We start from the raw sequence: 72,089 nt of genomic DNA, 5'->3' as shown, positions 1-72,089 counted from the left end.
CAACAGTTGTCCCATTTTATTCAACGGGGCTTATTCCTGGGAAAGCATTCATAGGATTTAAGCCCTATTTACTGTCTTTCTTCCCCCTTTCCCCCCCAACCAGTCTCAAAATCAGATATTCTGTGAGTTCAAACCTCAACATCTCCTGTAGTGGTCCAGTTATTTTGCTTTTGCACTTGTAATAGGCCTGACAACTTGTGAACAATGGGCCCCTAGCAGACTAAGTACTAAAACGTTTGCTGAAACACCTGCCTGCATGGATAAATGTGTTTCAGAAGGATAATGCAGACACCTGTGGCTCAGCTACATTTAAAACTAATTTAACTCTTAATCAGTTTAACTGACCTAGCTTTCTTCAAGTAACCCTGGAAACTGTAAGTTTGTGAGGTGCTGCATGTTGGTTTTAGGTTAGACCCTCCCACTAAAGTAGGTTTACTTAGACAGATAGAAGCCATTACAAACTCTGCACAGATAGAAGCCATGACAAACTAGTGATGCAACCATAGGGTATTTGCTTTGCAGACTAAAATTGGTTAATAGTAATTTTCAATCCCAAGGAAATCTTGGGAAGTGACAAACTAGGAGCTGGTAGATCAAGTCTGAATCTAGGCTGCCATGCAAAGTTGCTGGGTGACCTTGGACCAGTCATACACTCACAGCCTAACCTACTTAACAGGGTTGATATGAGGGTAAAATGGAGGTGAAGAGAAAAATGTACCGGTAAGTTGATTAGGGTCTCCATTGAGGAAAAGGCAGGGTATAAATGAAACAAATACATAAATAAATTCTAGTGTTACCAGCTACAAGATGGGGGGTGAAGTAGGGTTGCCAGGTCCCTCTTTGCTACAGGTGGGAGGTTTTGGGGCAGAGCCTAAGGAGGGCAGCGTTTGGGGAGGGGAGGGACTTCAATGCCATAGAGTCCAATTGCCAAAGCGGCCATTTTCTCCAGGTCAACTGATCTCTATTGATTGAAGATCAGTTGTAATAGCAGGAGATCTCCGGCTAGTACCTGGAGGTTGGCAACTCTAGGCTGACGTTCTCCTGGAATTACAACTGATCTGTAGACGACAGGCATCAGTTCCCCTGGAGGAAACTGAAGCTTTGGGGGGTGGACTGCCTGCCCCCCCAAACTCTGCTCTTCCCAGGTTCCATCCCCAAATCTCCAGGAATTCCTCAGCCTGGAGTTGGCAACCCTATATCTAACAGAATTCTCAGCACTGTTGCCAGACTACAATTCCCAAGATTCTTTGGGAGAAGCACTCCCAGTAAAACTGGTATAGAACCAACACAAATTTATAGTGTAAATAGGCCTGCCGAGCATTCTCACACATGAGGTTTAAAACTGCCTTTGGGCCTTGCTTATACTGTTTGCGAGAACAGCGTGATCCTTCTGTAAGAGAAAGCATATATAATGAGTATGAGAATTATGAGAAACATATGGTTTACATTTACATTCACATTATAAGCTGCCTGGATCACGAATCGCTGTTAAGGGCTCGTATGCAAAAATACCATTAGGACATTTTCACACATTCCTTGAAAAATCACTTTAGTTATCAAATGCAGTTTTCACATTTCTTTAGTTCACAAGGCAAGATTTGCTCCATCTACTGTTAAAGAGAATGCTTCTTCACTTGTTAGTCCCGAAACTATACAGCAATGTACCAACAGTGTTGGATGAAAGACCAATAGTGTCTTTGATAGCTGTCCATAGGTGACAGCTAGGGTTGCCAGGTCCCTCTTCACCACCTGCGGGAGATTTTGGGGGCGGAGCCTGAGGAGTGTGGGGTATGGGGAGGGGAGGGACTTTAATGCCATAGAGTTCAATTGCCATTTTTCTCCAGGTGATCTGATCTCTATCGGCTGGAGATCAGTTGACGTAGCAGGCGATTTCCTGCTACTACCTGGTAGCTGGCAAACCTAGTGACGGCAGAAGTGTGAAGATCGAAATGCAGTTATAAATCTCCTTCCCTGTACACCACCCCCCATCAAAATAAGAAACGGATTCCTCTATATTCAAAATTAACCCTGAGAGGCTCAAAAGGACATTCAACAGAACATGCGGAAAATGTATTTTTAAGGGATTTTCACGTGTAAAAAAAGCGGAGGGTGTTTTCACATGCGAGGTTTGAATGGGTTAGTGCTTGAGCCCATCCGAAACGTGAACATAAAACCTACATTAGCTGCAATATGCATTCATTTTCTCTTGTACATTGCATCAGATATTAGCGACGTTCATACAGGGTACAAAGTGCAGGAAGGAGGGTGCTTTTAGTATACTGTGTAAAAACTCCCTAAAAGTTTCAGCAACGCTGAGCAGTACATCCTTAATCTGCAAAATGTAAAAACCAACACCTGCTTTAATGTGGTGGGGTTTTTTTTGGGGGGGGGGGTTGGTAGCACAAGGAGCTACCAATAGAGTTTTAGTCTTTGGAGGTCACCTGGGAATTCTACTCCCAGACCTAGAACTGATGTCACCGTTCCACCCTGATGCTATGCCCGTCAACTGGTGACTCACTGCTGGTTTCACACACTCCAGTCTCCTGGCCTCCTCAGCCCTCTTGAAGCTGTGACGGTAGTGGCTGTGGGGAAGTCAGCTGCCACTGACCAGTTCTAGTGTGCTTATTTATTTAACTTGCACGGTGCTCTCATATTTTATTAGAGGCCACAGTGATGTCCACTATTTAGTAATTAGGGTTGCCAGCTCCGGGTTGGGAAATACCTGGAGATTTGGGAGGTCGAGTCGAGTCGGGCAGGGTTTGGAGAAGGGAGGGACCTCAGTGTATGGTTGCCAACCTCCAGGTACTTGAATAAATATACAGTTGGCCTGCTATATAGTTAGTTAATTGAATTATTATCTTAGTGAATGTTTTCTGCTATTTTGGGTTTTGTTAACCTCCAGGTACTAGCTGGAGATCTCCTGCTATTACAACTGATCTCCAGCCGATAGAGATCAGTTCACCTGGAGAAAATGGCTGCTTTGGCAATTGGACTCTATGGCATTGAAGTCCCTCCTCTCCCCAAACCCCACCCTCCTCAGGTTCCGCCCCAAAACATCCCACTGGTTGCGAAGAGAGACCTGGCAACCCTACTTCAATGTCATAGAGTCCAATTGTCAAAGCGACCATCTACTCCAGGGGAACTGATCTCTGTTGCCTGGAGATAAGTTGTAATAGCAGGAGACCTCCAGCTACCACCTGGAGGCTGGCAACACTATTAGTAATGCTAGTTTTGACCCGTTTTTGATCTATTAGGCTTCTTGTGCAAGCACTCAGCATCTAGTTTAGGCCTTCTATTTACCTGCTTAGGACAGGGATTTACCCACCCCCAGCCCCTATTTCCCATCCCTGAGAAAGTGAAGAACAGGGGAAAAAATGTCATCCACATAGTGACACTCTAGGAATTTATGGTCCTGTGGTAAGGACCATAGAAATTAGGAGAAGCAGCCTAGACCATCACCTGGAAATGACATCACATCCTCCCCAAACTCATCCCTCCCCAGGTACTACCTCCCAAAACTTCCAGTGTTTGCTCTGTTAGTGCTGAGGACCCTAATTTGGTTAGTAGGAATCAGTCTGAGAGTCAACCACTGTGTATACTGTATCATTTGTCCCCTATTCCATCAGTACAAATTGCCTCTCACTCATACCCCCAGCACCATGTTGTAGCTAATTTGTGTTCCAGGTTTCCCCCTCAAAACACATGATCACAATTCTTAGGGATGTAAAAAAAAAAAGGGATGTCACTGGACACAATGACCAGTAAAATGTCATGACTGGTTAGACAAAAGGAATACTTTAATGACTTGCATTTATTGCTAGAATTAAACAGCTTGGGGGGGATGGACAGTGCGCGCGCACACACACACACACACACACAGTGGTTAACTCAACATCTAATTATAGTTCACAGTTTAAAATAAAGATTTCTGAAAGTCTTTGAGCATAAAATCAAATGTTGTCGGTGATATTAATGAATTCATTCAGGCCAGCTTCAAATAATTAAAATATGCTGGATGCATTTTGATGGAAGGAGTAACTAATAAGTCGTTCCGTGTACCCTCAGTTCAAAGCAGAGTATCATTTCTCTGGCCTCATTACGCAACTCTCCCCAGACAACCAATTTGCATGTCCCATTTGCTCATCTGAATAAGATATGAAACATCCCTGCATTTGGGATAAATACTTGCACAATCAAAATTCTCTCCAAATGCTCCCAAAAAAAAGTCGTTCTAACGACTGTTTGCATTGTACCCTTAGGTTTAGGTTAGACAACTAGTTGGCGTTTTGGTATGGGGCTACAACCAGAATCTATATTGCTTGAACCAGGAAGAGAAGTGTAGGAGTCGCTCCTGGTACTCTGCCCCAAGTCAAGGTGTTGAGTTAGGATAAATGAAAAACTCCCAGCTAAGCCTAGAGGAGTGAGTTTTGATGGTGCTTTTCATATTTGCCTTCTAACCATAACAGTCAGCCAGGAGAACTGCACATCTCAATGTGAAATAACTGGTTACAGACGAACAATTAGCCACCAGGTCTGATTCCCCCCCACCCCTTGAAATGCTGCTTCTGGAGGGGGCAGGCATAGCTTGGCCTATTCATTGACCAAGGCATTTCCTAATGGGAGAGTATCCAGGAGGGCTATTCTGGCTGGGAGGTCAAGGCTCCTTCTCACAAAGAAGGCCCCCATCTAGGGTTGCCAGATCTGGATTGGGGAATTCCTGGAGATTTGGGGGTGGAGCCTGTGGTGGGCAGGGGTTGGGGAGGGGAGGGTTAGGGTCCACTCTCCAAAGCAGCCATCTCCTACAGGGGAACTGATCTCTGTGGTTGGGAGATCAATTGTAATTCCATAGCTCTCCGGTCCCCATCTGGTGGTTGGGAAGCCTACCACTACCTCCTTATCGTAGCCAGGACGGTGGTCAACCAATGGATGCAGCTGCCACCATATTTAGGAGAAGGCACCAGCCTCTGTCTCTTCTTCCCTATGAGGAGGGCAGTCCAGGCCTAGGAACAGCCCTTACCATGCTAACATATGGCCCACCATCTTCAGTAGCCATGATGACAGGGTCATAGGGGCACTACTCCACCTTCAGAAATTCCTGGAGATTTGGGCCAGAATCTGGGGAGACCAGTTTGGGGAGAGGAAGGAACTCAGCGGGGATCTCATTCCATAAAGTCTACCCTCTGAAACTTCCATTTCCTAGTCTGGAGATCGCTTGTAATTCCAGAAGACTTCCGGGCCTAAGGTTGCCAACCTTCAGGTGGTGGCTGGAGATCTCCTGTGATTACAGCTAATCTCCAGGCAACAGAGATCAGTTCACCTGGAGGTAGGGTTGCCAACCTCCAGGTGGTGGCTGGAGATCTCCCGCTATTACAACTGCTGGAGATCAGTTCACCTGGAGAAAATGGCCACTTTGGCAATTGGACTCTATGGCATTGAAGTCCCTCCCCTCCCCAAATCCCACCCTCCTCAGGCTCCGTCCCCAAAATCTCCAGGTATTTCCTAACCCAGAGCTGGCAACCCTACCTGGAGAAAATGGCTGCTGTGGAAGGTGGACTCTATGGCATTATACCCTAGTGAAGTCCCAACCCTCCTCAAACCCCACCCTCCTCAGGCTCCACCCCCAAAATCTCCAGGTACTTCCCAACCTGGAGTTGGCGATGCTACACACCCCACCTAGATGATGGTAACCCTAACACCACACCCTCTCCAGCGACCACCTCAACACTGCCACAGTTGGCTTGGAAGGGTTACAGAACTGGGCCAGAAATGATGTCAGCCTTTTTCCAGTTCTGTTTTGGGAGAGGGGTTTTTGACAGGCTAGGATAGGGAAAACCTTTTCTGCCTAATTTTTCTTTGTTCCCAGTCACCCACCCCCAATATTTTTTTTAGGAGGGCAGAGGGAGAGCCTATGGTGCTAACAATAACAATTGCACGTACCATGAAGTTTGGCTACCCATTTAAAGAAAAGCTGTGGTGGTGGGGGAAGCAAAGTTTTATTTGCAGAAGGTCACACTAGAAACCCAAACCAAAATATAAACATTCCTCCCACACTCTTTGCAGATATCAGATGTTTGTGTTCATGTAACCTGAACTCCTGTAGGCTTTAAAGGGAGATGGAGAAAACTGTCAACAGTGATCAATGGAAAAACAATAATCTGTTAATATGAAGAGTGCCTCCCCTCCAAGTTTATTATGGCTAATGAAAGGGATATTGCTAATGAAAGGGATATTGCAGAACAGGGATATTGCAGAACAAAGCCATTAGAGATGTTGCTTAAAGTTTCCTTTGACTTTTTGTATTCTATTGGTGCTTCTTTTTAATTTTCAGATTTTTGCTTGCATTTTTAAGATTTGGGTGAAGGGAAGGGAGAGAAGGTGGCAAAAGGCCACACGGCACAACATTTTAGGACTTACTTTATGACGGAAATGCCATTGCAAAACAACAGTAATAAAAAAGCTTGCATTCCCCTTTTCACATCTTTCCACTTTTAAAACTTCCTTCTCACGGTGCATCAAAAGCCCTTATGAACCTTTGAGAAGCTACTCTGCAGATCATCCCACCGTTCCTCGAAGGAGATTGGAAGGAGCACATGGTCCTTCCTTATTTATCCTCAGAACAACTCGGTGAGGCCGGTTAGGCAGATCAGAGAATGACTGGCCCGAGATCACGTGGGGAGCTTCCTGGCAGAGCCCACGACCCCCCCCCCAAAAAAACGTACTCCAGCACTCTAGTCCTTATATTACAAGGGCTCTACAGTGTATATTTGGAAGGTACGGAGCATTTGGAGGGAGACGGGAAATGCAAGAATTGGTCAGGCGTTAAGAGCATAGCTGATTTGCATTAGTGAACACATGTCCAGAGAGGATATGCAGCTTGCACAAAGCAGATCAGAACTCTCTCGCTTGTAGCTACATGTAGTATGAATAGCCCTCTCTTCATCCTCAGATTAGATCCCCCCCTTACCTGATAAGATGACATTGGAGCAAAAGAATAATACTAATTCCACGTGTTGCTCTCTGAGCTCCTGCTCCTGGTATCTCTCCCAGCTCCAGTTTCTTTCGGTAGCTGCCTAGCTTTCTGGTGACTAGGCTAAGGCGTTCCCCTTCCCGCCTCACATTTCCAGTTTCACTACATTGATAATAAGCGGCACAGTCATCAGAATGCCCTCATTAACTCTTTGTGAGGCGCAGAGAGAGAGACAATGCCCACATAGTACTGCCTTGCGCACACAAACGGGATCAGAGGGCTTATAGGTTCATCAGGGCTTACTTTATTAAAAGGTCTCGCATTTGCAAAAAAGCCAGTAAGAACAAAGGACTAAAGCAAGCAAAAACAAATGTGTGCGATCCCCAAACTCCCATCTCTCTGGGAGAGTTTGGTATGTAAGTCCCTCGGTGCAACCTTTTAGAGGGGTACTAAAACCAGCTTTAGGGCAACCCCCTATGCTCATAATGCTTCTGTGTAGGCGCTCACAGGCTACCTCCATGTCTGACAATTGAGGTTTAGCTACACCTTGGTGCAAACTTTTAGTGGGGTACTAAACCAGCTTTAGGGCAACCCACTAACTTCATGTGCAACAAAACCCCAATGCTCATAATGCTTCTATGTGGGCATTCACAGGCAACCTCCATGTCCGACAATTGAGGTTTAACTACATTGGGAAATGGTGGCAAATCTTAGCCTCCCAGCAGGTGTAAGTGTATATAGATACACTCACAGCAAAATATACCTAGGTTGCATATGAATTTCTACATAGATGTGTTCCCTGTGTACGGACTTTATAATGTGAGATGCAGCTGTTAGATAAAGGTAAGGGCACTAGGCCTTTTCCACAGAGCAGCAAGAACCCTCTTGTGTGGTCCCTGTATTTTCATAATTTAATTATTTTGTATCTGCTTATGTAAATGTCATGCCTGCAACATCCTGGACATTCAAAACAGGGAACGAGGAAGGCTTGTCTGAATGGTTATTTTTTCCTGGAATCCAGATGTGCAGAATGCTTTATTTTGCACTGCTCTCTGTCAGTCTACAAAGTTATCAGAGGCAGGCTGTTTCCATGTCGCTGGATGATGACACGTCTTCACCCGGAGTGTTTTCCTCACCCCGTGCTGTGTACTGAAGCTCCTTTTTTAAAAATGACACATGCACACAGAGGTTTGAGACATAAAAAGCACCCTTTCAGGAAATCCCCATCCAACATGTTACTTTATGAGAATATTGGCTCAGTGTTTACACAGTGCTTAGCTAACCGGAAAGATACTTATGAGTATATCTATATTACAAATGTATATTCATTTTATACCAATGTAACCATCATGACTTGCCCTTAGGGTTGCCAGTTCTGGGTTGGGAAATAGCTGGAGATTTTGGGGGTGGGGCCTGAGAACAGCAGGGTTTGAGGAGGGGAGGGACTTAGAGTCCATCTTCCAAAGCGGTCATTTTCTCCAGGTGAACTGATCTCTTTCACCTGGAGATCAATTGTAATAGCGGGAGTTCTCCATCCAACACCTGGAAGTTAGCAAAACCCGAAATAGCAGAAAACATCCACTAAGAACATAATTCAATTAGGCATATGTATTTCCAATAATATATTCATCACAAGCATTTCTAATCAGTAAAGTCTTTTGCGAGTATCTCGCCAACTTGCGTCTGAAAGACGTTGGATCACACGCAAGTTGGCGAGAGACTCGCAAAAGACTTTACTGATTAGAAATGCTTGTGATTTAACAGCATATATGTGAACTGATATGATTTAGAATTGATAAGAATTCACATGATTTGGGCATTACTAATGAATATATTATTGGAAATACATATGCCTAATTGAATTATTTTCTTAGTGGATGTTTTCTGCTATTTCGGGTTTTGCTAACTAACTATAGAGCAGGCTAACTGTATATTTATTCAACACCTGGAAGTTGGCAACCCTACTTGCCCTGAAAGTTCCTGGGAAATGTAGTCTGGTAAGCATGCTGAGGGATTTTTTTTTTTTTTTTTTGGCCTGGGATATTTCCTGTAGACCTGGTTGTTTTTGTAATTCCTCAACAGCCTGTGTGAAACTGGTGACTGGGTCAGCCGTCACTCCTAAAATTATAGAAAGTAAAAAGAATTTGGAATGCATAAAAATGGTACAGGTTGTGTACCGAACTGCTGGAGACCAGAAGTGGTTCATATTTCGGATCTTTCCGTATTTTGGAATATTTTGGAATTTTTTAATATACATAATGAGATACCTTGGGGATGGGACCCAAGTCCAAACACAAAATTCATTAACATTTTCAATGTTTTAAATATACTTTATACACATAGGCTGAATGTAATTGTAAACAATATTTTTAATAATTTTGTGTACGTTGAACCATCAGTGGCACTGCTGAGGGCCTGTGAGTAATGCCTGCATGCCGGCTCAAAAGATCCGGTTTTTGGATCAGTCCGGAAATTGGATGTCTGGATAAGGGATACTCAACCTGTATATTCACAAGTCTAAAAGAATAAAACAGTTGGTCAACAGATCTCCTGATGGGAAAGAGTACAAAATGTATATACCTAGATTCTAGGTCCTAGAAAGATTTACAAATAAGAAGGTGTCTGGTACCAAGAGCTATGATGGGTAAATGGAACTTTCAGGCACAGAAGCAATCTGCCATGTGTGGATAAACACGCTCCACTTTGAGCTTCTTCACACTATTGAGAAAAACCCCGCATTCATTCCAAGAAGTTTCTCTGTCAGTACAAGGACAAGAAACAGGAGAGAGATTAATTGCTGTGAGCACCTGATCCCTGTGGATGGGTCTCACAAGCACCCAGTACTTAAGGCTTAGTTATGCAAATACTTCTCGGTGGCAGAGAATAATCAAAAGGCCATCACACTCTCTTGCAGGAATGCGACACCTAGGAGGTGACAAGAGACTTGGAGATGCCAAGTGCTAGCCGGTATCTCTTCCTGGGAAGCACAAGAAGTGGACTAACTAGGGAGGGGGGCAAACAGGGGAATTAAATTCCCTGGACATGAGGGGAATGGGGGTCCATTTTGGCTGATTGCATAAGGAGGAAGGAGCTCCATCTTGATGACCGCCATTACCTCAAGAAGCTAACAAACGGCAGGTTGCCCAGACAAAGGGCAAAAATGCATGGTCACTTTAGCCTCCTTTATTCCCTGTTTCAGCCAGGATTCAGCCAGAATCGAACGCTTGCGTTTTTGCTGAATGTGTGTTTGATCCTGGCTAAATCCTGACTGAAACAGGGAATAAATGGGTGAAAACGCATGGTCACTTTAGCCTCCTTTGGGCGAAGACGCATGGTCGCTTTAGCCTCCTTTATTCCCTGTTTCAGCCAGGATCGAACGCATGTTCGGCGAAACGCATACGTTTGATCCTGGCTGAATCCTGGCTGAAACGGGGAATAAAGGAGGCTAAAGCGACCATGCGTTTTCGCCCAAAGGAGGCTAAAGCGACCATGCGTTTTCACCCAATGACTCAAGGTAATCGATGACAGATAGAAAGCTGTAATTTTGCTTTTAAAGAGCCAGGGTATGTTAAAGGACAGAAGAATGTGGCTATGGACCTTGCTGTTCAGAGTATGTGTGGACATTTTCTTTTAAATAAAGTTCTTATTCTTTTGAATGCTGGTCTCTGTAACCACAAAAAGCCACACCCGAACACATTACTAAAAGGGCATGGGGGGACGGGAGGTGGTTGGTCAATAGATCCCCAGCAATGAGGCTTCCGGTGGTGCGCTGGGACGAGTATGACGTTCCCTCAGGTTGTCCTGGGGGAAATCCAAGTTTGCGCTAATTTAGGGGTGATATATGCACCCCAATCCGACCCTTGCAAGTGGGTCGGACAGCAGGAATTCCCTGCAGCCCGCAAACGCAGTGTGACCTCCCAAAGACTCTGAGGGAGCTTTTATAAGTCCCCCAGAGCTTTGGACGCCGGTCCTGCGAGGGCAATTAGGGAAAGGAATCGCCAAAACGCAACTTTGGCATAAGGCTCTACCCTCCACCACCTTAACACCAACATAAGGACTATTTTAAGAAAAGAACCTCACCTCTCGATGCCTAAGTGAGTAGAAAGAACCCTTCGTCTTTTACTGGCATTACCGAATAACCTGGGGGTAGATGAAGATATTCCCAGTACCTCTGCTCCTCCCTTATTTTAATCGGGAAAGTTTGATTCGTAAATTCCATCAGGATTAGCGGCAGGAGCCTTATCAAATAGATCAGCTTAAATCAAAACAAAGAGTTGGAAGGACGCTTAGATGATGGACTAAAATCTCCACCAATGAGAAGCAACTTTGAGGGAAGGGGAGGGTGAATTTCTTCCTGATTCTCTGGTGAAAAAGAATTTCCTGCCACGTTAGCAGCAAGGGATTCATCAGACCGGAAGCCCCTCTATACCACCCTCTCTATCATCTGAGTCACAACAACAGGATACAAGTCGTAGGACCGGATACGCATCGCACTTGAGTAACACAGAAATAATTCCTGAAGGAAACAACCATCGAGATGAGGCGGTAGAAGGTCCACGGCAAATTCAACTTCCGGAATACTTCCTGGTAGATCCGACCTAGAGCGTCCAGTAAAACTCGTTGGTATTTCAAAACTTTATTAAGCTGTTTTAAAGCCAAATTTGGCTCTTTTCAACCCGAAAAAATTATTAAGCTGATCATTGAATTACCCTCTATTAATCACCATCTGGAGGGCCCTGTCTGAGGACATGACTTTTACCAGTTTTAAGTTATATACTCTGGAACCTCTCCCTGATCTGGCTAAATACATAGCCCTGCTCTTATGAAATTAAAGGGAATTTTACAGAATTCAACCATGGAAAAAAAAGTACAGGACATGCTTGCTAAACATTCTGAGGCGACAATTAAACAACTAAAACAGATTTCAACACAGATGGCTCAATTGATTTCAATGATGATGACTCTTGACCAATCATCACAGGTATGTAATCAGAAGTTGAATCTGGTTACAGAAGACATAAAAGTCTTGAAAATTCAAACGATGACTACAAATACAGACATACAAGCAATGGACCCTTCTGCCCAAAAAGTCACGGAAGAATACAAGGATATAAAGAAGAAGACAGAAGTTCAAGAAAGTAACCAGCCGGCGACAAAGAGATCAGACATACAAGAAATGGACCTTTCATCTAAAAAAGTCATGGAAGGACGTGTGGATATAAGGAAGAAGAGAGCAGGTCAAGGAACACAGATTGAAGCCACGATGGAGATGAAGCCCAGAAAGAATTATTTTTGGATATGCACCTTGCCTGAGGAAATGAGAGAGAACAAAGAAATCCTGTTCCCATACCTGACTGGCTTATTTCAGTTACAGAAGGAAGTATTAGACCATGGTTAAAGGATTGACTTAAATATGATTGCTGGATTGGAAGGCTTTGACAGTGTGGACGGGTGGCATGGCTATTAATGAAGTAGTGGAATTAAGATTAAGACATCACTTTGGGATTATATAAATAAGTCCTCCTTATATAGATTATCAATTGATATAAAGGTATACTGGAATGGGTGGACTTTTGATATGGATCTGGGATATGATTTACACTGAAATAAGATTGATTAAACAGGAAATATCCCTAAAATACTGGAGAGAATGTTGTTTAGTATGATTAAATTTATGTTATAATGGCTGCAATTTGATGCAGCCAAATGGAAAGGGACAAAGGTTTCAGAATAAAGGGATTAAATCATTTTAATGTTAGAACTGGTGGAGTTGGAGAAACTAGGGAAAAGGGGAGAATTGAAGGAATCATTGTGATAATGTACAAGATCTGGGAATAATGGAAGGTTACTTTTTATTCTGATCCAGAATGTAAAACTTTATAAAACATGAAACTTTAGAATGAAATTAATGCTAGGATTAGTATATGTTAACGAAGGATAATAATACTTTATTAAGAGGTAGATGGAGGTGATGGGGAAGTCGTTTTATTTTTATGTTTAATGGTAATTAAGACAACAATTAATATAATTGTGATTGTGATACTATTTTTACATTGTTGTCAAAATTATGGAGAATTTATAGTTTTAAAAAATCAATAAAAATTTATTAAAAAAAAAATAGATCCCCAGCAATGTACAAGTGTGGTATGTTGCTCCAGTGAACGCTAGTTGGAGAGCAAGCAGGAGACATGGGCGCTAGGTGGACCCTGTGAATGGTGAGGTGGACAGAGTGCTTCAAGTGCTGATCCTCTTAGCTGGTAATAGTCTAACTGACCTGCTGGTGGCAGCAGAAATGTCAGAGAGGGTTAACGCATGGCTGTTTTGTCCTGCGATTCTCCCGCGAATGTAGCAAATTTTCCTAGTCAACACACATGCTCATCTCTCGCATTCGGGATCAACCTACCTCCTTCCGCAACTTCCTCAGGTTTTCAAAGTCCTGCTTTTTCCTCTGTCCGGCCCCGGCGGTGGCAGCAGCGGTGGCGGCGTCAACTTTCTGCCTCCCCACCCCTGTCCCCTCTCTCTCCACCCGGACGCCATTCCGGCCTCCTGGGGCTGGACACCCGGCCCTCCTGCGGGCTTGTGTTTGGCTCAGCATTCAGAGCCAGAGAGCGGCGGTCCAGGAGGCCTGGCTGGTGCTTCTGGAGTCCAGTTTGTGGGGATTTCACCATGCGTTTGGGCGGGATAGAAAGGCATGAGACAGGAGAGGATCGCCATGCGTTAATGGCCAGAGAGAAGGGAGAGACCCCTCAGAGAGTTGGGTGGGCTCCAGAGAGTGGCGTGCCTTTGGGTGGAAACCTCAAACTCTCAGATTGGCCAAAGCAGAGCGGCGCCCTGGGTTAGTGGGGCGTTCTGCGACACCACGCAATACTAGATGCTGGGGGACAACAAGAAGGGAAGACTGCTACATTGATGCTCTGCTTATGAGAGCCCAAATGTATGTCTGGCAACCGGTGGAAAGATAATGCTGAACAGATCTTGTGGCTAACCAGCACGGCAGTTCTTGTGACCCATTAACATTGGCAAAGCAGACAAACAAACAAAAAAACCCACCGTCAGTATAATGTGCATAAACAAATACAACACAACATTTAAAAAGTCAGGTATGTGGGCGATTTTATGTATAATGTGTACAGAAAAGTGTCCAGTGTTGAAGAAATCAAGTTTGGATTACAGAGTGATGGTTAGAAATTCGCTGTGCCGCAGACATCCCAATACATTATATATTGCTTCATTCAAACCAAGCAGTCCCTTGCGAAGCCTTTAAAACAATCTCTTTAATTGGATGTCTGTGGCAAAGCATCGTGTGGCTACAGTTATTACTAGGGTTGCCAACCTCCAGGTGGTGGCTGGAGATCTCCCACTGTTACAACACATCTCTAGCCAATAGAGATCAAGTCACCTGGAGAAAATGGCCACTTTGGCAATTGGACTGTATGGCATTGAAGTCCCTCCCCTCGCCAAACTCTGCCCTCCTCAGGCTCTGCCCCCAAAATCTCCAGATATTTCCCAACCCGGGGCTGGCAACCCTAATTATTACTAATGCTCTCAAAACTATCCATGCAGTGCAGCCACACTTAGCTGATTGGTACAGGGCCATGGCCTCCAACCACTCTTGCCAGAAGGCCACTTTGACAACAAAGTGTTGGGTAGATCAAGACCCTACCAAAACCTTCCACTGCAAAGTAACCTACTAGCAATTGCCGTAGTCAAAGAATGTGAGGGTAGGGAGGTGGCTCAGTGGTAGCACATCTGCTTGGCATGCAGAAGATTCCAAGCCGCAGCATCTCCAAAGGAGTAGGAAGTAAGCGACAAGGATGCCCTGTACTGTAGGGCTGTAGCTCAGTGGAAGAACATCTGCAGTGGATGCGCAAGGTCCCAGGTTTCAATCCTCAGCACCTCCGGTTAATAGGTGATGTGAAAGCCCTCTGCCTGAGACACTGGAGAAGTGCTGCCAATCTGCATAGACCATACTGACCTTAATGGACCAACAGGGAGGGGCTGTGGCTCAGTGGTAGAGCATCTTCTTGGTATACAGGAAGTCTCAGGTTCAATCCCCGGCCTCTCCAGTTAAAGGGACTAGGCAAATAGGTGATGTGAAAGACCTCTGCCTGAGTCCCTGGAGAGATGCTGCAAGTCTGAGTACACAATATTGACTTTGATAAACCAAGGGTCTCATTCAGTGTAAGGCAGCTTCATATTTAGGGTTGCCAACGTCCAGGTGGTGGCTGGCGATCTCCTGCTATTACAACTGACCTCCAGGCAACAGAGATCAGTTCCCCTGGAGAAAATGGCCACTTTGGCAGTTGGACGCTATGGCATTGAAGTCCCTCCTCTCTCCTCCTCCAGGTATTTCCCAACCCGGAGCTGGCAACCCTATTCATATTTGTGTTCAAGGCCACGACTCTTTCCATATCATTTTTCCACCACTGAAAGGTAACTGAAAGGCCAAGCAGTATCCCTGAGAGGGCTACATTTGGCTAATAGTCCACCAATTGCTAATCTCTAGTGGACAGCACAAAACTATTCAGAAGCACCGGTACCAGGAAGGCAATTTACATCATACCACTTTGATATGAGGCTCAGGGAGAGAAGGGAAAGGAAAGGTGGGGGTTGATACCAGGCGTGGGTTGGCCCTTAAACTTACAGGGAATTTTCCTGGTGGGCCACTGCTCTAAAGGGCCAGTGGTAGACAGGGGAAAGCAGCGCCAAGCCCCAGCAATTCTACTAGTGTTTCTGGGGTCACCTGACTCAGACCCTTCAGTGGCAATGAGGATTGGTGTCGGTTCACCAGTCACCTCCTCCTGCACTGCTGCCAATTTGCAGGAGGAGGCAATGACTGTACCAGCACCCATAGTTGGAGCTGCCGGTAGAATCTCAGCTGAGTGGCCCATGCTGTGCTGCCTTGTGGCACCAGAAGGGGCTTTGCTCTTGTGTCATTTCCCTTTTCCATTCTGCCCCTGGTGAATACATAAGGTTGCCAGGTCCCTGTTCGCCACCCGTGGGAGGTTTTTGGGGCGGAGCCTGAGGAGGGTGGGGTTTGGGGAGGGGAGGGACTTCAATGCCACAGAGTCCAATTGCCCAAGCAGCCATTTTCTCCAGATGAACTGATCTCTATTGGCTGGAGATTAGTTTTAATAGCAGAAGATCTTCAGCTATTACCTGGAGGTTGGCAACCCTATGAATACAACAATAAACATCTTTGGGGAATTTCTGTGAACTGTAGGGCTTCTTCTTTACCAAGTTCTTAACATGTCCCAATTCTGACCAAGGTTCTGAGCTTATTCCTCGGAGATGGATTTGATGAGGTCAGGGGGGAAAATGCCTTTCTGTGATATATTCCGGTTTTCCTTCCAGTCATTCTCTTTTACACCCATAAGGAATCCTCTTTCCTAGAAATAAAAAGAATTTTTAGACAGTTTCCCCCACCCCCCCGCCGAAAGCCTCAGCCAGGAAGGCTGTCTCAGCATATTAAATTGAAAGACAGAAGTGAGTAAGAGATGATTCAATTACTTATGTGTGGGAAATGCATCTGTGGAGGTGCTTCAATACAATCATACAGCAAAGTATGCATTGCCATTTCTAAAGGAGAAGAGAGAAGCTCCACGTAAAAAAAAAATAAAAAAAAAATCCCGAGGGTTCTCAGCACCAGCAAATTGCATTCACATTTTCCAACCTCAAACATACATGAATAACTTCAATTTAAAAGGCCATAACTAGATTTTAAAAATTTGATATCCGAATCCTGCCTTCCGAGTGAGTCTTTGGAGCAGAATGCAGCTGCTAGAGGATCTAGGGGAACTTTTTGTAACATACTGGTTTTCCTTGTAGTCACTCTCCTTTACACCCATATATCCCTATGAACTTCATCGCTGGCCAGAGGAATAGCCCCTAATGGAAGATTGCATTCCTCCCTTCCAGCAAGAACTCCATCAGCAATGGCAAGACCAGCCTGTACCCAGACATTAGCCCAAGGGTGTCAAACGTAAGGCCCAGGGGCCAGATTTGGCCTAGGGTTGCCAACCTCCAGGTAATAGCTGGAGATCTCCTGCTATTACAACTGATCTCCTGCTGATAGAGATCAGTTCCCCTGGAGAAAATGGCCACTTTGGCAATTGGACTCTATGGAATTGAAGTCCCTCCCCTCCCCAAACCCCGCCCTCCTCAGGCTCCGCCCCAAAAAACTCTTGCTGGTGGTGAAGAGGGACCTGGCAACCCTAACCCGGCCCCTTGAGAGCTTTTATCCACCCCGCGATCCAGCTGAGGCCCGATCTGGGCGGTTAGTGTTACTGTTTAAAGCGTGTTTGTATTTTAAGTAAAAAAATAATATCATTAATTGGCTTTGCCTGTGTCTTCTATAAAGTTTGTATCTCCAGTACCTGGCATTAAATTTTATGGTACACATGGCCTGGCCAAGTGACATTTATGTCAATTAAGGGGCATGAAACTGAACAAGTGAAACAATTCAGGTACCTGGGCCTGAACTTTCAGTACAATAATAATTGGACAACTCATAGGAACCTTGCTGTTTCCTCAGCTAAACGTACAAATGAGGCCACAATTCGTTTTGCTTATGTCTGTGGTGGCCAATTAGTTCCCGCCGCTCTACGAGTGTTTAAGGCTAAATCCATCTCCCAACTCCTATATGGAGTTCCCATTTGGGTAAGTGCTTTCAACCAGGACATTGAGAGAGTCCAGTCCACTTTTTTACGCCATATTCTTGGTATTCCCCAACTGTGTAGGGTATGCTGCTCTTTGCCTTGAAACTGTGTAGGGTATGCTGCTCTTTGCCTTTTTGGAGACTAGGGCTTGGATCCAGACCATTAAGTTTTGGTTATGCCTGCATTTCCTAACTGAGTACCCTGTGCTTGGATCCACAGACATGTACTTCAGCTGCCCCTCCAACCCCCACCCCCAGCAGCCAGGGACCTGGCAAATCTAAAAAGCAGTTGTGGGTGACTCTGGGGAGATCATTTAGGGTTGCCAACCTCCAGGTACTAACTGGAGATCTCCCACTATTACAACTGATCTCCAGCCGATAGAGATCAGTTCATCTGGAGACAATGGCCGCTTTGGCAATCGGACTCTATGGCATTGAAGTCCCTCCCCTCCCCAAAACCCCACCCTCTTCAGGCTTCACCCCAAAAACCTTCAACCGGTAGCAAAGAGGGACTTGGTAACCCTATATTGAAGTTCCTCCCCTCCCCAAACCCCACCCTCCTCAGGCTCCACCCCAAAAACCTCCCGCCGGTGAAGAGGGACCTGGCAACCCTAGCTATATTAATTGCCCCTGCCCCGCACACGTGCCATTTCTCCATTCAAAATGGCCTCTGTGGCCTGCCTGAAGGCCTGCTAGGGAAATAGGGCAAGCCCAAACCATCTTCCTGACATTTTTTTAACCTTTTCCATGGCGAAAAGGATCCTGGGGGAAAGCATTTTGGCACGTGATGGAAGATTAATATCAGGGCCCTGGGAACTGTGTTTTGTAGCTAAATTTAATGTCTTGGGATGTGAACACAAATCCCTCCAGAGCATCACGTGTAGTTCGACCCTTTACCACTACATGACACCAGTTAAACAGATAATCAAACGGGGTGATGGATTTCTGAATTCCTACAGATGCCACACACATAGCATGTTCAATTTGCCTTTAACATTTTCTGCCTTCGTAGGAAGTGACTGATCAGGACTGCTGGTGTGGAGTAGAGAGCACAAAGGAGAAAGTTAATGATTGACAGAAGGCTGTGGATATATTTAAAAATGAATAAAGAGATCTAAGGCTTTATGGCAGCAGCTCTACCTGCGGTTCCTGTTCCTGGCTGAGAACAGAGAATACCACAAGGTCAGGTCAGACTTTATGTGAAAGAACAGGGCTATGTCCTTTGCACAAGACATTCCTAAATACACTCTACCCCCCTGTGGACTTGACACAGGCAAGTGAGTGTACGCTCAGTCTTTTGAAAAAGCCAACATTTCTGCATCCTTTTAAGGGTTGCCAACCTCCAGGTACTAGCTGGAGATCTCCTGCTATTACAACTGATCTCCAGTAGATAGAGATCAGTTCCCCTGGAGAAAATGGTCGCTTTGGCAATCGGACACTATGGTCTTGAAGTCCCTCCCCACCCCAAACCCGCCCTCCTCAGGCTTCACCCCAAAAACCTCCAGGTATTTCCCAACCCGGAGCTGGCAAACCTAATGCTTTTGTGCTGAGAAAAGTTGAATGTTGAGACCCATAGTCTCACAATAGCTGTAGTATAACCTATGCAAATGAACTTTGTTTGTACGTATTTGTTTATTCTTAGGTATAAGAAAATTACAGGGCTGTAAAAACTGTATTATCACCAAATTGTTGTCCCCCTCTGCACAAAGTGCAAAGTACACACAGAACCAAGTGTCCCCCCTCCCAAATTCTCAATTGGCCTGTCCTTTCAACTATCTCCTGCTTTCCTTTCTTGTCTGTTTCTCCAGTTTTCAAGTTTGGCTCATTATCTCTGGAGGTGATCGATATTTGTCAATCTATTGGCTTTGTGCCTACTTTTTTTCCCTGGATCACCTCCTGAGATCTTTTGCATTCAAGCTTGTGATTTGGGTTGCTTCCAAAAACAGGTTGCTTCATTAAAAAAAAAAAATTCAAGGCGCTAAAGACTTTAAAAAGATACTAGGAATTCAGAAGAACTAGGAGATCATGGTCATAGGTATATTACTGTGCTTGAGTGATCTAGCAATTACTAATTTTTTAAAAAGCCTTCTAGTGGCTGAGGGGGAATGGTAACTATGGGTAGGGTTGCCAGGTCCCTCTTCGCCATCGGTGGGAGGTTTTTGGGGCAGAGCCTGAGGAGGGCGGGGTTTGGGGAGGGGAGGGACTTAAGTGCCATAAGGGCATTCTTCATGGTAGATTTTGCTTCTGTTTTGCCACGGACTAAAGAAAAACACGATTTAAATCTTTTTTTCATAGCCGCGATTTATCCCCATCAATTATCTGTAGTTTTGGTTTTTCATGGGAACAAAGCACGCTGTATTTGACAACGGTTTGGTCTGTCCCTTTTGCAGGAGCCCTCCCCTTCCAACAGGCTCATTGTTTATGCCTGCCCCAGCTCCGCCCCAACTCCGCCCAGCAGAATACCTCGTGCGGTTCACCAGCCCCAGCGCAAAAAACAAGCACCAGTCCCTCTGGTCTCCTCCATTTTTCTTCCACCCTCGCTCTGTTCTGCTTTGGGAACAGTCAGATTCCAAATTGGGGGGGGGGGGAAGGCAGCGCTTTCCTCAAAGCTTCCCTCTATTTTGTAAAGGTGTGGAACCCATTGCCCTTTAATGATAGACAGGATGGGGGGGCAGGGTATCCATGTGCCCAGAGAAGTGTTTAGCTGAAAGTGGGAATGGCGGGGGGGGGGGGGCAGAGGAAAGAAGGCCCCTGGATTGCGCGCCGGCCATGATCCGGCCACATTGAATAGTGAGAGACAGGAGGGCTCCTAGCTTGCGCACCAGCCCCGATACAGCCATGATCCGGCCACAGTGCATCGAGAGAGAGGAGGGAGATAAGAGCAGGCTGGCTGCCCCTCTTCAGAAGAGTGATGGGAGGGAGTTTCGCCTTGGGTTTTCCACTCTCAGGATGCAAATTTTTCCCATCCAATTTCTCAAAAAAAAAACCCTCCCCTCTGGGGCAGAGGGGCCAACAGCCCCTTCCCTTGAACATCCCCCCCACGGGTCCAGCTGCCCTAGACTGAGCTGCCACCACCACCACCCCCAGCGCGCGAGGAGCACATGGCGTGGCCCCGCCGGTCTCCCCCTGGAGCTGTCCGTCCGACATCCCCCTGGGCTTGGAGGTGTGGGCCCAGCTCCAAGGCCCATCCCGGGCGAGGGGCAGGGAAGGCGTGCGGGGACGGAGGGAGAGAAGTGCCAGGATTCTAGGCAGGCAGGCAGGCAGCCAAAGGGGTGGTATTCTTGTCCAAGCGCGAAACTCCCCCAGCCAATCACCGTTCTTGGGGGAGGAGAAAGGAGATGTCCCGGGGAGCGAAGCAAACATTTTTTCATGGGCATCCGCGCAAGAAAACACGTGTTCACAGGAAAGATCGTTTCAAAAGTGGTTTGGATTGCCTCTCTTTTAACCCGGCTTATTTTGCTAAGGGGGGGAAACCACGGATCTGCAATGAATAACCAAAATTTGACTCCAATGCAAATCAGCATTGAAACAGCAGCAAATGTCCGTGAAGAATACCCCATAGAGTCCAAGTGGCCATTTTCTCCAGGTGAACTGATCTCTATTGGCTAGAGACCAGTTGTAATAGCAGGAGATCTCCAGCCAGTACCTGGAGGTTGGCAACCCTAGCTGCGGGGAAGTGAGGCATGGAAAGTCCAGGGAAAACACCGTGTGGACTCTCCATTGCCACTAGTAATGCCTCTGCATTTGCAGCAGCAATGGGAGTTACACGGAGAACTGTTGCAGCACGGGGACCCCTGCTTTAGCGTATTCACAGTAGGGCTGGATAATTCTCATCATTACTAACAGCAGTGCCAACCCAGTGCCCCAATGTTACCTGTGCCTGTGTATCCGACAGCACCAGTATGATATCCTCTTTTCCAAACTGAAGGTGATTCTCATCATCTGATGTATGATCTTGTGTCGCTTGAGCCTGGGATGAGAAAACCATGTTGCCAATGGAAGTTTTGATTTTCTAGAATGGCCAGCCAGGCTAGTTTAATAAGTTTGGAGATCCCACATGAACCACAATAATCAGGGTTTGCAATATAACGTGAAAGACATGTCTGTTTTGTGGAAATGTCTGTTTTGAATACCTTTTCCCATAATGAATGGGCTTAAATGTCTAAGACCTTGGAATGATGCTCCCCTCCCTTTAGGCAAGCAAAATTCTCATGAATTTACTTTCTGAGCAGCCAAAACCTTAAGGTTTGTACAAGGCAGCAAATGCTTCTCACCTTGAACAGGAAGTCCAGGGGCAGTTTGCTATAGTTCTCACTCTCATCTTCTGAGAAGAAGGTCGAGGCAGTCTACAATAAAAAAGACCCTACATTAATTCAGTTATCCTGTAGTACAGAATAGACTACAACCAAGCCTGAAGTTTTTACTGTACATTTCTGGACAAAGCAAGACCAAAACTGGGTACTCTTTTGGAGAGCTAGTATTGGGTTTTCTATTCTGAGGAAAGTGTGAAATGGTTTAATCACTGTAACTGGGGTTTTATGATTAATACACTGTCACCCACTTTGAGTTCCTGAGAAGGAATGACAGGTAGATAGTGAGAAGACACATTGCTTGGCAGAGCATTCAAAACTTGTCTAGAAAAACAGAAGAAAACATATTAATGCTTAATTTATTTTTAAATCAAACTCTCTGAGCTGCTGGAAGTCAAACTCTCTGAGCTGCAAGTCTCAGCATGGTGTAGTTGTTAAGAGCGGCGGACTCTAATCTGGAGAACCGGGTAGGGTTCCCCACTCCTCCACATGAAGCCTGCTGGGTGACCTTGGGCTAGTCATAGTTCTTTCTGAACTCTCTCAGCCCCACCTACCAAACAAGGTGCTTGTTGTGGAGGGGGGAGGGAAAGCAATGGTAAGCCACTTTGAGACACCTTCTGGTATAAAAACCAACTCTTCTTCTTCAATAATCCCATGTACATGTACGCTGCGAAAGACACTCTGCATATGCTCAGAGAAGATTTCCTAATTATTTTTATAGCGACATTTTTTCTTTCTTCTTACATAATTCAGCAGAAGAAAATGCAAGATTCAATAAATTACATGGCTATCCCAAAAACTTGGATTTTGAGCAGAGGAAAAACGGAAGGGCAAAGCTACACTTTGATATAAAGTATATCAAAGTATCATTGGAGAAAGGGCAATATGAAGGTGTAATGGACTATGGGCTTTTCCACATGGTTTGGATGGGGGAGGGGGGTTCTGGCCCCATACTGCTTTGATTTATCCCGATTTCCACGCACAGTTTTATTCCTTTTCCTTTATATCTCCATGAGGGAAGAAGCTAGAGACTTACTTTTTAAAAAATAAAAGCCGGGGTTTTAGCCCACAAAAGTGGCTGCAGCCTGCTGCCCGAAGCCCCACAGTCAAGAGGCGAGGCACCAAAGCGGTGGTGGCTCCTTCCGGTGCCAACGCCATGCAGTTCCAGCCGCTGCATACATGGTCGCATTGCCGGTTGCAGGCAGCGTTGGCTGGAAGTGCCCGGTGTCGGTGCCAGAAGGAGCCACTGCAGCCTTGCTGCTTTGCCTCTTGACCATAGGACTTCGGGCTGCATGCTGCAGGCAGTTAGGTTGGCTAAAACCCCAGCTGGTGCTGGGGGAAGGCAGAGGAGGGCATGGGGGAGAGCGGGAGAGAAGTGTGTGTGTGTGGGGAGCCACTCAACCCGGGTGCTGAAACGCACCATTCAAACTCCCTACCTTCCTTAGGCTCTGCCCTAAAAACCTCCCGCCGGTTGCAAAGAGGGATCTGGCAAAGAGCAATAGTTATGGATGTAGATATAGATATATAGGGTTGCCAGGTCCCTCTTCACCACCGGCGGGAGGTTTTTGGGGCGAAGCCTGAGAAGGATGGGGTTTGGGGAGGGGAGGGACTTCAATGCCATTGACTCCAATTGCCAAAGTGGCCATTTTCTCCAGGTGAACTGATCTCTATCGGCTGGAGATCAGTTGTAATAGCAGGAGATCTTCTGCCGCTACCTGGAGGTTGGCAACCCTATAGATATATCAGATGACAATTGCAAAGCACCTCTGTTAGTCTCTTGCCTTGAAAACCCTACTGAGTTGCCATAAGTCGGTTGCGACTTGACGGCACTTTACACACACACACACACGCACACTCAAAATGCTCCTGTTCTAATTGTTTTTCTGCTGGTTTGCCAGAGGGCAAATAACTTGCAAATATGCCTTCAGTCAGCAACACCTTGGAACATTTCACACCAAGCCCCTTATTTCCAGCAGTGATTTAACAAGCCGAACAATGTACATGTTCTTGTTTGTTTTTTAGGAATCCAAGCTAGTTTTTCCTGTCAGGCAGGACAGCTTTGCCTGCTTGTGTCTGGCATGTTTGATGCAATCCTGCTTCCAAGTGAGAGCTCTGTGTTTGGAAAACCGGCTAAGCACATTTTTGCAGCTGCAGTAAACCATTCCACGATGCAACAAGGGCCTTGACATGATCACAGACAACCTTTGCTTTAAAGAAAATCAGAATAATCACATCCAAAGGTTTGACTGGCCATTGATGGCTAGATGGACCTTTGGTTTGCCCTGGCAAAACTGTTCTTATATCTGCCCTATTTTGTCCCCCCCTTATTTCTAAATGGTAATTTCAGCCAGTTTCAGAGAGGGGCTTGTGTTAGGGTTGCCAGGTGATGGCTGGAGATCCCCCGCTATTACAACTGATCTCCAGCCGACATAAATCAGTTCCCCTAGAGAAAATGGCCACTTGAATGGCAATTGAACTTTATGGCATTGAAGTCCATCCCTTCTCCAAACGCCGCCTTCCTCAGAGTCCACTCCCAAAATCTCCAGGTATTTCCCAATCTGGAGCAGGCAACCCTAACTTGTGTTGCAGATAGTGGTGCCTATCACCTGGAGAAAAGGGCTGCTTTGAAATGTGGCCTCTATGGCATTATACCCGATAGAAGTCATTCCACTCCCCAAACCCCGCCCTGCTCAGGCTCCAGCCCAAATCTCCAGATTTCCCAACCTGAAGCTGGCAACCCTATCTCCTAAGCTCCCACACCTGGGCTCAGCCAATCATGAGCAGCTAATGAACAGTTGGAGGCCACAGTGCCCAGGTGAGTTTTGTAGTGGCCACTGCCAAGCCTCATAGCCCAGGCAAGACGTGAGCCTGTGACAAAAGAAAAGTAACCTTGCTTCGTGAGTGTAGATCTCCTTGACAGGCCTTCATTGTTCTGGAAATGGCTCTGTCCCGGAAACCATCAGGGCCTGGAGGAGGTGACCTCTCTCCCCAACAGCAGATGGGAGGGGGCAAGTGTGTGTCTGTACATGAAGGAAGAGCAGTTTTCGATTCTGGAATGGACAGAGAAGTCGCCAACCTCCAGGTGATAGCTGGAAATCTCCTGCTAGATGTCCAGATGACCAAGATCAGTTCCCCTGGAGAAAATGGCTGCTTTGGGGGGGTGGACTCTATGGCATTATATCCCATTGAAGTCCATCCTTTCTCCAAACCCCACCATTCTCAGGCTCCACCCCCAAAATCTCCAGGTTTTTCCCAACCCAGAGCTGGCAACCCTAACAGAGACAGATAGACACTTCTAGAAGTTGGCTGAAGCACCTGGAGCACTGGTTCCCAACCAGGGGTCCATGGACCCCCAGGGGTCCACGAGAACGAAATTAAGGTCCGCAAAACAAAGTTCTAAACCCATAACAAATTAATATTTTCAATTAAAAGTTCTCTATTATAAAAATATATATATTCAAATATTATTCTAAGTTTAATGTTTAACTAACAGTTATGATTAAAGTTTATTTTCAAATTCTCGGGATTTTTATTTTGAACCTCGGGGTCCCTGCACCGAACAAAAAAGTCCTAGTGGTCCCTGGTCAAAAAAAGGTTGGGAACCACCGACCTGGAGGGTGCAGAATATCTCTCTCTCTCTCTCTCTCTCTCTCTCTCAGTTGGCTGTCCTGAAGGAATGCCTCTTTTCCCCCACCTGTGGTGTACTTTTCAAGATTTTTTAAAAAAAGAAACACACTGCAAGTCTCTTTTTAGATGGAAAATATAAGAAGATCCCAAGATCTGAAAGGCTGTGCCCTTGTAGGACAGGTGACATAGAAACTATTGAACATGTATTGTTCAGCTGTTCATTTTATCATGGGGCTCATATTAGACTTATTGATCCCCTGATCAGTGGATTCCCAGATAAGTCGGCTGAGTTCCTGTCTAAGAAGCTTCTGATGGAGGTGATTCCTCATTTTTTGCTCCCCACTGCTAAATTCTGCACCACTGCAATTAAAATACACAAAAATAGGGTGGAAAAAAACTGTTAAACTTTTTTATACTTTTATTTTTTTAGTAATCTTAGGATGGCAAGCCACTTTTGTGTCATACACTAATTTTGTAGATCTTATTAATACCAGATTTGTTATCAATTTTTGTAATTTGTAACAGTTTTTACAGTTTTATCAAGTTGGACAATAGGATAAGCTAACTTCTGGCTGGTCAAATAGACCGTATTAATAAACTTGACTTGACTTCACACTGCAAGTCTCCAGTATTCTGCACTCCAAAAGGAAACAAACCCCTGTAACTCCTCACCGCTCAGGAAAGTGGGGAGCATGTAATATCTCACCTGAGTGCTGATGACCTTTGGCGAAACATCTGTTTCTTCAATGCTTCCGTCGCTGCTGACATCATCTTCGGTATTCCCACATTTCTGACAGCTCCCTTCTCCAGTCTGTGTTTGATGGGGCGGCATCTTATGGCCGGCCCCAGTTTCCAGTACAGTGGGGGTAAGCCCGTCATTGGTATTAATGGGTATGTCGTCTTGGGTTGCTTCAGCTTCAGTGGAAGACCCAGAATCTAGATTTTTTTCAGGACTCTCTGAAATGTCGCTAGGTGGCGACTCATTCTCCTGATGGTTCGATTCCTCAACCGGAGCATCGTTCAGAGCGTCTTCAGAGGGCTCGGCGGCTTCCTGTTTTGGTGGAGCTGGAACGTCACTGCTAAGACAGGGTAGAGAACTTCCTTCTTGGTCACAAATGTCACTTGTTTGGGAGTTATCAATCGAAATGGGCCGTGTGGTGTCTTCTGGGTCTTTGTGAACGATTTGGCCTTTGCTGGCCACCTCAGCCAGCGCCTCCGATAAAATCCCTGCTGCTATATTGTTTGCAAATGCCTCGACATTCTGAGGGGTGCCTTTGGAAATGCTTATGGGCTTCTCCGGTACTCCAGCTCGGCTGCCATCCTTGGGCTCTCTCACAGCAGAAGAATCTGACTCAGTGGTATCCGGTGCCTCATTCTGCAAAGCTGTGGCCAAAGATGAGGGGCCCTCTTCCTCCGTTTCACTGGCTCTGCTGGATATAGATGCCGTCTCTGCGGCATGATTGGAGGAAGCAGCCGGAGGAGATGTTGGCGCCTCACTTATGTTACTCCCCGGAGGCATGAAAGAGGAGCTGGTTGGACTTACTGGAGAGGAGATGACCAGGGAGCTTCTGTTACTGCATGAGGAGAAATATAAAGATCCTAAGAACATCTGAATATGCTGCTTCCAATGACCGTATAGCTAGGGTTGCCAGGTTGCTTCAATTGGCGGGCAATTGCCCACCAATCCATGCCCGGCTTGGAAGTGGGGATTGCATATGTGTATACATGGTCATGCCGACACGATTGCATCACTTCTGGTTTACACCCAAAAGCGCCACATCGCAACGAGCCTTTTACCACTCAAACTGGCACTGTGCTTCACAGCTCATACTGGTTGCTCTCAGCTGAACAGACAGATGAAAGGAAAGGAAAACCTTTATTGCCTCAACCCTCCCCCACTATGGCTGCCATTCCCGCCCTCCGCAGCATCACTGGAAGTCTTTAAAAAAATCAGTAATTGACATATTTGCTTATGGCTCTTATTGCCTCTGTATTTGAGAGCTAGCAGCCTGAATAGCTCTGACTTTGGGAAGCTAAAGCCGGGTCGGCCCTGGTTGGATGGGAGACCACCAAGAAAGTCCAAGGTTGCTATGCAGAGGAAGGCAAAAACAAAACCACCTCTGCTCATCTCTTGCCTTGCAAACCCCATGAGGGGTTGCCATAAGTCGGTTGTGACTTGACAGAAGTTACTTATTATATTGAGAACTACACAGACAGTTGTTCCTGTGTGGAAACAGCCCAAGGTAAACTCATTACATTAATGGTTACACATGAACACACGAAGCTGCCTTATACTGAATCAGACCCTTGGTCCATCAAAGTCAGTATTGTCTGCTCAGACCGGCAGCGGCTCTTCAGGGTCTCAGGCAGAGGACTTTCACATCACCTGCTTGCCCAGTCCCTTTAACTGGAGATGCCGGGGATTGAACCTGGGACCTTCTGCATGCCAAGCAGATGCTCTACCACTAAGCCACAGCCCCTCCAACTATACGAACCATAGGTGAATGGGAAATTAATTTACAGTGCAAGCCTAAGAACACTTTCCAGGGGGTAAGCCCTATTGAATAGACAAAGTAAGATTCTGAGTAGGCCTACTGAAGGTAGCTCTCCCAGTCTCCTAACTGGCGCACAAAACGGTTTGAGCTCTGGGCTAGAAGGGATTTTTAAGCACAAATTGCTCATGGCAGCTTCTTTAGACTCAAACTTGCCCACAGGAAAGAGGAAATAGTGTACCTGGAGACTCCTTTAATAATGAAGACTTTATTGGAGTGTTGTTTTTCCAGTTTGCTCATCACATCATACAGGTCGTGGTTCAGCTGGAAGTAGGAGCAACGGGAAAAGCAGCAGTCAGACCCAGCAACCAAAGAGATTTTTCAATATGTTTATTCCATGCAATAATTTAAATATTGGGGGGTGGTTAGCGTCTATATATCCCCTTAATTTTTGAGATTTTTAGTTAATTCTCATTTTCCTTTTTTGACGTTTTATTTTTAAAATGGAGCAAAGAGATAGGGAAAATACAGGAAGAAGAAGATGAAGAGTTGGTATTTATATGCCAACTTTCTCTAACACTTAAGGGAGACTCAAACCCGCTTACAATCACCTTCCCTTCACCTGCCCACAACAGATACCCTGTGAGGTAGGTGAGGCTGAGAGAGTGTGACTAGCCCGAGGTCACCCAGCTGACTTCATGTGTAGGAGTGGGGAAACAAATCCAGTTCACCAGATTAGCCTCCGCCGCTCATGCGGAGGAGTGGGGAATCAAACCCTGTTCTCCAGATCAGACTCCACCACTCCAAACTACCACTCTTAACCACTACACCACGCTGGGGACATTAAAAAAATAGAACAATCCAGATAAAGGAAAAACATTTCTTATATGCATAGATGTTACATGGCTGCATGGCCTACATAAGTCAAGACAGTTTACCCAACACAGAAATATAGTGTATAGTCATATCAAGACTTTGTCAGTTCTAGCCTTCTAACAACAATTGTTCTACTGTACTCTATTAAACCTTTGTATGTTAAACCTCTGTTCTCATTTTCATTCATCTTGCTCTCCCAGAAATAACAGGATATAGTATTTGACAACAGTTTTATTTGTATTTTTGTGTGTAAAGAGATAGAGTGAGAGAGACAGTATGGTATAATGGTTACAGTGTTAAGACTAGGATTTGGAAGATTCAGGTTCAGCTCCCCACTCTGCCATGGAAGCTTGCTCGGGGCCAAACTAGATGTGCGTGTCCTCGTGGCTGCCACCGATGCCATTGTAAAGTCATTTAAAAATGCTGCGAGGCCACAATCCTAATCAGGCCCACAAGGCAGACAGCTAAGGCTGGAAGTGTGTGTCTGGCCCAAGGTCACCCATACGGTTCCCAGCTCCAGATTGGGAAACACCTGGACATTTTTTGGGGCGGAGCCTGGGGAGGGCAGGGTTTGGGGAGGGGAGGGACTTCTATGCCATAGAGTCCAATTGCCAAAGCAGTCATTTTCTCCAGGTGAACGAATCTGTATTGGCTGGAGATAGAGTTTCCAGGTCCCTCTTTGCCACCGGCGGGATGTTTTTGGGGCGGAGCCTGAGGAGGGCAGGGTTTGGAGAGGGGAGGGACTTAAATGCCATAGAGTCCAATTGCCAAAGCGGTCATTTTTATCCTGGTGATCTGATCTCTATTGGCTGGAGGTCAGTTGTAATAGCAGGAGATCTCTAGCTAGTACCTGGAGGTTGGCAACCCTAGTCACCCAGTAAGCTTTCATGGGAGAGTGGGCATTCATACTTGGGTCTCCTAGACCAGGAGTGTCAAACATAAGGCCCGAGGGCTGGATCCAGCCCTTTGAGAGCTCCTATGGGGACCACAAGCCAGCCAAGGCAGCCACCCCACCTCCATCTGGGCTGGTGACTTTTATGTCATATTCGGCCTTTGTAACAACTGAGTTTGACACCCCTGTCCTAAATCCTGGTCTGCATAACTGACTCTCATGTACTACTCCCATAGAGGAAGTACTTCTGCTATCTAGTGGTTCTACCTTTCTATGCCCAGTTCAGAGTGGGAGGGAAGAAATAGGTTATGCTCCAGGTTTCTAGACATTATGGTTACAAAGACATATGTTCAAGTCTTTTACTTTATAGCAGGAATTTAGCAGATTTACCCTGGCCTGCAGTCACTTCCTTCTTACTTTGAACTAAACACTTTCATTTAGAGTGCCAACTGCTCTGAGTGTGTATGTGTGTCTACAACAGTGGCTCCCAAAGTGGGAAATTCCACCCCCTAGGGGGCGGTGGGATTACCTAGGGGGGCACTAAGAGGCAAGGGGGCAGCAAGGGGGTGCTAGAGGAAGCCCCTTTAACGATGTTGTTCACTAATTTACAATAGAGCAAGCTATGGCACCATGCCGGCAAATTTGGTGGAAACTATCAGACTTTCCCCCCCAGACTTTGAAGAGCTCGTACCACTGGATCAAGTTCATCAGTTTTGTTGCATAAATTTCAACTAAAAAGTTTTAATTTGATTTTGAATAGATGTGCAATTAATTGTTACTGTTTTGAAATTTTATTGTTCTTATCTTTAGTGTGTGATGCAAACCCTTATTTTGAATAATGCTTTTTACAGGATAGGGTAGGGGGTGCTGGGGTTGAGTTTGTGGAACCAAGGGGGCGGTGGCCTGAAAGGTTTGGGAACCACTGGTCTATAAGAACATTATCAAGTGAAAAGATCCCAGCAGAAATTCTAAACAAAGAGGAATGGGGAGGGGGGGGAGGAGGCAGCTTAGAATTCTTCTGGAAACCATTTAGATATTGCCTGCAACTATTTGTTTGCTTACCTTACTCATTTCCTTGTAGAAGATATCTCGCAAATTGGAAATATTCTGGAATATGGTCACATAGCATGCAATTCGACTGGATAAAATAACATGGAACACAATGAAACCAACCAGCTCCCAAATGTTAAGAGAGTTGACCAGTACAATAAGGAACAACATAACTATATAAAGACACAAACCAAAACTGGTGAGTCTATATAAGACCCGATCTACCTATGCAGCAGAATCATAACATACTGCTTTTCTTGGAAAAGGCTTGCCTAGAACTTTATCTCCTGATGTACTAGTTTTCTAGGGGAATGAAACTTTCCCTTGCATTGGAGAGGGTTTAAACATGTATAGTCCAACAAGAGATACAGCTCATGATTCTGCGTTGAGAAAACCAGGATGCCAAAAAGAGCTAAAAGGTTATTGTCTACATTTTTTCTTGCTTGCTGAAGCAGGTTATTTTTCTAACATGGGAGAACATTCAAACATGCATCCTGCCCTATCTGCATCTGGAGTGATGTCACACCTGCTAATTTGCCCTCCTTTGGCTGGTACGATTGCTCTCTTTAGTCCTAAAGTGCTGCCAGGTGAATCCTCAGTTTCATTAAAGGGATCTAATTTTAGCTCATTTCCCTTTCCTCTGCACTGCAACCTTGCTGGCCGCTTGAAATCTCAAGAACGTGCCCTTTTTAACTAAAGCATCCCATGGCATTCTCCTTTGCATCATTCAAACTGCATTAGTGTTACATGAACAACAGTAAAGTACATTGAATTGCACCATCCAGGCATTTCTGTAGGGAGGTAGAGCTCTATTCAACTTTACTGCCAAGAATCTGCAAAGAAACAGTGGGAGGAGGGGGCACATCCAGCTTTGATCCTTCTGTCTGGAAATGCCACATGCAGAAGAATATGAGTGAAGAATCTCCCTCTTCACCATGGAATTGAGTATAAGAAAAACTGCAACACTACAACCATGCATCCTGTCCACCTAACTTCTTTGTTCGTTAGCAGAAGCTGGAATCCTTTCTATTTTATGCTCTCAGAAATTGGCCAGTTCAAATACTCCTTTTTAAAATTTCTTCTAGCAAACTGCACAAGGCAGGGCAAGTTACATGGCACAAATCCAGAATTTATTAACTAATTAAAATACCAATGCATATAATTCTGGGAAGAGGAACTGAATGGAAATGCCTGAAAATTACATTCAAGAAGTGAAGGGTAAGAGAAGCAAAATGATGCCAGATGACATATGACCGGAAAATTGGCACGGGTGTTAACAAGACATGACCAGAATCTTAGGCTTGCTGCTGAAAGACTTTGCAGAACCCCTCATGCCCCATTTCCCTCTGTAATGCTGAGTTCCTGAAGGGTATGATGTCATGACCTCCCCTGCTCCTTTATTCATGGCTGCTGAGTGGCAATGGGGCGGAGAGGAAGGAGACACACAGGATGGGACTCAAAATGGACAATGCAATGAGGTCCTGTATTCCAGGAAATTGATGGGATGGGGAACAAGAAGAGGAACTGGATGCAAGCCTCCCCTTTTTGATAACAAACCCACATGTGACGTCACCTCTGCTTTCATTCCTAAACCACGGCTATAATTCCATTCTATGGAGTTTGCTGCCACCTTGTGGATACCAAACATCAGTTTCCCTCTTACTAGGGAAGGCTCTTACCTTGATTTTGAAAGGGTTTAAAATTGCATTTGAACTCTTCACGTTGCTATGTTTTTTATACCCCAGTTATACCTTTGGGCCTAGGCTCATAACTCTCAAGGGAGGCTTGCTAGCTAGCCAGTGTTACCTATTGTAAAGAACAGGCAAGTCTTCTCGTAGTTCTTTGTTGATCTCCTCAAATACTGCTTGGGCTTTGTAGAACTCTTCTTCAGCCTGCAGGACCCCAAGAGAAATTATGTAAGCATTAACAATGCATAGGGTTGCCAACCTCCAGGTACTAGCTGGAGATCTCCTGCTATTACAACTGACCTCCCGCCGATAAGAGATCAGTTCACCTGGAGAAAATGGCCGCTTTGGCAATTGGACTCTATGGCATTGAAGCCCCTCTCCAAACCCCGCCCTCCTCAGGCTCCGCCCCCAAAACCTCCCGCTGATGACGAAGAGGGACCTGGCAACCGTAACAATGTGGCTGAGCTAAAAGTTTCTGAATGCAGAGCTTGATAGGGTTGCCAACCTCGAGGTAGTGGCTGGAGATCTCCCACTGTTACAACTGATCTCCAGTTGATAGAGATCAGTTCACCTAGAGAAAATGGCTGCTTTGGCAATTAGACTCTATGGCATCAAAGTCCCTCCCCTCCCCAAACCCCGCTCACCTCCACCCCCAAAACCTCCCGCCGGTGGTGAAGAGGGACCTGGCAACCCTAGAGCTTGGTTACCCGCTGCATACACCACAGCCATTTGTAAGTCTGGCTTTTGAGTTCTGAAGGCTCCCTTGGACTCAAGCAGAGGAAGTTGGAGAGGTGCAGGATGCATTTCTCCACCTGAAAGCTCTCATCAGACTGCTTCCATGTTTGCAAAGATGCAAACAGAGTTTTTCCTCGTACAACCAGGCATCTTTGTGCAGGCTTCCCAATTATGCGGAAGTACCTATGTGAGTACTTAACAACTCTGTTTGCATCTTCCATGCAGAGACTGGGAGCCCATTTAGATGTTACATATTACATGAGTGCACCGTGGGGACTGTCAGCTAAACTGTTGCTGCCAGTTTCCGCTGGCATCTTGTGAGTAAAAGCATACCAGGGCCCAATTCAGATTGGGATCGCTGTGAGGGAGAAGAAGGAATTTCTGCCTTCTCCCCCTGTGCTGTTTTCTGCAGCTGAAACAGCCCAGAGGCCATGGGGGGGGGGAGGAGCAATTTTCTCTGTAGGGTTGCCAACTCCAGGTGGTGGCTGCAGAGCTCCCACTATTACAACTGATCTCCAGGCCACAGAGATCAGTTCACCTGGAGAAAAAATGGCCACTTTGGGGGGTGGACTCTATGGCATTATACCCCTCTGAAGTCCCTCCCCTCCCCAAACACCACTCTGCTCAGGCTCCACCCCAAAAAATCTCCATATATTTCCCAACCCAGAGCTGGCAACCCTATTTCTCTGTGGGGAGCCAGCGCATGCACGGAATGCTTACTTGTGCTGACTGTCAACAGAAAAGTAACACTCCTCCCACCCCAAGGCCCCTGCCCCCTGGGCTGTTTTTGCTGCCAAGAACAGAATGGGGGGAGAGGCAGGAATTCCTCCTTCTCCCATGTAGTGGTCCCAATCTGAATCAGGCCCTGCTACGCATTTACTCATGGAGAACTCATGCAGTTTGCAATGTCTAGATAGGCTCTGAGGCAAGGGCCTGCTGTTCCTGCCTCCCCCAACTATGCCTTGTTCATTATCTGAGCAAGGTTTGTGCTTCTCTCTTCTCTCCTTTAGTAGCCGGTTGACTTTGCTTCTTCCCTTCTCAACTGGGAGGGGGGGAATGAGGCCAAGGAGTGATAGTACAAGCATAAGCAACGAAGGGAGACAGGTAATCTCTAACTTTCTCAATGTGTGTGTATGGGGGTGTAGTGCCCAGATATAAGGGCTGGTATAAAACACTATGTACTCATATGCACACACATAGAAACTTTAAGGAAGTTGGCATCCAAAGGCCTTTGAGCCAATAAATCATACTCTGTCTTTGAAGCAGGTACCCACAGTATTCTTTAATTGTTGATGTAAAATAGAATGTATTTTATTTTAAAGTTGGGAATTGAAATGCCTAAAGGTTTTACAAATGGCATCATGAATCCAGCATTTTATAAGACGGTAATATTTGGCTATTTTTGTGAGTTTATTCAGACTTCTATGTATGTCTTTTTAAAGGTTTAAGTTATCCTGGTTGCTGCTCTGCATTTATTTTGAATTATGTTAAAAGCCTGCTCCACAGCAGCCCTCTATAAACGCTGATAGAGAAAATGTTCTGACTCAAAATCACACAGAGCAAGGCTGAGTGCGTTTTTGCATTTTAAAAGGAGGTGAGGCCTCAACAATGGCCATGTTGAGGTGGCACTGACCCTGTCCACATGATCCATTCAACATGGCATGTGCCCCCCCCAAAGAAAAAAAAGGGGGGGAGACTTGTTAATCTCGCCCTCTCACTTCTTTTGCATCTTTTTCCTTTTTCTTGGTGGAGCATGCCGCCACGCATCCCCTTAGGAGCCCTACCGGTGGCGCCACTGCTGCGCCCCGGCCGGCCGTTGCAGCCTGCCTGCAGTCTCAGGAATGGGCTGTTAGGTAATCAGGCATCAAACAGTCTCCCCCCACTCCCAATTCTGAAAAAGCCCCGCTTTCAAGCCGCCCCCACCCCAACATTTTAGGATCAAAATGAAGGATCCAGAAGTCAGACCATGGAAATTTCCCCATCAAAAATGTTGATAACTCCAAGAATTTTACAGAAGCTACTAGATTGCATATTATGGTCCCTGTTCTGTGCTCTATGTGACATTTGCTGCTAGACATATTTGCTGATCATGTGGGGAACATGCTAGCAGCTAGGATCCAAGAACAATCAGACGTGTGATGGGAAGGAAATTCCTGGCTGTAAGAAAACTGCTCCGTGGTCTTTATACCTTAGTAATCTTAGCTTCATCTTTCTTTTTGGCATTCTGCAAGGCTTCCAAGTGATGCCTGTTGCTATCATAATCCACCAGTTTCCGTCCTCTCTTAGCAATTCGCTCCTGCACAGAAAGAGAATGTACAGAAGGAGAACTTTAGTAAACATGATGCACCCTCCTTTGAGAGATCTTTCAAGGGCCCAGTTGGGGGGGTGGGAAATGCATATTTCAAAGAGTATTTGCTCAAATTAGATTTTTAGACCTCACAGAGAGATAACAACCTCACAAGAATAGTCACAAAATCTGAAATGAGAGGGAGAGGAAATGGGAGTCCTGCCTGAATGGCACCTCTGAAATTCACAGAAGCACAATACCTTTTATTAGTAGGGTTGCCAACCTCCAGATGGTGGCTGCAGAGCTCCCACTATTACAACTGATATCCAGGTGACAGAGATCAGTTCCTCTGGAGAAAAATGGCTGCTTTGGCAATTGGATTCTATAGCATTGAAGTCCCTCCCCTCTCCAAACCCCGCCCTCCCCAGATCCACCTCCAAAATCTCCAGGTATTTCCCAACCTTGAGCTGGCAACCCTATTTATTAGGACCAATGCAAGCTTTACAGCTTCAAGGGATGTTTGTGCCAACTAATGCTTGAAGGAGATCTGATTTATGCCTGGATTTTATATTTTCAAAGGGAACTAGCCTCCCCCCCCCCCAATTTGCCTCAGTAGCCTTTAGTGCAACTTGAAATCTGTTTGGGAGGCAGGGACCATCTAATCTTATAATTTAACAGCATATTTTGCTATTTCTCTACCATGCTCCAAACCTTGGTTTAGTGCGTAGAAAGGGGCAGTTGAAGTGTTTCAAAGCAAGGAGCTACTGTACATAACAACCCCTGGTAATTGTTGCAGATCAAACTGATATTAAAGGGTTGGACCTAGTATCACCGGTAGGCCTGTGGATTATTCTTTGTGTACAGACCCTAGAATAGTTTAGAGACCCTCTCAATTAATGATGCTGATGAGGGCTGCAGAGTTAGAACAGAACCATGAAGACTTGGTTCAAATTCTCACTCAGCAAGGAAGCTCACAGAATGGTCCTGAGCAAGTCACTCTACTTCTCAGGGTTGTTGTGAGGATAACAGGAGATAATCCCCTTAACTCCTTTTAAGCATCAGATGTAGTGTAAATAATGATAGCAAGAATTATTGTTTGTCTCAACTTGCCATAATTATATTTTACTATATTAAATTTATTGTACACTTTTTGTTGTTGAAAGTGGTTAATTAGAAACTGATACTAGTATATGCTGGCATGTGTCTATATGGCAGGGCTTTATTTTTGGTTTTTTGCTTATTTTGTGTTTTGATATGACTTTGATATGCTTTGATTAATTTGTCTAGATAAGAGGTATATAGATTCACCACCATCATCATCATCTTTATTATGGTCATTGACCAGCATTACAAACAATAAAAATTCATCCAGTTTCACAAAACTTAGTTCATAGGAAATAATTTAAAATGTGACCTTTTAAAAGCAGTTTAGGACCATTCAAAATCTGCCACAACTGTAATTTTCCGGATCCTACATATCAAAACGCAAAATCTGGCAACTTGACACGATGTCTGAGAGAAGTATATAGACTGATTTACTTATCTTCCTATTTGTGTCATACCATCACCATCATGCCTACTAGCACATGGTATTAACTCCAAAATCTTGTTTAGATCCAAATAAAGGAAAAGGAAAGAAAGACAGCACACACATGCATGAACCACACACAGAAGAAAGGCTAGGGTAAAGTAAAGAATTTACAAGTGAGCTTTAAAAGAGATTGTATGAAGATCAGAAGGAGAATTCCAACAGAAAATGTCCAGATTTCCCACCCACCCCAGAAACCATGAGTGCTGGAACCATTTTTTAAAGAAATATCAAGTTGAATTTCTTAGGGTGCCATTTCTATGCTAGACAATGGATTCGGCATAACCAGCCATGAAATATATACCTTAAATTCATTGAACTGAGTCAAGTAGTTCTCCATGGTTCTGACGGCCTGGTCTGCCAGCTTCTCCTCATAATCTTCCCATAGAAGGTCATTGCTCTGAAGGTAAAAATACACATAGACTTAAAAAAAAACACATGTTGGGCTGTTAAATATATTCTCCAGCTTCTAACCTTGTGAGATCACCCCTTAACTCAACTAAACCTTAAGGATTTACAGGCTCATTCTCAACGTTCATCATCTCTAGAGGCTGGAGATAAGCAAGAGGGGATGGATTTTTTGTTTATATTTCCCCAGTAGCTTTTTGAAATGCATTTCTTGTTGACTGTTACTGGCGTCATAGTAATGGAGTAGTTGGGTTTGTTGACTATACATTCTATTCTGATATAAATATGTTTTGTGAAACAATATTACATATCACTCAAAACTAATGAATCAGGTGAATGTAGTCTACTGCTTTCCTTTTTTGCCTTTTTTCAGAAGAAATAATAAGGGTTTGAACACATCTATGAGTTTCCTCACTCATGGACTACGGAATCAACTGAAGACTTGTGCATTTGCAGCCAAATTGAGAAGAACTAAAGCAAGTAGCCACAAAGGCTTTAGGTACATTACGAACTTACTTTGGGTTCTATCACTTTAAGCAACATGGTCCCCCACAGAATCCTGGGGGTTGTAGTTTGAAGAAGCTAAAATATCTCCTTAAGAGATACTAAGCCCTGCTTTCAAACAAGTACAATTGTCAGGGAAGAGAGAATGATTGCTAGATCAATTTAAGTCTCTAAGGTGCATATGTCCAGAATATTTGCAAGAGTAATAAGTGTCTGAGATAACTAAAAGAAGTCAAGCTCTTATAGGCTTGCCATTTGCCTGCCTGCAATGAGTACCCCCTCCCACTTCCTTGACAGGCCCTGACATGATCATGGTATCTTGTGAACATGTGCAGAATTAATTCCATATAGAGCTTAAACACATCATACACATACAGAGGTTTGTGTAATGTATAATGAAAGTCTGTGTCATGCTGACAGGCTAGCTCTGTGTCAGGCTGACAGACTACTCTCAAGGTTAGCTCGATCAAAGCTAACTACTAAAGTTACTCTGGCTTTGTCCTTGAAGGGGCAGCGTAAAGTCACCTTTCTGACTCAGCTGCCAGATGTTAGAATCTCAATGGCCTTTTCAAGGTCTTAAGATATCTTAATGTACTAAGAGTGCATTAATAGCTGAAATTGTGCTTAATATAGCCTAAAGGCATTATAGTTCTCTCAAGATAAGAGTAATATGCTTCCTTGCTCTACTGTAATCTTGCTAGAGGCAATCCTGCTAACTAATGTAAACAAAACACTTTGCAAAGTGACAGTGTCAGCTATAATTGTGTTCTGTTAGTTATATAGTTAAACGTTGTGCTACAGATTTCTAAGTAGTCTCATTTAATGCGTATAGTCCTAACAAAGAGGATGGTATAGAAATTAAATATGTAACTTGATCATGTAACTCAGAAATGAGTATTTATACTTTAGGCACAGAGGACTGAAAGAAAGGGAAGGATGTCCATATTTGGACAATAAGATATCAGAGGACAGGAGCAGATGCCACTAAGCTCCTGGTATCTGATAAGAGAGAATAAAGGTACCCTTTTGAAGGATAAGGAAGAGGGGATAAAGGAACACTCTTAATGGGTCTAGAAATTGTATAAATACCAGCCACAGTACAGCTGGCACTTTAGAGTTCTATGGCTGGCAGACTGCAGCTGTCTGGTGTAGCACCTCCATCTCAAAAGGCTTGAGATGTAAAACATTGAAACTCTGATCCTTGCGTGGACAGAAGTTCTCAGAGATATCTTGAAGTATCAAGATCTGGATATTTCAACATATCTTACAGTCTTCTTGTGAGACTGCTCTATTCCTAGAAAAGGATAGAGACCCTTAGAATTCCTATTCTTTGAATAGGAATCTAAGTGCAGTGATCTTTCCATGTATTGGAACACTGAGAGTCATCAGATTTATGGATTCTTACAAACTAAGCCTATTTGGCTTACCAATGCTAAGAAGCATCCTGAATACAGGGCTAATAGCTAGACCTCTGAGATTGTGTCAGAACGTCCTCTACTTAACAGAGGGACTTTTGAACCTCCTCAGAGCAAGAGACCAGAAATGTTCCTGAAGGGAAAGGAGACTTTCTGTACTCTGTGAGATATGCACAATGCACATACACAGATTGGCACAGTCAAAGAGACTGTAAATAGCTTTAAGCTAACACATAGTATTTATATATTCAGCATTGCTGTCTAAAACTAGAAAGAGCATGCATAGCATGTACATAAAAATGTCTGATCTTAATGATGATCAGTTAAGAATATTAATAGAAGTCTTTAAAGGATTCAAGACTTAGCAAATACAGATACTCTGGGATAACTTCATATGTTCTCATAGAGCTTAGACTCTTAAAGGACTCCAGATGACACAGCAAGGTATAGTGTGTCTTCTGTACAGAAATGTTATGATGTTTTGAATGATTTAAGTTAGGATACTTCTAACCAAATCTTTCTCCAAAGAATTAACCATATTTTGACAGGATTTCTGTAACCTTATATTCTGAATGAAGGTGCATTGCACTAAGGATACTTTATGAGTATATTCTGACTAAGATACTCCTTTATGGAGGCATAGAGAATGTGAATGATTACTTGCTACATAAACATGTTTAAGACTAATGATGTCTATCCTTATATGATATTTTAAGGCTTTGCAACCAAAAAGCATATATTGTATAATGTAAATAAATGTGTTTTTTATATACTTCTACTCTTGTCCATTATTATAAATTTATTGGCGTGTTCAAGAGATGTCCTAGAAGCAATAACAAGTTTCTAGGAACCGTTGATTCCGGTCTAGTGGTGTCTCGCTGAATAAGATAACTCCATTTCTCAGTAAATGGTACATTCTAAGAGTGTAGGCACTTAACGGCCCGAACCGCGACAATCTGCCCTTGAGAAACTGAGGAGCGGGAGAAAAAAAAATGCCCAGAAAATGACCTGCATAGTGATGCTCTAGCAAATTCACCATGTCTCTATGGCCTTTACCACAGAGATTAGGGGAAATACCTAGAATATCACCTGGAAGTGACATCACCACCCTCAAACTCTCCTGGCATTTGCTGAGGTAGTGCTGACAACCCCAAACTCTTACAGTTTGGTATAGTATAATGACAAAGCATATAAGCTGGGAAGCCCCCAGGGGTTCAGATTTCATGATTTTACTGGATTCTTTTAGGCAAGTGTCTTTCACTCCCCCCTTTTTTTGCAATAAGGGAGCAAACATGTTCCTCACAGCACTGTCTATGTAGTGCTATACAACCGATAAATATGAGAGAACTATTAGGTCAACCGTATAACAGAGACATGGAACACTCACCTGTGCTATGGCTTTCAGGTCCTCAAACCCATCCCACTCAGCACTGTAAATTTCTTGCAGGGTCTCGGCCACTTTCTTGGAACTTTCATGCATCACTGAGAGAAAAGCAACACAGCCAAACTGATACCACCTGTCAGAAATCGGTCCTGAGCAAGACACCTGCCCACTGAGTTCATGATTGAAGTTACCTGAAATCTTTAGTCTCTGACAGTGAAATCCTAGGCATTCACATTGACCAGGAGAAAAGCAGGATATACATTATTTTTAAAAAATAAGAGAGGTAAATGCATTCCAGGTTTGGTCCAATGAAATCAATGAGCTTACAACTAGAGTAATGCTGGGCAGGATTGTACTAGAAGTTACAAAAGCTTAGTTTATGTGTTATATGAGTTGCTGGTTAGCATTACATCTCTAGGCTTTTACAGGATCAGTTGCTAGTGATAGTGGAGCAGCAGGATTAGGGTTCCCAACCTCCAGATGGAGCCTGGAGATCTCCCGCTATTACAACTGATCTCCAGACAATAGATATCAGTTCCCCTGGAGAAAATGGTTGCATTCCATGACATTATACACTGATGAGGTCCCTCTCATCCTCAAACTCCACCCTCCCCTGGCTTCCCCCCCCCCCAACCTCCAGGAATTTCCCAACCCAGAGTTGGCAAACCTAAACAGGATACATTTGAGCCTCTATCAGTGAGAGCTTCTCACAACTGTGGTAGAAAAGTGGACTGCTTTGATGAGTGGATGCTATGGTATTATAATCCACTGAGGTCCTTCCCCTCCCCAAACCACACCCACCTCAGGATCCACCCCAAATCTCTGGGAATTTCCCAACCTGGAGCTGACAACCCTATGTGACACACAATTGCACAATGTAGGAACTGCCTTATTAGGCAAAAGCAATTCGGCTCATGCTGAAAAAGTAGACTCGATACCTTTCACAGCATTGAGGAAAACCTTAAGGTCCTTGTAGAGTTTCTGGCCTTCTGCCTGGAAAAACAGGAGGAGGAAAGGCAGAAAATACTTGTATGAAGTGTTGTTAGCCAGATGCAGCTTTCTGCATGTCAATTGGACATTCTAAACAAACAGGCGAAGAGAAATAGCAAAAAACAGGGTCTGGGCCTTGGGTTCTCTCAAACACAGCACCTACAGTGGAAAGCCATATTGTACCCTCACTACAACGCTGCTCAGGACTCTATTTCATTCAACATCTTCATGAACATTTAGAAACTCTCCAAAAGCATGAGTAATCCCCCCCGCGCCATCTCCAGAAACCAGTACCTCATATAACATCAGAAGGATGTATTCAAACCTGTCTTTTTTATCTCTTCCCCCAATATTTCAAGAAACCCTTTTTATACTGCTGCTTATTTCTACATCCCCCGCCCGCAGCACCCCCAGCATTTCCCAACTGCCAGAGTGCTTCTCACTATTTCATTAGATACAACCTGTTGCTGTTGGAAATTGTACGTGCTTTGCTCGAACTGTTCATCTTTTGTTTCCACGGTTTTCCCCAATTTCTGCAAAACCTGTGGAGAAAGAAAGATGATAATACTGAATTAAAATAATTCTCCCTTTAAACACATAGTGAATAAAATATATCCTTAGTCCCAACCTGAGGCTATAAAAGATTAGCGGAGCAAGCATAAAATGATAAAAATGGCCCATCTAGCCCAGTATTCTTTTTCCTACAGTGGTCAGTACCAGAATCCACAGGACAATTAGAGACTACATTTTAGTAACATTCAAGAACTGGATTTCAACAGATGGCTAGTGTAATAGGAGTGACGGTTTATGTTGCAAGTCCTCCTGATGTATTCATTAAGGTTGCAATTTTTTCTTGGCAAGGATCCTATTTATTTATTTAAAAGATTTACATCCCATGTTCCCAAAACTCTGCCTGTGGCTATGGCTATGCCTTTCACAGGTAGAAGCTTACCATGGAATTGTGCTAGAGGTAGGAAGGACTTCAGGAAGATGATACTAGTTGTCGTGCATTTATAGCTGTCAACATTGGAACAGGAAACACAGCATCAAAAAGCTTATCTGGTACTGCCAGATGAGGTGGCCAACAATTTCTGTCTGGTGATGTCCTTATTAATAGACTGCTCTGCAGGAATTAGTGAATGAAGCATTTCACAGCATAAAGAAATGGGTTACCTGCTAAGGACTTCAGCTCAGAGAGGTCTACTAAGACCTTCAGCTCAGAGAGGTCTACTAAGAAGGTCAGAGGGGTCTACTAAGAAGGTCTACTAAGAATCTACTAGAGTCTATTCAATTAGGCTTACTCCCAGGAAAGTGTCCTTAGGATGGCAGTGTCAGAGGCCTAACTTCACGTTTACAAATTCCGTGGGCTATGCCCAGGTCACCACAAGGCCTTTCAAATCAGACATGAGTTGTGACATCCCAGAAGGGACTACAGTTCCCAGGGCCCCCATTTAGATCAGGACCACAGCAAGTAGGGAGAAAGTTCCGAGTCCTTTTGCTCATGCTGTGTAGTAGGGTTACAAGCAGGAGACTTCCTCCTGGGGGTAGCCCAGCTGGTGATGTCCTGATGCCACTGGCGTTGCAGTGATGTCACTTCCGGTGCAACCTGGAAGTGATGCCATCATGTAGGGGATGATGATCTAGCATTCACCCAAAACTATGTTGAGCAAACATTTGTGTGTGGATTAGTGTGTGGACCACTCTGAGAGCTTAAAGTGTTTTCCTGGGATACTTACAGTCAATCTTGTGACTGTCTTAGGTTCATGAGCTTGGTTGACACGCTTCACAAATCTGGGCCTCAGGGCTCAGTAGAACTGAAACTGTCTGGGACGTGAGGTTTGGTAACACTGAAACAGTGCAATCGCAACACACAATGATCCCACAAAAATTTTAAACTGGCTTTTGCAGGCTTGAGTATGTTGGTGAAATAACTTTATAGTATTTCAAATTATTTTGAAGTTGCTGTAATAAGGAAGGAACTTGCACTTTTCATTCAGGGCACTTCAGGAACATCCCTTTTGTGGTTTCCTTCTCTTCCCCACCCCATTTGGTACTCTCAACACTCACACAGAAATAAAACAAAAACCCACCTTCATAAAGCAAAACACATTTGCTTCAGTTTTTTAAGGACCAACACAATTGATATCAGGGAAGTTAACCATAGTGTTACTTTTCCAAATTCATCCTATCGCTATGGCTCTCTATGAGCATTGCTGAAGCAAAAGACTGGCCTCATAAAAATATATGAATTGCCTTGCAGGATGTGACCAAGGGGTCATAATATTTCCAGCAGTGACCAGTGATGTGTCTCTGTGTGCTCTGCTGCTGACTCTCTCCCATATCTAGTGTTAGGAAATATAGCGCATCTGTAGGGCTGCCAACCTCCAAGTACTAGCTGGAGATCTCCTGCTATTACAACTGATCTCCAGCAGATAGAGATCAGTATACTTGGAGAAAATGGGCCACTTTGGCCATTGGACTCTACAGCATTGAAGTCCCTCCCCTCCCCAAACCCCGCCCTCCTCAGGCTCCGCCCCAAAAATCTCCAGGTATTTCCCAACCCGGAGCTGGCAACCCTACACATCTGAGCATGGAGGGTCCATTTTGCTCTATGGCCAATAGTGGGTAGATGAAAAAGTTTACTAAGCAAGTTCCTTATGCTGGAGGACATAATGAAGCTCATGCGCTACTTGCTGAAAGTTTATGTTGGTGCTAGTGCATTTTTTATCATGGGTTTACTATGGAAATTGTACCTTAAACACACACACGCACAAAATAGATAGACTGCCTAACGCTTTTTTGTCTGAAAGGTAGATAATAAATCTTGGGGCTTCATATTGATAAATGTCAATGCTTCTCAATGAGAGCCAGCGTGGTGTAGTGGTTAAGAGTGGTGGTTTGGAGCGGTGGAGTCTGATCTGGAGAACCAGGTTCGATTCCCCACTCCTCCACATGAGTGGCGGAGGCTAATCTGGTGAACTTGATTTGTTTCCCCACTCCTACACAAGAAGCCAGCTGGGTGACCTTGGGCAAGTCACGCTCTCTCAGCCTCACCCACCTCACAGGGTGTCTGTTGTGGGGAGGGAAGGGAAGGCGAATGTAAGCCGGTTTGATTCTGCCTTAAGTGGTAGAGAAAGTCGGCATATAAAAACCTACTGTTCTTCTTCTTCTAATTACCACATAGATGTACTGTGGAAAAGGGAAGATTCACATGATTTTTAACATATGTTTACATGGATTTTTTAAGCATGTTTTTCTTTCCCCTACTACCACAAGGTGGACTCTTTCTACCATCATGGAAAATATGTGTCAAGATCGAAGCTCAGTTCTTAGCATCCTCATCTACCTATAATTCTGAGTCTCTGCAGAAGACAGGATAGCCCTGTCAAGTGGATGTAGGTTTCTAGTGCAGTAATGCCATAAAGGGGAGGGAAGGCAGCATGGTACAGCCTGATCTCATCTGATGTTGGAAGCTAAGCAGGGTCAAGTACTTGGAAGGGAGACCACCAAGGAAGACTCTGCGGAAGAAGGCAATGCACACCACCTCTGCCTCTCGCTTGCCTTGAAAGCCCCTTGCTAGGGGTGTCGTAAGTCAGTTGCAACTTGGCAGCACATACGTATGTAATGCCCTAATGACACAGCACTCTCTCTTATCCTCGGATCTTATGCCGTAAAATGGCTTATTGTATTTCAGGTATTTTGCAAAAGGAAGGCTAGCTGGAGTAACAAACAGAGAACAGGCAGGAAGAGCTGTAGCTGTCTGGTCTCCTGCCACTCTGAGGAATTTAAAACAACAGCATGGATTTCTGCATTGAAAGCTAGTAAACCTAATCTACAACTATAGAGGCAAGTTTGCCTTTTTTAACACTGTAAAAGAAATGTTGCCCTGACCTGGATGGCCCAGGCTAGCCTGAGATTGCTGTGGTTGGCCCTGGTTAAATACTTGGATGGGAGACCACCGAGAAAGTCCAGGGCTGCTAGGCAGAAGGCAGGCAATGGCAGACCACCTCTGAACGTCTTTTGCCTTGAAAACCCGACAGGGTTGCAATAAGTGAGCTGTGACCTGACAGCACTTTCCACCACTGCCAAAAGAAATGTCATTTGTTTTGTGGCTGTGAATAAAACAGGTAGTTTTTTTGCCGCTTCCCACATCCTAACTCTGTAGGCGTAGAACAATGCAAGATGCACATGGGCTGAAAACAAAACCAAACCACAGCACAAGTCACTAGCAGCAAGCACAAAAGTTTGCCAAAAGGTCTCTCAGTTTAATTATGTTTTGTAAAAATCCCACGCTTACAACCTCAGCCATTGTTCAAATCAGCAACCTTTGTTGCACTAACAGACCATCCTTAGGGCAAATCCACACAACAACCCTGTAGGGGCAGGGCTGTGGCTCAGTGGTAGAGCATCTGCTTGGCATGTAGAAGGTCCCTGGTTCAATCCCTGGCATCTCCAGTTAGAGGGACCAAGCAAGTAGTTGATGTGAAAGACCTCTGCTTGAAACCCTAGAGAGCCCCTGCTGGTCTCTGATTCAGTATAAGGCAGCTTCATGTACTCATGTGTTAGTCTTAAGGCAATTTAATTTAATTGTCAAGGCTTTCCTCAAAGAAATGTAGTGAGTATAGTTTGGTGAGCATGTGGAATACAGTATTTTTTTATTAGAGGCATCTAGTTTTTCCTCTCAAAACTACATTTCCCAGGGGCCTCTGGAGATAGGAAAAGACTATTAATCAAGGTTGCCTTCTCAGCCTGGCGACATGCCAGGTCAGTCTTAGCCAATAGGTAGGGTTGCCAGGTCCTTCTTCACCACTGAAGAGAGATTTTTGGGGCGGAGCTTGAAGAGAATGGGGTTTAGGGAGGGGAGGGACTTCAATGCCATAGAGTCCAATTGCCAAAGCGGCCATTTTCCCCAGTTGGCTGGAGATCAGTTGTAATAGCAGGAGATCTCCAGCTAATATCTAGAGGTTGGCAACCTACCAATAGGCAACCAGGGCAACTGCCCCAGGTGCTATTAAGCGGGGCAGCTATCAATGGCCCTGCCCCCCTGTCTGGGACTTGGGCAGTTGTGAAGTTTGTGGTTTTAAATGCTATTTGACTAAAGGTTGCATGATGTGCAGTTTGACCAGAGAGGTCACTAGCCCATCCTTCTCCTGTTAGACCAGTGGTTCTCAACCTTTTTTGAGTCGCGACCCCCTTTTACAATTGCCAAGTAACCTGCGACCCTCGTCACATTTGCATAAATTTGCATAAATGACATTTTCAATAGGATAAAGAAAACACATTTGTTTTTTTGGGAGTCCAGGGTATCCATATATATAATTACTTATATATAATTAATTATTATTAATTATTATAATTAATTATATATAATTAAATTTTAAAGTTTAAAACAAACAAGCAAACGGTACTACCACCTGTTGCGCAGTGGCTGTGACTGTGTGGCGCGGCAACCTTTCCTGGCACGGAGAAAAGAGTGCCTCTGAGCATGCACTGCGTTCCTTGTCCTCCCCTCTCTCCCCAAAAACTCTTCCAAGCAGGCTGGGGCTCTCGCGAGGAAACCCCCTCTCTTGTGACTGGGACACTGCTTGTGCACAGAACTGCAGTTATCCCTCAAAGCGGAGCTCCGTTTAATCACCTCACGAGAGCGAAGGGCCAGGAAAGAGCCAAGGGCCGCTTATCCCGCTTGGACTTTTCGTGCCTTTTTCTCCCCTTTGCCAGTCACCACTCCTTCTGCACCTCACCGAACCTGCGCGCTCGAGGGGAAAATCCCGAACTGTGCATGCACCTCGACTCTCTCCCCCTTGGCCTTGCCAGAGCGGAACTGATGACTCAGGGCAGAAAAGCGAAGCCACACTACAGACATGCGCACTTGGATTCCAGGCTGAAGCTCCCGCCCCACCCGAGCGCGGCTAAAAGTAAAAACAACGTGGCTGTAGCAGCCTCAAGGGGGACCGCCCTCTTCTCCTCCGAGACCTGAACTGGCCGAGCCAGGGGAGCTTCCTCGGCCTCCCACACATCCTGCCGCATCATCCGCCCGGCGCAGGTGCAACCGCGCCCAGGGCTGGCCCGTCCGCCTCTCAGCTGGGCAGCAGGGCTACAGCTGGTGTGCGGTGGCACGCCGCCGTGTCTCTGCAGCCCGGCTCCTTCTGGCTGTCAGTCGGCCAGTTCCTCACCTCTCTGCTTGGGGTCTTCCCTGCCCTCGCGGACGGATCAGGGTTACAGGGTGTCTGGGTTAGTCCTGGACAGCCCAGGATGGGGGCTGTCCCAGGACAGTGGCGGCGACCCCCCAGAAAACACTTCGCGACCCCCTTGGGGGTCCCGACCCTCAGGTTGAGAACCACTGTGTTAGACTGAACCTAAGTGCCCTTCTAAATACAATTATGAGGCATCAGGGAAAAGGGATTAATTTTTATTTAATTCTTTACCAGGGATAGGAGAAATAAGGATGTTCAATAAAACGGCTTAAAACTTTTTACTGTTAACACACATCTTTTGCTGGGCTCATAATGGCCTTTTATGCAGGGACATTTCCCCACGGTCACCCTGCCACCTGCTTTGGGGTTTCCTTTTGATTATGCATGCCTTTTTTGCCCATCAGAGGTTGATTCGCTCTCCTGTGTGTTTTGCCCGTGTTTTCCAGATGCTGATTTAGCCAGAATCTGGAAAATGTGGGCAAAATGTGCGGGGAGAGCAAGGCGACCTGTGACAGATGGAAAAGGTATGCAAAATCAAAAGGAAGCCCCAAAGCAGTTGGTGGGGGTGACCACGAGGAAATGTCCCTGCATAAAAGGCCAATGTTTCAGTTACCAACTTCTGGGTGCACAGGACAGTTGTCAGCCAGACTTGTATTCATGAGGTGAATCTTGGCCTTCCTTCAGCTTCAGGATTCTCACAGTGCAAATGCTCAGCTGGCAGAAGCAGAGGGCTAAGTGACTTCTGCAGACGGCTAAGTAACTTCTGCATCTGATGCAGTGGCTAAGGGGAGAACGCTCATGCTTCTTCAATGATTATTGATCTCCATATTAATGCAACATGAATAACCATTAAGGAGTTCACAGGCTGGGTCTGGGGTCTGTACCCTGTGTCACAGTCACACTTAGGGTTGCCAGCTCCAGGTTGGGAAATACCTGGAGATTTTGGGGGTGGATCCTGAAGAGGGCAGGCTTTGGAGAAGGGAGGGACTTCAATGCCATAGTCCAATTGCCAAAGCAGCCATTTTCTCCAGGGGAACGGATCTCTGTCGCCTGGAGATCAGCTGTAATAATGGGAGCTCTCCAGCCACCACCTGGAGGTTGGCAACACTAGTCACACTCAAGTTGCAGGTACTCAACATGTCAAAGTGGAGTGGACTTGTTCACTCCTGATCACTGCTTTTGGTGCATTGCACTCTGGGTTATCTGGAGAGGAGTTGATGCATTTAAGAGTCTTGCATCAGTTGGAATTAATTATTACTGAGTCACTTTCTGGCCTTTATGATCTAAATTACATTGCACTTGTGTTGGAGCCTCTGACAGCCATCAGCGGAGTTGCTGTCAACATTCCAGCTTGCAGATATTTCCGTCCTGCTGCTCGGGGAACAATAAATGTCAGAATGTTTCTAGAGGGGAAGCAAGAAGGAGGCTGAAGAAACATCATACATAAGGCCAGAAGGGACTGTGTGCTATCAAGAGAAGGGAAACTGAAATTGTAGGACGTCTGGCTAAGGAACGAGTAGGTTGGAGGAAGTGGTACCAAGTAGACGCCCAAGAGAATATAGTACCGTGGCAAAAAAATACGATGAATAGGAAATTCACAGTGTTATCATTTAAAGAAATGAACCCGGAAGAGAGAAATGGGAGAATTGGAGACTGTGGGCCAGGAGTAGGGTAGCCAGGTACCTCTTCACCACTGACCAGAGGTTTTTGGTGCGGGGTTTGGGGAGGGGTGGGACTTCAATGCCATATAGTTTTCTCCAAGTGAACTGGTCTCTATCGGCTAGAGATCAGTTGTAATAGCAGGAGATCTCCAGCTAGTACATGGAGGTTGGCAACCCTAGCCAGGAGTCAAGGCATAGGGGTGTTATCTATAGTGTACACCCCAACCAGTCTGCTATTCTTTTTACGAGTGGCATAGAATGGGAATTCTAACAACTCTGCTGTCATTGTGGCATTGTGACTTTGAGGGATCCTTAGACTATTTCGTTTTGCTGGCTTTTGACAGACACAGTCTACATTTTTCCTGTTCTTTCGTGGTTTGAATAAATTTCATTTCTGTGTCTTACTCTAAAGCAGGCTTGTCCAACACACGGCCCCTGAGCCGCATGTGGCCCAGGACGGCTATGATTGTGGCCCAACACAAAATCGTAAACTTACAAGCAAGCTTGTCCAACACATGGCCCCTGGGCCGCATGTGGCCCAGGAGGGCTATGATTGTGGCCCAACACAAAATCGTAAACTTACTTAAAACATTATGTTAGCATTAGTGTATTTTATGTGTGGCCCAAGACAATTCTTCTTCTTCCAGTGTGGCCCAGGGAAGCCAAAGATTGGACCCCCCTGCTCTAAAACTTTAGGGATAAAGCAGCCAAGGCATTTTGAATTCAGTTCAAAGAAGGACCAGATCACTCGACTGCTGTCCACTAGACCGGACACAAACCAGGGACAGATAAGAAGATCTGTGTGAGAAAACAGACCAAAGAAGGAGCTGTATTCCTCTGTAACAACTGGGCCACAAGATATCAAATAGGCTGTACTCGGACACACACCTCTGCTATTTTAAGGATCCAGTACTCAAGGAGGAAATTAGGTAACTGAAAGAAACAGGGCATTGACTCTACTTCCTGAGCGATTTGCCTTCTTTCTGGTCAGGTTCATGCTAAGTTCAGTCAGTCAAATTCGTTTGAGCTTGACAGAATTTACTCCCCTCCCATTCAGTTTAGCTCTAATTTCTTAGGCCTAGTTTATGCAGGAGGTAGAAAATGGGCTGCAGGTGGGGAGAGTCCCAGTTTTAAGGTCCCCGTTTTTCAGTAATGTTGCACTGAAAAATGAGTACAACACTTAGAAAGGTTCTAACCCAGCCCTTTACATGCATTTAGTTTTCTCCTTGCAGTGAATTGCAACTTTGGGGGAAAAAATGCAATACCTCAGCTGAAGTGGTATTGTCCACATTATCACAATCACTTCAGCCCTCAGTCGGCTTATTGCCATCTTATTCTGCTGCAAGTCTAGGCCAGGCCTTAAGGATTATACTAATGGCTTTCATAAGGGCTAGCTTTGCCAACCTCCAGGTAATAGCTGGAGATCTCCTGCTATTACAACTGATCTCCAGCCAATAGATATCAGATCACCTGAAGAAAATGGCTGCTTTGGCACTGAAGTCCCTCCCTTCCCCAAACCCCGCCCTCCTTAGGCTCCATCCCGAAAACCTCCCGCTAGTGGCGAAGAGGGACCTAGCAACCCACCTGATGAGAAATCAAATAATGTGTGAACTAGCTTTTCAATTTAGCCAAGGACGGCCAATTCCAGTATTGTCTGGCTCTGCCTTATTCTCCAGACTAGTAGACTAGGAGCCATAAGTGTATTTTGCCACACGAATTGCCCCCCTAAAAACATATACATGCAGGAATGATTAAGTTCCCTAATAAAACGGATGTCATTTTTCTTTAGAGTTATGGAATGAGTGTGCTGATGAAGCATACTGCACATACATATAAGTACTTGTGCATATTTTTCAGTGTTAACAAAATCCAGAGGGGTAACAGTTTGTTATAGCATGATTAAACAAAGTTAAGTGGCACCTTTAAGACAAATAAAAATTGTTCCAACATGAACATTTTTGTGTCAGAATTTACATTCTCAGAGTCAGAGTTCATCTATGTTGCTTTGTTTGAGTAGCTTTGGATGGACACTCTATACGCATATGAAGAAGTGAGTGTTGGCTCAAAAAAGCTCATGATGGAATAAATTTTGTTCATATTCAGAGTGCCACTGGACGTCTGTTTAGTTTTAATACAAAATCCAGAAAGGCATTATAAACGCTGCAGTGCAGAATATTTCTGCTTCTTATAACATCATTTTTACTTCCTTACAAATGAAACTGGGGGACAACTGAATTAACTGATATAGCTGAACTACCCTCCCCCTGAAAATATACTCACAGTCACCAGCATAGATTAGACTCAGGATTTAACATGTACACAAACACTGAATGAATGTGGGTGTAGACATCCACCTTTTAACCAATATTTTAATCATTTAGACTGAGAGAACAAAAAGCATTCTGAAATCTGTGATGGACTCAGTAACTAGAATACATCAATTGATTTGGGGCACGTACCCCCTTATTTGCAATGAAGACCAATATGTCCAGAGATGCCCTCCTTCCTTTTCTGACTTTGCCTCATCTCTTCCATTTCCTCAAGATAAGTTTGAGAAGAAAAAGGACAGGCTGTGAGGATGTTGTCCTTTCCAGGTCATAGTAAACAAGATAAATGTAAATGGCACCAGTACCTTCTCTTGGGCTCGGCTGAATTGCTTCTGGACCCGTTTAGCAAACAGCCCTGCGCTTCCCGTCTTTCCTTCTGCCATGGCTGTGTCTCGTTGTGCAATTTCTGTTTTCAGCAACAAGTTGTGGTTTAATTTTTTTTCACTTCTGTGGAAGGAAGTTTAAGAAAGAAGTGTCAGCTGTCACCGGGTGGCTTGGCTTTGGGCGTGTTTGCCTTCTCTGCTGAATGCTGGGTAAACTAAGCTTCCTTTACACATAATATCAGAACTAACGGGCTGGATCAGAAAAAGAGTTGGTTTTTTATATGCCGACTTTCTCTACCACTTAAGGGAGACTCAAACTGGCTCACAATCACCTTCCCTTCCCCTCCCCACAACAGACACCCTGTGAGGTGGGTGGGGCTGAGAGAATGTAACTTGCCCAAGGTCACCCAGCTGGCTTCGTGTGTAGGAGTGGGGAAACCAACCTGGTTCACCAGATTAGCCTCTGCCACTCACGTGGAGGAGTGGGGAATCAAACCCGGTTCTCCAGATCAGACTCCACCACTCCAAACCACTGCTCTTAACCACTACACTACATATTTTGGGAGAATGTTCTGTGCCCAGAAATGCCAGTTTGTGGTACCTATTTGTGACACGTCCAGGGGCAGATTTATCATTATATTACAGTGATGGCGAACCTTTTAGAGACCGAGTGCCCAAACTGCAACCCAAAACCCACTTATTTATCGCCAAGTGCCAATACAGCAATTTTACCTGAATACTGGACATTATTGCTAGGGTTGCCAGGTCTCCAGCCACCACCTGGAGGCTGGCAGCCCTAGTAGGGGAAGGGGGAGGGATGGAGAAAGGAAGGAACTGGGAGAGGAAAGAGAATGAAGGAACTAGGGAAGAAAGAAAGATAGGAAGGAACTGGGAGAGGAAAGAATGAAGGAACTGGGGAAGAAAGAAAGATAGGAAGGAACTGGAAAAGGAAAGAGAAGGAAGGAACTGGGGAAGAAAGGATGTAAGGAAGGAAGGAAGTGTCCTGGGTCGGGCCTCAAGCCCCACCCAGGACTTGCTCCAGGATGCACACCCGAAGTTCTCCCCCCCCCCCTTACCAGCAGCTCTGGGGAGGCGACGGCACGGGACAGCGGAGACGTTGGGCCCCGGCGCGGCTGCATTGGGCACCTGCTGTCGGGGGCAGGGGAGGAGGGGGCAGCGAGGGCGAGCGCGCCAACACTTGTGACCCCGCCAGCCTGCGGGCAACCTTAGGGGGCGGGGAGGGAGAAGGCAGAGGCCACGCAGCCACGCCCAAGCCGGAGGACTCGAGGGTGGCTCCGGCTACCCCACAAGCTTACCGCAGGAGTCAGGGACGAGCGCGAACGGGGGAGAGGGGGAGGATGGTGGGAGATGGCAGGCCTTTCTCCGGCGGACGCGTGGCTGTTGAGGGGCCGCCTGGCCCTCCACGAGCGCCCGGAGGAGGAGGAGGTGGGCGAAAACGGCCGGGGGAGAGGCGCCTGAGGAGGAGGACGATGGCGGCGGCAGCCTGGAGCTGGGCTGCTGGGAGCCGCCTGAGGGGGACGAGGAGGAGGAAGGCGGTGAGGAGGAGCTGCTGCTGGAGCCTAGAGAAGGAGGCCCTGCCTCGTTGCTGCTGGCCTCCCCGCCGCCTATCAGCTGTTGCGGGGCAAGAGGGGGGGAAGAGGAAGAAGCCAGCCGCGTGCGTGCGAGGCAGGAAGCTGACCCGCTGACACACGCACGGTGGGGGGGGGAGCTCAGCTGGGAGAGGGAGGGGCACAGACAACCCAGGAGGCCTTTTGGAGCTCACCCACGTGTGCCGGCAAAGAGGGCTACGCGTGCCGGAAGTGGCACCCGTGCCATAGGTTCGCCAACACGGTTATATTACATATCCTCTGGTTTACATAATTTTCCTTCAACAGACTTATTTGTTGAATTCCAACTAAAATGGCTTCCAGAGTGATCCATAAAAGCAGAAGAATACATTAAAATGAGTTGACATTGGTGGTGGAAAGTGTTGTCAAGTCACAGCTGACTTATGCTGACCCCATAGGGTTTTAGTGCAAGAGATGTGCAAAGGTGGCTTGCTGATGCCTGTCTCTGCATAGTGACCCTAGACTTCTTTGGTGGTCTCCCATCCACACAGTAACCAGGGCTGATTCTGCTTAGTTTACAGGATCTTTTTTTATATATATAACATAAAACAAATACAAAAATAAAAAATGAAAAATAAACAATACAAAAGGGTACTTACAAATTGTTAAAAATTCCTAATAACATAAAATTACAATATTGAAAATACCCTATAAACCCACCACCCACCTAAAACCGTGTCCCATCACTACATAAATGGACTTCCAGAGAAGTGTCATAACAGTTTTAAATATTCATTCTTGACAATATGTAAATACCATTAAAAAAAATTTCTATAACTCATTCACTAAATTAGTAAAATTCATTTTTGCCAGTTTGTCCCAATATGCGGCAGCCTTTGACTAAGTTATTTTAAATTCTTCCATATCCTTCCCATGTAGGGAATCTGCATATACCATATTTTCCGGTGTATAAGACGACTGGGCGTATAAGACGACCCCCAACTTTTCCAGTTAAAATACAGAGTTTGGGATATACTCCTCCGCAGCCGAGGCCCGCCCCTCGCGTGCTCCCCTGCTGCCCCCCTTCGCTCGCCTTTTGCACAAGGGCCGGGAGCCGAGCCGGGGGGAGGCAGCGCCTGTTCCTGGAAGAGCCCCACCTGGGGAGTTGGTCACGTTCTTGGCCGCGCTGCAAGAGTGGAGCCAGACGCACCAACGCACAGGCGGGGAGGCAGGCGGGGAGGGAGGCAGGCGGGGGGGCGAGGAGGAGGAGGAGCGCGCAGCCCGCCCGCCCACATTCGCTCAGCCCCGAACCACCCTCAGTCTGGGCTGGAGCGTGGCGCGGCTGCAGTCGCGACGCCGGAGAGGGTGGGCAGGAGCCAGGAGGCGGAGAAGGATGCGGGGAGAGCGGCTGCCCCAGCCCCGGCCAGCCAGCCGCCTGCCTGCCTTGCGCCGCCGCCGGAGCGTGGCCGAGCGCTTCCCTCCATGCGCCCCAGCGCGCCTAGCTCCGACTCCCAGCTGGGCAGCGAGCGCCCTCGCTGGGTTCGCCTCCCCTCCCTCCTCCGGCGGACATGGACAGAGCGGAGGCGGTTCCCCAGGCAGATTCTCGAGTCCGGCTCGGAATTCAGCACCCACCCTATAAGACGACCCCCGGCGTATAAGACGACCCCCGACTTTTGAGAAGATTTTCCTGGGTTAAAAAGTCGTCTTATACGCCGGAAAATACGGTAAATAGTTTCTCTCTCCAATCTTTAATTAAATTTCTTGCTTCCAGGATTTAGCTATTATAATCCTTGCAGCTGCAAAACTATATTGGCATATGACTCTATCACCTCTGATCATATTATCATTGGGGATTCCCAATAAACAAAAAGCGGGATTCCTTTTTACCTTAATATTAATCAAATTGTTAGTTTCATTTAATACCTTTCTCCAAAATTTTTTTATTTTATTACAAATCCACCAAGCATGCATAAAAGTTTTTTTTTCAAGTCCACATTTCCAACATAGATCCAAATTATTTTTATTCATTTTATTTAACATTACTGGAGTAATATACCATCTATAAAACATTTTATAAAAATTCTCTCTTGTTTCATTAGTAATTGTAAATTGAAATTTTTCCCCCCACAAATTTTCCCAAATCTCCAAATCAATGTTATATCCTAATTCTCTCATCCATTTCACCATCACTGGTTTAATTCTTTCTTGCTCTAGATTTACCTCTGTTAATAATTTATATATCCTTGCTATCAGGCCTTTATTCCCTTTATTCAATATAATTTCTAAATTTGATTTATTTTTACTAAATCCCACCAATTTGTCTTGGTTAGATATATCATTTAATTTATAATAGACAAACCAATCTTTAATATCAAGGTCTTCTGTTTTCTTGAGAAACCACTCCCCTCCTTGCTTTCCGTAATTTCCCTATATATCCCAATATCCAAATTAAGTTGATTACCTCTCTTCATAAATGCTTCTACCGGTTAATCCATCCTGGGGTTTTGGTTTCAAAAAATCTTTTATATTTTTTCCAAATTTGAAATAAAATAAATCTAATAATATGATGATTAAATTCTCTATTAACTTTATCTTTTTCATACCATAAGTACGCATGCCAGCCAAAACGCAAATTAGATCCTTCCAATTAAAGTAATTTGGGATTCTCCAATAAGATCCAGATTTTTAACCAAACAAAACAAGCTGCTTCATAATACATTCTCAAATCAGGTAACCCCAAACCACCTCTCTTTTAATTCAATTAAATTATATGCTATTCTATGTCATTCTTTACCCCATAGAAAATTTAAAATATCTTTCTTCCATTGTTTAAAAGTTTTTACTCCTTTTAAAATTGGTAAATTTTGGAACAAAAAAAGCATCTTAGGTAATACCATCATTTTAACCACAGAAATTCTACCCCATAGCGATATCGGTATTTCCCCCCAGTTTTTAAGATCTTTTACTATTTATTGCCATTGTTTACTATAATTATTTTGAAACAAATTAAGATTATTTGAAGTTAACCATATACCCAAATATTTTATTTTTGGTTCAATAATAAAACCTGCCTTTTTTGTTAATTCTTGTTGCTGTGAGAAAGTCTGGTTAAAATCTTAACCAATATTTTGGTTTTATTTTTATTTATTTTAAATCCTGCAAGCTTTCCATAAACCTCCACTGTTTTTTTCCAGTTTTCAATTTGGCAATTAGGGTTAGTCAGAAAACATACTAAATCATCTGCATAAGCTTTAATTTTGTAATGTTTTCTCCCAAGTTTAAAACCTGTTATATCTTCATTCTGTCTAATCATTTTCAGTAAAACCTCTAACACTATGATAAACAATAAAGGTGAAAGCGGGCAACCTTGTCTGGTACCCTTTTTAATTTCTAACTGAGATGATAATATACCATTAATTAACAAATTAGCTGTTTGATGAGTATAAATACTTTCAATAGCTTTTAAAAAGCTGTATACAAAGATTTTACTGAATTACTCAGAAACAAAGGAATAAAATATACCTGGTTGCTACCACAAGGTCTTACCTTTACCTATAAACAAACTAAACATGCTATCAACTCATTGGCAGACGTGGAAATTTTTTTGACAAGAAACAGTGAGCTATCAACTCATGTTCTTGGAAAACAGGAGGAAGATTCTATAGCTCACGAAACACAGGGCATTGACTGCTCCAGAAAGGAGACTACTTCGAGCAAAAAAGTGATGGGTGATAGAAACTCCCGACAGAAGAAAAAGAATAAGAAGAAGGGCTGAGAAAGCAGGAAGAACATTAATTTGATTTTCAACATGGGAAAGGTGGGGGGTAGAGGGAAAATACTATAATCATTATCTTTGTACAAGACTGTATATATATTTTTAATCCTCTTTTTTCGCTTTTCTTTTTAGATTAACACATGCATTTTGAGATGAATGTATGGAGGGAAGTGAGATTTCTCTTATTTTTCTTTTATTCTTTCTTCTCCTTTTCTTTTTCTTTTTTTTCTCTTTTTCTCTCCTTGGTATAAATAATATTGAATATATTGGATAAGGGGAAACTACAATATGAAATAGGGTGACTTATAAATGAATTAGAATGCATGGATGCAAAGGAGATTTTAGATATTTTAGAGAGGGAGGAAGACGGTGGGGAAGTCAATTATTTTTGATTGTATTTTGAAGACATACATCTAATAATTCTATGAATTTTTAATGGTTATTTTTATTGATATAGAGGGTATATGTCTAAATATAATGTTGGTTATTATTGAAAAAATAATAAAAATATATTTTTTAAAAATAGCTTTTTAAAAAGCTTACTCCCATACCCATGCATTCCAATATTTTCTTCATAAATTTCCAATTAACATTATCAAACGCTTTTTCTGCATCTAAAAATATCATGGCAACTGGAATTGTAGTATATTCTGCATATTCTAACAAATCTATTACCGTTCTAACATTTTGACTAATCATTCTACCTGGTAAAAAACCAGCTCGATCTTCCTGTATAATATGATTTAAAACCTTTTTTAATCTTGTTGCTAAAATGTCAACAAAAAGTTTATAATCATTATTCAGTAATGAAATAGGTCTATAATTCTTAACTTCTAACAAATCTGAGTGTGGTTTTGGTATTAATACTAAATTTGCTTGTTTCCAGGAATAGATCCATTCTTCAAGCAAGAGTTCATAACATTTAATAAATATGGAGATAATTGTTCTTTAAAAGTTTTATAATAAAACACTGTAAAACCATCCAAACCTGGTGATTTATTTAATTTGCTTTTACCAATGGCCACATTTAATTCTTCCATCGTTATCATAGAATCTAATAATTCCCTATTTTCTTGTGATATTTCTTTCCATTGAACTTTTTTCAAATAAACATCCATTTCCTTCTCTAACACTGGGTTTTCCCTATATAAATTTGCATAATACTCCACAAATGTTTCCATAATTTTATGTTTATTTGTTATTAATTTGTCCTCTTTCCTAATTTTCAATATTGGTGATTTTTTTTGTTTGTGTTTAAGCTGCCAAGCTAACAATTTACCCGGCTTGTTAGCGTGTTCAAACGAATACAATTTTCTTTTATTTTGAGCTCCAACGTTGCAGTATAATCCTCTCTCTTTTCCCTCTCTTTCTTGAGAGGCCTCAACTTCACATTCCAAGGCGTCAACTCTTTTTTTTGTTTCTTTATTATCTTGTGAATGTTTTTGAAGCTTAGTTTCCACCTTGTCTTGACGTACAGCCAAAGATGTAATTGGGTCCTTTAAATCAGCTGTATTTTGACTGATGGCAACTGTATTTTGACCAAGCTCCTGCCTTATGGCTGCAACTTCTTGAAGTGTCTTTGCCATCTGGCTAGCCTGTGCTATCCAGGTCAGGGCAGTACTGTGCTTAAACAGACTTGGTAAAATGGCTCCTTTCCTGGCTCCTCTGAAAGGTGGTAGAATTCTTTTCAGCCACATTTAGTGGGATAGGAGTCCAAGAGAATAGCATGCAGCCACACATTCCCTTTATCTTGTAGTCCCAATTCTCTTCCTCTGCAAGTTGGTGGGGTGGGGTGGGCTTGACAGTAAAATAAATGCTTTAAAAGACTTTATTCTCACATCAAATTTGATGGAATGAAATGAGGGTTTGAAGGACTGGATAGAGCAGCAGTTGGAAGGGGAGAAAGTCTGAAAGAAGAGCAAAAGAAAGGGTGTGAGTTGTAAATGAGCACTCAGTATGCTGTGCAGCATCTGCACTGGTGACATGAAACCAGAGTTAAGGGTGCAACTTTGACTTACCTTGTTTTTAATTTTAGAATTTCTCTCAGCAGTCCAAGACAGTAGGATTATCCTCTAAAATTGCAGATGAAGAACTGGGCAGTGAAATAGAAAGTTGTTTTAGGACGCCTGCTATATTCACACTTGAGGTGAGATTTGAACTGGGAAAGCCCTTGTGCACAGCTCAGCTCCCTAGTAGATATACTGTTGGCACTGCTGAAACCTCCTTGCACTTAGCTGGGCTTCATTTTTCTCTCACATAGGAAACACGTCTTCCTATTCCTCTGCCGTGATCTGAGGTGGTTGTTTTGCATGTGGCAACATCTGTCAGTTGGTTGCAGAATTCTGGATGTAGGTGAGAGGAGTGGGATGTGTCAAAGTGTGGGAGTTCCAACCCTCAGATGCATACATTATTTCCCCCCCCTGCCCTTTCATCCTCAAAGCAAACCCTGTGAGGCAAATCAGGTAGAGAGAAAGCGATTGGCCAACAGGACTTTGAACACACTAACCACTATACCGCACTGGATTGTTGCCTGGGGGTTGGGGTGTATCACATAAACTGAACAAAGTTATTCCCAAACCAAAGCTTGTAAGAGAATTACAATCTTTTTTGCAAAGGGGTACAGGCACTTCCACATTCCTCTGACAAAAAACTGTGTAGTACTTTTTGACTTCGGATGTAGCTTCTGTTTTCTAGCTTGTTCAGTTGGAGGAAATTACCTGAAATAATAAACATAAAGTCACTAAGCCAAGCATTCTTTTTTCTTTTCTTTTTAAGAGTTCTAGAAATGCAGATTTTGATACTTAAATAATAGATTAATCCTATGGCAATGAAATATTAGGGGGGAAAACTTGGAAACACTATTGACGATTCCAGCTCTGCTTCTTGATATTATTTTTGGTATTCATGTACACACACACACACACACACTGACAGCTAGTTAACACACTTAACACAAACATGAGAGAAGGGCCAAAATGTCATTTCTCAGCAAGAAGAAGAAGAGGAGGAGGAGGAGGAGGAGGAGGAGGAGTTGGTTTTTATATGCTGGCTTTCTCTACCACTTAAGGAAGAATCAAACCGGCTTACAATCACCAACCCTTCCCCTCCCCACAACAGACACCCTGTGAGGTAGGTGCGGCTGAGAGAGTGTGACTAGCCCAAGGCCACCCAGCTGGCTTCATGTGGAGGAGTGCGGAAACAAACCCCGTTCTCCAGATTAGAGGCCACCGCTCTTAACCACCATACCATGCTGGGTTGCCAAGCTCCAGGTGAGGCCTGGTGATCTGGAATTACAGCTGATCTCCAGACGACAGAGATCTGTTCCCCTGCAGAAAATGGCTGCTTGGGGGCAGGTAGACTCTGTGGCATTATACCCTGCTAAGGTCCCTCCCTTCCCCATACCCCACGCTCCCCGGGCTTCACCCCCAAATCTCCAGGAATTTCCTAAATTGGAATTGGCAACCATATTTCTCAGCAAGGAAGGGGAACCTGCTTAGCCTCCACAACATACAATCCTTTCTCTCACACAACCAAATGGCTGCCATTCACTCTTATGGTGCTGTACTTGTGGAAATTTGTGCAATCCTCTGTGGTGTGTCCAAGACCTGCACTGTGCTGCTGATACGAATGGCTGGTCCCTCACTGACGGAAATTCCACTGGGGTGATATGTCTATGCACATAAACATACTGTTCTCTCTAGGGCTTCTTAAAATACACACACCCCTCCCTTTAAACATACATCTTAGGGTTGCCAGCTCTGGGTTTGGAAATACATGGAGATTTTAGGGGTGGAGCCTGAGGAGGGGTGAGGTTTGGGGAGGGGAGGGACTTCAATGGGGTATAATGCCATAGAGTTCACCTTCCAAAGCGACCGTTTTCTCCAGGCATTTCCGAACCCAGAGCTCGCAGCCCTACAGCAGATCTCTGTTGGCTGGAGATCAGTTGTAATAGCAGGAGATCTCCATCCACCACCTGGGGGTTGGCAACCCTAATACATTGGCCTGTTTATTACTACAGTGTGGCTTGCTGTGACCTTGGGCCAGTTGCACAGACTCAGCTTAATTTACCTCACAGGATTGTTGTGAGGATAAAAATGGAGGAGATGAGAATGATTAAGCCACTGTGGGCTCCCATTGAGGAGAAAAGTGGGGTATATAATAAAATGAATAATTATTTTATCCCAGTTGACCTCCAAGTTGCTTGAGGCAGCATACCATTTCAGCCTGTGAACTACACTGTGAGGTAGGTTAGGCTGCGAGAGTTAGTGCAACAAACCCAGGAGCACAAGGGGAACAGGCATTTGCTAATAAGCTCCCATACATAACTTACTGATGGTGCTAAGGGGCATATCTACACTTAAACTGATTTAATGGTCACACCCTGGGAATTTTAGAGTTCTGCAAAAAGACCAGAAAAGGTAGAGTTTCCCAAGGGTGAATGTGCCAGTTAGGTGACCAGGGCATTCCCTGTCCTTCCTAAAATGCAGACTAACGTGAAATGTGTGTGTGTGCGCACGAACATAGCATTTCCTGTTCAACCTTTCCCAATGCAAGTTGGCACTTCGTTGTGTCAGGGTTTCTCCCCATTTTTGGGGTCAGAATTCCATTCAAATTAGTCTTATGCTTTTAGTTTTGTCTTTCCTCCCCCCGCCCCAGCTGGCATCTTCTACCACTAGAAAACATGGCTACGATACACCTCTCAGTATAGGTCTGCCAGCTTCCAGGTGGGATCTGGTGATTGCCCAGAGTTACAATTGATCTCCAAAATTGGAGTTGGCAACCATATTTCTCAGCAAGGAAAGGGAACACATTTAGCCTCCACAACATATAATCCTTTCTCTCACACAACCAAATGGCTGCCATTCACTCGTATGGTGCTGTACTTGTGGAAACTTGTGCAAACCTCTGTGGTGTGTCCAGGACCTGCACTATGCTGCTGATGCTGCTTCAGTCCTCCCCAAATCCCATCCTCCCCAAGGCCTCTTCACCAAATCTCCAGGAATTTCTCAACCTGGAGTTGGCAACCCTGTACCATATGTGCTTCTGATATCCTCTTTAATTGCTTCGCCATTGGTGTATATTGCAATAAACTTACATCATTGATCCAGGAAATGTAGGCAGAGACACGGGTGAACACGGTGGGTTTCTGATAGACGTTGCATCCTTCGAGAACAAAGCTAGTGACTCCATGGACATAGTTTCTGCCATTCACCCAGCAATTCAAAGGGCCCCCAGAATCACCCTGGAGAACAGAGCAGAGAAGGCATGCATCACCCACAGTTCTGATGTATTCCTTTCTCTTTGACTTTTATATCAAGAGGGAAATTTCTCTTCAGTTAAGCAACCTGAGCAGCTTTGCAGCTGTCTTGAGATAAACCGGCTTTGTTGAAAATGTGCCACTCAGGCAATGCACTGTGCCCTTTGCGAAACTAAACTCAATCAGCCAAAAAGTGAGAAGTTGACAAGCCAGGGAAAGAGTTTACTGCATTTCAAGTGAACAATTCCCCCAAAGCAACTCAAACAGGCTTTTGAAAAGGGACTGGATGTCATTGCAAACAGGATGCATGGGTGCTAATTCACCTCAGTCTGACTATCCACTGAATACCTCTCTCTCTCTCTCTCTCTCTCTCTCTCTCTCTCTCTCTCTCTCTCTCTCTCTCCTCTCTCTCTCTCTCATCTCTCATCTCTCATCTCTCATCTCTCATCTCTGAGATTTTAGAGAAAGCTTAGTCTCCACACTAAAATTATCTCTGAATCTGTCCCTCATAGAAGCAAATGGCTGCCACTCACTTTTATGAGAGATAGTAAAGGGCTGTACTTGGGAAACCTTGCATTAAAAAGAATGCCCTCTTAAAGGTGTCATTATTTTACCACCGCCAAACAGCAAGCACAAGCATAGAGCTGTTGTTTTTTTGGGTGGTTACCTCTCAATTAAAGAAGGGACAACCACAGAAAAATATTATACCCATGGGAATCTCATGAGGACTATAACAGAGAAATTTTTCCCTGACATAAATCTCCCCCTGCAGGTAGAATCATAGAATCAAAGAGTTGGGCCATCTAGTCCAACCCCCTGCTTAATGCAGGATTAACCCAGAGCATCCCTGACAAGTGTTTGTCCAGCTCCTGCTTAAAGACTGCCAGCGAGGGGGAGCTCACCACCTCCCAAGGTAGCTGATTCCACTGTCAAACAACTCTTACTGTAAAAAGAAAAATACACCCTAATATCCAGCCAGTACCTTTCCGCACGCAATTTAAACCCATTATTGCAAGTCCTATCCTCTGCTGCCAACAGGAACAGCTCCCTGCCCTTCTCTAAGAGACACCCTTCAAATACAAATAGGGCAATCATTTCCCCCAATCAACTTTTTCCAGACTAAACATTCCCAACTCCCTCAGCCTTTTCTTATAGGTCTCCAGGTGTTAGGGTCTGAAGATATTAGGGGCTTAAACCTCAAGTAGCTCTCTGGAGATGTAGCATATAAGCAGGCCAGTCTCACATCCCCTTCTGTCCCCACCTCTTTCGCTGAGGTTCACCTACCCCTCAACATTCTGTGGGGCTCTTTGCTGGAAAACGAGAACATTTAGTCCTTCTCAGGCTATTTGAGGAGGGGGCTTCTTGTTAACTGTACAAGCAGGGTTAAGTCGACAAGGAATGAGGTAATGTGCGTTCAGAAAAATGTGATCCTGGCTGAAACAGGGAATAAAGGAGGCTAAAGCGACCATGCATAAATGACCGTACATTCTGGGATTAGTTGGTAGAGAATTTTGATTTTTGAATTTGCAACTTGCTACTATATTTTTTTTTGTCTGCAAACTCAAGTCATTACCGAAATGTGAATGTTAATACAGCGATGATTGTTATGCACAGTAAGGAAAAGGACTTTAAAAGGTATTGCCTATATATTTTCAAGCATGTGCTCATAACCATGAGGGCTAGAGACTTGCTTTAAAAAGAGGGATTGGGTATTTTTAGGAAGATGAATTCTGTCCTTTTCCAAGAGCGTCCAGGGAATTATAGCCTACACACAGCACTGGGTTATAATGTGAGAGTCCTCTGGAGAACTTTCACTTGAATATTTGAAGGAGATTCTCCTCTCCTCAGTTTAGCTTCTGCTCTAAGGGCCAAATTAGATGTGACATGTCCTGGCAAATTGGGTTGAGATTCTCTGTTATCCACCACATGCCCCAATCTGCCCGCCCACCTGCCTGTTGTCCTTCCCCCACCTGCTTGTGAGCCCTTCCATCACCCATACTTGGGGCAGGGGTTTGACAGCAGTGGGGCCCCCAGGAAGCTTCTGGGCCCTGGCAGATGTCCACTTTTAAAAATATTGAGGCTGGCCCTGCTGCACAGGGAGAAGAGGCTTCGGACTTTCCCCCACACAATTTTTCTGACTCAAAATGCCCCCATGGGGAGCACTATTTGGCCTGCTGGGGAGATGCTAGGGTTGTCAACCTCCAGATAGGGTCTGGAGATTTCCCAGAATTACAACTGATATCCAGAGTACAAACATCAACTCCCTTGGAGAAAATTGCTGCTCTAGAAGGTGGACTCTGTGTCATTATACCCCACTGAGGTCAGTCTCTTCCCCAAACCTAGGGTTGCCAGGTCCCCCCTGGCCACCAGAGAGGGATGGGGGGCATAGGGTGTCCAGCTCCAGGTTAGGAAACTTCTGGAGATTTGGAGGTGGAGCCTGAGGAGGACAGGGATCTCAGTGGGGTATAATGCCATAGAATCCACCCTCCAAAGCATCTGTTTTCTCCAGGGGAACTGATATCCATAGTCTGGAGATGAGGTGTAATTCTGGGAGATCCCCAGGCCCCACCTGGAAACCTTGCCCGCCCCAGGTTCCACCCCCAACTCTCCAGGGATTTCCCAACCCTGAGTTGGAAACCCTAGTCTGTGCACATACACCTAACTTGTTAAAAATGCAAGATCTAGTCTGGCTCTTAAATATGCGAGCAGGTTGCGTGACTCACCACAGGGAGCAAGGCTTGCTGTAGGACTGAGGCCAGCGGGCCATTAACTGTGCAAAACCACAGGGTAGATGAGGATTAGGGTTGCCAGGTCCCTCTTCTCAACCGGCAGGAGATTTTTGGGGTGGAGCCTGAGGAGGGCGAGGTTTAGGGAAGGAAGGGACTTCAATGCCATAGAGTTCAATTGCCAAAGTGGCCATTTTTCTCCAGGTGAACTGATCTCTATCGGCTGGAGGTTGGGGAGAGCGGGGCAACCTCTGATGGTCGGAAAAGACGTGCATAATCAAAAGGAAGCCCCAAAGCAGTCAATGGGGGTGACTGCAGGGAAACTTCCCTGCATAAAAGGCCTAAGTTGATTGCCAGACTCTGCCTCCTTTGTGTTTACCTGCTTTACTGAATATTGAATATGTGTAGAACTCTTGCATGTCTAAAATAGCTTTTTTAATTCTGGGCACTACATGATCTGATGCATAATCCAGCAGGCTTATTTGGTTGGTTCATATTTCCAGGATAACACCCTGCACCAACATTGCCATTTCAATTTCGGTGCCTGACGATATGGTCCACTCGTAAATACTGCTCTGTGCCTTCCCGTTGATTAATGTTGTGGTCACCAGCAACCACACGAAAATACGCGTTCCTGGAGATAAGAGGGCATGGAAATGGAATGGTTATATTTACCGTTTGCAGTCTTTCTACGTCCCTAGCATATTCTGCCCCTCTGGTGTTTGGTAGAAGATATGAAGCGTTCAGAACTGAATCAAAGGTTCAGAGCCAGAGCATGGCAAGCAGGAAGACATATCCTGTTTGCAATGGGTCTGGTGTGCAATGGGTCTGGTGCTTCACCTGAAGTTGCCAACCTCCAGGTGGGGCCTGAAGATCTCTTGGAATTACTGTCAGGCTGCTATCTCGGTTTCTGTATTGCCTCTGTATCTGTGCTGAACTGTCTAGACTCAAGGTCGACCTCACATACCAAAGCCTGGGAATGCTACCCCTGGGAAAGTGTATTCTGCTTGTGCGTTATTGATGCTTTGTAATCTCCCGCCATTTACTGCCTTATATTATCCTCCAGCTAGTGAGACTCTCATAGCTGCCATACTTTCCTGTTTGCACTGTATTGCCTTTTTGACCAGTAAAAGCCATCTGCTTGGATTCTATATGACTCTGTGGTGATTTCTGGTTCTAAGGGTCAGGAGCTGACATTATGGCAGCTATCTCACCTTCTTCATTGTACTACTAGCCAGGCTGGAGCCCGAGGGGGGTTCGCCTGCCACTTGGATGGGAGCTGGGAGGCTCTCCGAGTGACCTACTACCCTGGATTCCTCTTCGGAGGATCCCACCTTGTTACAGGACATAGTCACTGAACTTTTTTGAACTACCCGAGAGGTTTGCCACTTGAGGGGACTGGTACAGGAACAGTGGCAATCTCTAAGAGGGGTTCTCTGGATGTTGACGTCTGAGGATACTAATACTCGTTTAGATCTTCAGGATTTGGATCAATTACTGGACGATGCCCGGTTGGCAACTGAGGACTTACAAGTACTAACTGGACTTTTGGACAACCTTATTTCTCGGGGGACTTTTCCCTCTGTTACCCTGGGAAACGCTGCCATGGCAGGTGCCCCGCAGGAGGGTTTTTCCCTAATACCTGATGCGGCCAGCTGTCAAGCTGAAGCCAAGCGGGTCGCTATTCGCACCGCTCTTCTCCTTGTGGAATGTACAAAGGACACCCCGGTGGCCACCTTGGCTCAATGTTTGACCTCGACATTTGGAGCCGAGGCACCCGCGCTGGCAGTTCGAATACAACCATTGCTCGGCGGGGAATCCGACCCCATACTCACACTCCTGGAAACGGAGCTTTTACCGCGTGTTACGGCAGAGGCTGCCTTGAGACTTGAGAACGCCAAAGTTCTTGCGGATAAGGAAGCCGCCAAAGCGGCTAAGGCCGCAGCCGAAGCTGTGGCCGCAAAGGAGAAAGAAGCTGCTGAAGCAGCTAAGGCGTCAGCCGAGGCTCTGGCCGCAAAGGATAGGGATCGGGCGAAAATGGATACTCGCCCCAAGGACACTGTACAGGGACTGCTAGGTCTCTCTTTTTCCCCGGCGTTTGTCCCGTCGCGCACGACCCAACGCGCACGCCGCCTTGCTGACCGACGCCGAGACTCCGAAGAGTCTGAGGACGAGGATCTCTATGGAGACAGCTCTCAATGGGCCACGAGTTTCCGAACTGGCAAGCCTCATCTTACCGGGGGCCCAAGCAAGGATGTTCACCTCTTACGAGCCCAGAATCGAGAGCTCACCGGCCGTGTTGATCAACTCCAAGAGCTAATGGAGCGTATGCTTCAGGATAACAGGCAATTACAACAAGCCCTGCTAGCCCAAGTACCGCACGCTCCAATACCGGGTCAGGGGGTGCCCGTCCAACCACCCGCTAATGTACCTGCTCCACTCCTGCCTCCCGGAGCTCCCGTTGTTCCTCCACCCGGACCACCCGTGCAACCGGGTCAGCCTGCACCCGGTCCTTGGAAGCAACTCAAATTGAGAACTACGTACGACGGATCTCTCGAGACTCTGCCTTGTTTCTTGCATCAAGTGGACAGCTATATGCGAGAACAAGGGCAACTTTTCCCCACGGAGGACAGCCGGGTGCGCTATGTGGCTTCCCTTCTGACAGGTAAAGCAGCTGACTGGATGGTCCTCCAGTTCGATACCCGCTCCCGCTCTATACGTTCCCTCAACAACTTCATGACTGCTCTGAGAAGGAGGTTTGAAGACCCCTTTCTGGGGGAACGAGCCAAAGCGGAACTCTTACAACTAAGACAGGGCTCTGCTCCAGTTCGAGAATTTGCCGATGAATTTCAACGACTGGCGAGTAAAATTGTGGGTTGGCCCGAGGCCACCCTAATTCACCATTTCAGGGAAGCCCTGCACCCTGATATTCTGAACTGGTCATACATGCGGGGTGATCCCGATACCCTTGAAGAGTGGATTCTATTGGCCGAGGAAGTGGAAAGCCGCCGACGCTTTATTTCTCTTGTCCGTCAAAAGCATAAGGACAAAAGCACCCAAAAACCCAAGGCGCCACCGCCCATTGCACGAAATCCTACACGTCCACCCCAAGAACGTGAAGCCCGATTTCAGAGAGGTGCCTGTCTTACTTGCGGAGAAATGGGCCACTTTGCAGCTGTTTGCCCACACCGCCCTGAATTATTTCGTCCCAGCACGATAACCCGAGCCAGAGGTCGTCCACCACGCAGAGGCACCGCAGCCACCCGCAGCGCAGCGCCGGGAAGACCCACACCCTCTGCACTCCATGCTGGAGACCTAACCTCCCTGCCTACTACGAACAACCCCGCCGGGTCTCGGATTACAAGTACCCCATTGGGGGACAACTTTCCCTCCTCGGATGAAGAAAACCCATGGAATTCTCCAGCATTAAACTTGGAATCTCCCCTTGACTTGTCAAAAAACGGCTCCGGTCTGTGGTGAGTGGAGCGTCTCCACAGACCTCGGCAGATCCTCCTGCTAAACCAAATGCTCCCACTAAAATCAAAGAAGTAGACTCCACCGTCTACGTAGATGCAGTTTCACAACACCATAACGGTGGCCCCCAACTACCCGTCAAAGCACTCATTGACTCCGGCTGCTGTCGTACTCTCATAAGCGAAGCCACTTTTGCTGCACTCAAAGCCGAATCTGAGGCTTTACCAGCCCCCGTCCAATTTGCCCAAATGGACGGGAGCCATTTCCAGGGGGGTCCAGTTGATCACCGCACCATAGGGATAGCGATGGGAATTGGCTCCCACTGGGAGCAAATAGACTTCACTATAGCCCCTATCTGATTTGAAGTGGTCTTGGGAATTAACTGGATTAAAGGACATAGTCCCAGTATTGACTGGGAAACAAACACTATCTCCTTCGCTAGTCCCACTTGCGACCAGCATCGGCAGCGCTTTGCGCTGTTATATCCGCCCGTCCCAGCATTAACCTCCGATGTCCCAGCACCTCCAACCCTACCCAACGTATACCGGGACTTTGCGGATGTTTTCGACCTTAAAGAATGTGATGCCTTGCCCCCCCACCAGGCCTCGGACTGTGCAATTGAAGTGGTCAAGGATTGCACATTAACCAAAAGTAAGATTTACCCCATGAGCGCTTCCGAGCGCACTGTTCTCCGGGACTTCCTAGACAAAAACCTCGCCAGAGGGTTCATTCGCCCATCGAATGCCCCGAACTCGGCTCCCGCGTTTTTCGTCCGAAAGAAGGAAGGCGACCTTCGCCTTTGCATTGACTTCAGAAAACTCAATGCAGTTACCCAAACCAACGCCTATCCTATCCCATTAATATCTGATATTTTGGGACAGTTACAGGAGGGCCGGGTATTCTCCAAATTGGACTTGGTGGAAGCCTACTACCGAGTCCGTATCCGCGAAGGGGATGAGCACCTCACTGCCTTCTCTATCTGTTTCGGAATGTATGAATTCCTCGTGATGCCATTTGGATTAAAAGGGGCCCCGGGGGTCTTCATGCAACTTATCAACGAAATCCTTCATGACTTGCTATATCGCGGGGTGGTGGTTTATTTGGATGATATTCTTATTTATTCGAAAAACATGGAAGAGCATGTAGCTCTAGTCCGAGAAGTTCTGCAGCGCCTGCGTGACCACCAACTTTTTGCAAAACTGGCTAAATGCGAGTTTCATCAAAGCAAACTCACGTTTTTAGGATACATAATCTCCCACCAAGGTCTTCGCATGGATCCTGTTAAAGTCCAGTCCGTTCTCGATTGGACTCCCCTCACCAACCGCAAGCAAGTACAACAGTTTCTGGGATTTGCAAACTTCTATCGAGGGTTCATCCCTAACTTCGCCCAAGTGGCTCTACCCATCACTGACCTGCTAAAAACCAAAGGAAAAGCAAACTCGGCTACCTTACCCTCCGCAAAAATCCTGTGGACTGATCAATGCCAAGCCGCTTTTGTGGCCCTCAAACGCCTCTTCACTTCGGAACCTGTGCTACAGCACCCGGACCCAAATCAAATGTTTATCGTGCAAGTCGATGCCTCCGATGTAGCTATGGGAGGGGCTCTCCTCCAGAAAGGTCCGGATGGTCTCCTTCACCCTTGTGCTTACTTTTCGAGGAAATTTGCGCACGCACAATTAAACTGGCCCATTTGGGAGAAAGAGGCTGCGGCCGTTCACCATGCACTAACTCTATGGAGACAATTCTTAGAGGGGTCCAAAGTCCCCTTTGAGGTTTGGACCGATCACAAAAATCTAGCTGCCCTCACGGGGTCCCATAAACTATCGGCAAAACAACAACGTTGGGCGGAATTCTTTGCTCAGTTTCGTTTCGTCCTAAAGCATGTCCCTGGGAAGCAAAACGTTCTCGCAGATGCCCTCTCCCGGTTACCTCAATACCCGGCAAAACTCGAGAGACCAACCAACTCTCTGTTCACCCCTACGCAAAGAGGAGCCCTTCCTGTACTGGCCGTGCAAACTCGATCCCAGCAGCAGCACACCTTACCCAGCACACAAGCTCCGCCAACCCCACCGGCTACCCAGCCACCCCCACAACGGCAACGAACCGGCGATTCCACCCCTCCAACCCCACCGGCTGCCCTGCCGCCTGCAGACTGCGCACCACCGCACGTAAGCGCTACCCCCATAACTATTCCTAAAACCACTATTGCCGGGGGGGAGGTACCCGCCAAAGTTCCCATTTCCGAATCCTTTTTAAATTCCCTTCGGGACCATTGCCTTTTAGAACGCTCCAATCACACCCTGCCTCCTGATGTAATAGAACAAGGAGGTTCTTGGTACAAAGACTCAAAATTATACGTGCCCAAAGCGCTCCGAAAAGACGTTTTACACTTGGCTCATGGAGTAAAAACAGCTGGACACTTTGGGTTTCTGAAGACTCTTCACTTATTGCGCAGACAATTTTGGTGGGGGGGGATGCGTTCCGACATTGACTCTTTCATTCGCAGCTGTCCTGTTTGCGCCACAATGAAACGATCGCAGGGCAAACCCCCGGGGCTACTGCAACCTCTGGAAATACCCAGCAAACCGTGGAAAGTGATTGCTATGGACTTTATGACTGATCTCCCTCTCAGTGGGGGAAAAACTGTGTTGTGGGTTGTTACTGATTTATTTTCTAAGCAAATCCATTTAATTCCATGCGCAGGGATCCCCTCTGCTCAAAAGTTGGCCCGCCTTTTCGTGACACATATCTTCCGATTACATTCGTTTCCGCGCAAAATAATCTGTGACCGCGGCAGTGGTTTCGTTTCTAAATTTTGGAAGGCATTCCTCAAGTTGATGGGGGTGGAGCAAGGATTGTCTAGTGCATACCATCCCCAAACAGATGGTCAAACTGAACGTGTTAATGCTGTACT

At 45.3% G+C, this 72,089-nt stretch overlaps 2 protein-coding genes across 2 annotated transcripts in view; both read right to left on the bottom strand.

The window, feature by feature from the left end:
* SMAGP (small cell adhesion glycoprotein) overlaps positions 1 to 7,098 on the bottom strand; it is a 19,952-nt gene extending 12,854 nt beyond the window's left edge. The window contains exon 1 of the mRNA XM_056864972.1: positions 6,965 to 7,098. The gene's annotated coding sequence lies outside the window, so the exon portion shown is untranslated. The remainder of the gene's footprint in view (positions 1 to 6,964) is intronic.
* Positions 7,099 to 16,245: 9,147 nt separating this feature from the next.
* BIN2 (bridging integrator 2) lies at positions 16,246 to 52,435 on the bottom strand. Its single transcript, XM_056864902.1, has 13 exons — positions 52,358 to 52,435; positions 42,332 to 42,412; positions 41,819 to 41,873; positions 40,884 to 40,978; positions 37,474 to 37,569; positions 35,483 to 35,590; positions 32,678 to 32,763; positions 30,884 to 30,959; positions 28,295 to 28,377; positions 26,268 to 27,135; positions 21,899 to 21,970; positions 21,499 to 21,594; positions 16,246 to 16,356 (listed from the first exon to the last, which is right to left on the bottom strand). The coding sequence occupies exons 1-13, from the start codon at positions 52,433 to 52,435 to the stop codon at positions 16,246 to 16,248; spliced, it is 1,905 nt and encodes a 634-aa protein (XP_056720880.1).
* Positions 52,436 to 72,089: the final 19,654 nt, after the last annotated feature.

Source organism: Euleptes europaea, chromosome 1, assembly GCF_029931775.1.
Source record: "Euleptes europaea isolate rEulEur1 chromosome 1, rEulEur1.hap1, whole genome shotgun sequence".
Lineage (NCBI taxonomy): Eukaryota > Metazoa > Chordata > Lepidosauria > Squamata > Sphaerodactylidae > Euleptes > Euleptes europaea.
This window is presented reverse-complemented; position numbering and strand designations above follow the sequence as displayed.

What these genes read in the sequence shown, in the direction of transcription:
- BIN2 (XM_056864902.1), bottom strand. Translation starts at nt 52,435, where the DNA reads ATGGCAGAAGGAAAGACGGGAAGCGCAGGGCTGTTTGCTAAACGGGTC. An exon ending in TTTCCTCAATGCTGTGAAAG is followed by an intron (nt 40,979 to 41,818) that starts GTATCGAGTCTA and finishes CTTTTCTCTCAG; the next exon opens with TGATGCATGAAAGTTCCAAG. An exon ending in TCTACAAGGAAATGAGTAAG is followed by an intron (nt 28,378 to 30,883) that starts GTAAGCAAACAA and finishes TCCTACTTCCAG; the next exon opens with CTGAACCACGACCTGTATGA.